We start from the raw sequence: 72,089 nt of genomic DNA, 5'->3' as shown, positions 1-72,089 counted from the left end.
TTGCAAATTTTTGCGATAAAGCCCAAACCTAACTAAACCGAGAAACAACGGATTGGTTTGGGTTGGATTGATCGGGTATTTTTAAAAAATAACTTATTTACGGAAATTAATTTTTAATAATAATAATAATATAAAAATATAGTATTAATAGTGTTCAATTGTAACTATTAGACTAGCAATATTTTCTAATAAATTCAAAAATATCTAACAATAAAAATATCTAAGATAAAGACTTTTGAAATGCAAAAATATTTTTAAAAAATAACTTATTTACGGAAATTAATTTTTAATAATAATAATAATATAAAAATATAGTATTAATAGTGTTCAATTGTAACTATTAGACTAGCAATATTTTCTAATAAATTCAAAAATATCTAACAATAAAAATATCTAAGATAAAGACTTTTGAATCTATAACTAGTCACTTGAGTTAATATAATAATGAATGTATTTCAATTTTCATAGCTATATGCTCAATTACTATATTACACTAACAATTTTCTAATAACAACTTAAAATAGTATAACTTGTCCACATACGACATTTTACTTTTTTCTTCTTGAAGTTGAATGCTTGATAGTAACTTTCATGATAATTAATTATGGTTGGTTTGGATTGGGTTTGCGGGTAGAAAATTGAAAATCCGATGCTCGAATCAATTGTCATTGGATTTCATTGGTTTAGTTCGATTCTTGCCCGAACTGAAAAAAATGTCCAACCCAAACACTATGGTTTGGTTCGAATTTTGGTTTGGTTCGGATTTACCCGAACCAATGAACACCAAGTGATTTCTAAATCTAAAAATTTATCTTCTTAAATTTGTCTATTGTATTTGGTAAATTGCAAAAGATTGACTTACTATTATTTGTTTGATTAATCTAAAACTGATTTAGGGTTTAGAATTTATGAGTCTATTACTATTATTTGTTTGATTAATCTAATACTGATTAGGGTTTAAAATTTGAGTCTATTACATCCAAGACGTTGACTTCCTTTTAGGGTTTAGGAGCTAAGCCTAGGAGAGAGAATGAGTGATGCAGAATTAAGCTTAATGTAACTAATTTTTAGGTGTTTCTAAAATTTGATTTTGTAAGAATAAATTCGAATCAATTTAATGTATAAATCAAACAAAACTATATAAACCTACATAATAACATAATTTAATGAACTCATCTTGAATTTCAACAAAAAGAAGTATCTCAAATGCATATACCCGTGTTAAACCTATTTCTAACAATTTTCAATCCGCCATCCGAATGGACCCAGCTGTTTCACATTGATTGCAGTCGGATTACATGTCTCATGCGGGTCTAAACATGGCAACGGTCAGGTGCAAGCGGGTCTAAACAACACCCCCCCCCCCCCCCCCCCCCCCCCCAACCAGCTCCGCCCTTAAATTCAATCAGAAGCAACAATTGATCGCCCGCCATGCCTCCAACGGCCAGGTGAGTCAGCAGTTTCTGTCCACTGCTAAAAACCTAATGAGTATGGACATTTTAAATAATTGGGCAAGACAAAGTGCAGCTAGCTATTTCTCACTAGCATTCTAGTTAAGCAAAATACCAAACTGACATAATTTTGGATTCAAAACCACTTGTAAATTGGCATAACTTCAAAGTAACAAAATTCCTTACACGTACTTTCTACATTTCTCTATATACTTTGTATATTTGATGTATACACTTCCCTACATGCTATAGATTGCTCAAAATAATTTCTTGAGTAAGTTGAAAACAGCATATAAAACAAAAACCATTACAACTTTCTTAGAGGCTAGAATCCTTAAATTCACCCTCAAACCATTTTTTCGCATGAAACCCAGACAAGCAGCACCAACAAAGAGAAACCAAGAACAGATTGTGCAGAGAAAAGCCTTCAGGACCTCTGAAGGACCGGATATATGGGTAACATCGGTTGATACTTCCACATAGGAACACGTGGAGCTTGACTTACTGTTGTTTGTTTCATTTAATCTAAGACTGATCTCTGATTGGTTTAATCCAAGATTCTCATTCAACCAATCAGACAACCAGACAAGCACTTTTGCAAGCCATGCAATCTCATCGCTGGATATGGGACGCCTCATCCAGTCACCTTTGTATTTAATATCTGTATACATGCGATTGCCAGACCTTCTAGGCTTGAATATCTCATCACGGGATTGTTGATGCTGAATTCGCTCGGGAGAGATTGAAGATGGCTCTATAGCTCTCCCATCAAATAAACACCCTAGTTTTTCCTTCAATGAGTCTATGCATTTTAGGCTGCGTGTAACATTACCACCGGATATAGCTTGTAACTCAGCTTCTGCGCGTAAAATAAACAACTGCAGGAAGAAGAAAAAAAGTGGATGAGAAGATAACAACCTATACCATATATTATGGTACTAGAAACACGACGCAAGAGTGACAAATGTAGTGCTATGTCACCAAACTTCACATAGCTGGTCTCAAGTCCTCATATAAAAGAGCAGAGTTATGTTAGGCAGCTAATAGACAATTGATTGATTATGTTATACAATAGTTTGAAACACAAATTTATAAGGATAGCATAAAAAATATGTAAGACCTGAAGGAGCTGTTGTCCACCATCTTCCCCATCAGCAAATAATCGCAAATCTTTGTTCCAATTATCATGCAAGAATGAACCATCAACATCAGTCTCACATAAACCATCCTCCCAGTCCTGAAACAAGCAGTATATTAGTAATAATTAGAAATCAGTTTCTAGTATTTCAAATTCCAAGTTTATCTTCAAAAGCTTGTAGACACTACCTAAAAACTTGTAGAAGTGATTTTTTTTTTCAAAAGAAAAAAAAAACTTTAACCAATGCTAAAAAGAAAGAATGTGCTTTTAATACTATGCTTAAACCAGCTATGAACTTTGAACTAATTAAAGGAGTGCGATGATTCGAGACATCAAATACTAGAATATATGACCAACGAAAAAAGGAAAAAGAAAATCAGTAGTAGGTATAGGGTCAACTATTAGGGTAAAAAGTTACATTAAGGAGCAAAAACTAATCACTAAATTAACAGATAATGGAATCAGAAAAATCCTAAAAATCAGAAGAGAAATTCAAACCACCTGCAGCTGTTCACGGATGATAGGAACATATCTGTACAAGTTATTCAACATTGGTTTGCCCAAGCCAGTCTGTTTGGAATGGAAAAGGGTATCCATATTCTTCAAGAGGTCAATGAGCTCTTTGGATGATGTCAATGTGTCTAACACCTGGAAAAGAAGGTTAGAAAGTGAAAAATCCATTCAGCTAAACTTCATGAGGTTGTTTGTGAATGACAGGCATAATCAAATCGTTACAGAAAATTTGCACATTTTTAACCAGACTTTATCCAAACAGGTCTAACATGAACAGAAATGCAAAAAAATTTCTAGCTGAATGTAATATTTCAATGTGTTTAAATCCTTAAAAAGAATATATTAATAAAGTCATCTAAAAATTAAGAATTGCAAGTCCACAAATATCTGGTTGTTGTGATCCATAACATTTTGTACACTTATCTTTTACGCCAATTTTGTGTTGTAACACAATGGACTATAAATTCCTTTTTCCATATTTAAGCAATTAATGTATAATACATGAGTACAACTATTGAACTAATAATGTCCATTTTCCTTCTAATTTTAAGTTACAAAAACCAACATTTAACCGTGAAAGACTTGCAGAAGTTAAAAATAATCAATCCAAGATAAAAATGCTTAGTCAACTAATAGTACAGTGTGTCTCTTGCATCCAGAGTTTGAGTTGCCAAGACTTCTATTAAGTCTAATAGGGTATACTACAGTGTAATATGGTATAAGGGTGAGATCAACCAAAAGCAAACGACTAAGTGATGGTTAAATTCAACTTTTACCTTCAAGAATGAACTCCCTTCAAGGCTTGCAATTGAAAAGGTATAGACATAAATTAGACATAGACATCGATAACTGCATTCTAATGCTTACAGGTTACATCATTCCCCAGTTTTTCCAAAGATTCACAATCTTCATCAATCCATACACACAAACTAGTGAGAATCAAATGATTCATTTGCAGTTGTTCTCTAACACTATCCACAAAATATCCTAAGCAGAAACTAGTCATTGACAAATAATAGCCACAGAGCAGTAAGGCAGTAAACTGCAAACACAACAAACATAATCGAACAGGGTTAAGAAACAAACCTTGAGGACCATCTGGACTACAATTTCAACATCACTATGAAGAAACCTGTGAGCAAATCCAATAAAATGCATAACCAAGGAAGTATAGTACAGATAATTAGATAGAACATAATCCTGCCAATGCGATGTAAACCCACCACCTCCATTTTCAGGCACAGAATTTTCCACTTTCTCACCATTCATTTCATCCAGCTTTTTAAATTTACCCCCCTTAATATTCCAAGGCTCCAAGTATCGAATCCAAATAGAAAACACTTCCGAAACATTCTTAACCGAAACAGCCATAGGACTAAACAACAATGTCCTCAACAAAAACCTATACAAAGGCCTCTGCAAACATTGGTTCCAACAGGCATAACCCAAATCCTTGTTCTTAGAAACCTCCACAGTCCTCCACCTAACACTAGGACTATAACTAGAACCAGAATCTCCATTCTCACGAAACGCAGTTACAGTACTCAAACCCAAATACCTCACAAACAACTTAACAACTTTACTTAAACCCGGCGTCGGAGGCATTTCTCCAAACGGAAAACTAACTCCAAGAGCTTTACAAACACTGACAGGGAACGGCGAGAAATCGTTGTCAACAAGCCAGAAATGAATCAGCGTGTTGACAACAAACTCGGCTCTATCCGCAACAGTTGCGTCATGACTGGAACCGTAATGGAGAATGGAGCTCCGATAGGGTTGGTGAGAGGTTAAATCGGAGGTAGGAACATTTGCACGGAGATACGCGTAGAGAAGACGCGTGTAGAGGTCGTAGTAGGGTTTTTTGTTAGAGATGTTCTGTTTGGAGGCTGAGAAACCAGGGATGGAAGATTTCCAGTTTTCCAACCTGAATTTTCCGGGGGTTGTCTTGACGGAAACTTGATCGGAGTTAATCGAATTAGCCTTAGAGACAGGGTAATAAGCGAACCAGAAAAAGAAGTATTGAAAGACATTGAGTTGAATTTGCGAGGAGGAGGATGAAGAGGTGAAGATTGAAGGACAAAGATCGGAGAGATTGTGTTTATCGGAGAGGGAGCGGGACCAGTGAGGTAGACGTTCGGCGGGGAAGAGGTATTTGACAAGGGAGAGACGGTCGACGGCGGAGATGGCGGTGGCGAGTGTGCCGGAAGGGGAGAGGAGAGAGAATAGGGTTTTGTCGAGTTCGGGGTTGCTGATCCAACCGTTGGATGAAGGTGAAGGTGAAGTTGAAGCGGCGCGAGGGTTTTCGAAGCCGAAGATGTTGCAGATTAGGGTTGGGAAAGCGAGGGAGAAGAAGTGACGGGATTGATCGGGTGAGTGAGAGTGTAGGAAGGTTTCAATGGAGGTGCAGAGGGAGGTTATTTGGGAAGGTGAGGTGGCGGATTGGATGGTGGATAAGAGTTCCTGGGATTTGGAAACGGAATCTAGGGTGTAGGAGTGAGGGAGCATTGTGGAGGTGGTTAGGGTTTTAGAGGAGAAGAGAAGAGAGAGTGAGAAGGTTTTAGAAATGAGAATGTTGTTATGGAAATTGAAAAAGGGATTTGAAAATGAGATAGAAGAGAAAGAGGAATAAGCGAATGGCGCCTTTTTATGGGGAGGTGGAGGAAAGAGTGTTTAGGTAGCGTGGCGATGTAATAGGGTTTATTGGTGGGGACAAAAGTAATTTCAAATTGAAAAATGAAAAACCAAAAAAATATTCCACCGTCTACAAGACTATTACTCTGATTTTAGTTGTTTTTATTTCAATAAATTGTGCTTTTAATTGTTGTATTGAATAAATGTGGTTTGATAAATGGGTGACATTTTGAGTCAAACATAAATCTATTTGTATACATGTGGGAGATTTTCGTTTCCTTTTCTAGATAATAGAAAGGAAGGAGAGATTAGTAAGGTAGTTGATCATTATTTTCATGCTAGTATGCTTTGTGATAAGGATAGGGTTTTCTGGCTATCTAATTTTTATGATTAAAACTAGATTGTGATCCGCGCGTTGCGCGGTTACTAATCATAAAATGTTTTGTATTTGTTTTTTATTTTAAATTAAAGATTTTAATTATTAAAAAATTTAATATATTATCATTCAAATAAAATATAAAATAATAATCTAAGTAATAAATTATTTATTTTAAATAGTATTGATGGTAGAAATTTTTCCAAAAAAAACTAAATAGTAAAATTTCTTACTACATAAAGATAATCATGACCTTACAATTATAAATGGTTGATAAAAAAAAAGGACATTTTAAGGAGAAAAATTTATCAATTTACTTTCTTCAAATTTTATGGCATTTATTTGCCTTTGATACTCTTGATTTTAGTTGTTATACTCATATTTCATTATCAAAATTATACGCGTAATAACATCTATCTTCATTTCATTTTATAAATCTGCAAAATATATAAATCTTTAACAAAATTTTAATATTAGGAATGAAAAAGAAATTTTTAAAAAAAATAAGGAAAGAGAAACATTTGTCCATTTACTTTCTTCAATTTTTATGGTATTTATTTGCCTATGATACTCCTGATTTTAGTTGTTATACTTATATTTCATTTTAGCCAATTGTTCTTGTCATAAGAATTATCTTTCATTTCATTTTACAAATCTGCAAAATATATGAATCTTTAACAAAAAAATCAAAATTAGGATTGAAATAGTAAATTATAAAAAATAGATCAATCATATGGTTGATATATAAAAGGGTTAAGTATGTTTTTGGTTTCTATAAATACCTCAAATTTTATTTTTAGTCCCTATTAAAAAAATGACATATTTTGGTCCCTATAAAATTATTATGCACGTAATTTTAGTTCTACTGTTAAACCGATGTGTATTTTTGAATCATTATTTTACAGACATGTTAAAAATGTTATAAAAGTTCCTTGAGATTTGCATTACTTTTATCATTATCTTTTGAAATTTAAAAAGTTCATATTTAATTCTTATTATAAAAAATTCTATAATTTGGTAAAAAAATATTTTATAATATTCTAAACACGTATGGAAAAATAATTCAAAAATTTAAAATTTTAAGGGTAATTAAATAATTTTCAAAATTTTTAAAAAAAGTAGGGACTAAAAATGCATGCATAAAAATTTTATAGGGACTAAAATATATTATTTATTTAATAGGGACTAAAAATAAAATTTAAAAATATTTATAGGAATCAAAAATATATTTAACCCTATATAAAATGAAAGAAAACATAAAGAAATAATTGAAATTAATGTTGCATTTTGCTGCTATGAGTATCTTCCTTTAAATGGAGAATAATATTATAATTTGAGTGAGATATATAAATTGAGAGATAAATGAATGTTATTGTGATTTAGTAACCGTTATATAAAAAAAAAAAAAATTTCATTGAATAAGTTATTTATTTTTTTTAACGTAAAAATTTAAACATTAATTAAACGTGATTTGATTGAATACTAATAATTGGTGATAACTGATTTTAATTTACTATTATTCTAAAACCGACTTTCGAAATTTGATTGGTTATCAAATTTAATCGAGTTTTTAATTATTTGTTGTTTGGTATCCTTATGTTAAAACCATCATTTCTAAAATATTAAATATCTAAAATAGATATTCTAAAAAAACCCTAGCCATATATATATATATATATATATATATATATATATATATATATATATATATATATATATATATATATATATATATATATATATATGAATTCTCATTCTAAATTTTTTTTGTTTAAAGAAAATTATATTTCTAACATAAAACAATTATATCTTTTATTAAACATATGAGAAGTTATAGGAATATGGAAAGTATAAGGAAATCTAATGTATAAAGAAAATTACATAGTATTTATACCTATTAAATAAGTAAAAATCATGTATTCTTAAAAGATACAAATATATATATATATTTATTTATTTAATCTCTTATAATTTTAATTTATAAAAATATTAATTAAGAAATTTTTGTAATATTTATGGATTTAAATTAAATACATAAAATTTATTAAATATTTATGTAATTATTTAAAAAACAATGAAATATAAAATAATTTAAAAAATTATTACATTTTTTATAAAACATAGGAATATGGAAATTTGTATGGAAATCTAACATATAAAGAAAATTATGTAGTATTTGTATCATTAAATAAGTAAAATTACGTCTTTTTAAAAGTTATAAATATAAGTTATAACTTATTTAATATCTTATTAATTTACACAATTATTAGTTTTCATAACTTTAATTACCATTATGTTGATCTAAATACTATCAGGGTTTGTATCCCAAAATAATAATACTATAAGGGTTTATTACTGAAATATTTAACCATTTTGTTTTGACAAAATAAATCACAATATATATATATATATATATATATATATATATATATATATATATATATATATATATATATATTTAAATAAACTAATATATGATCTTATTTAAATTAAATATTACATATTCATTGAAACTAACAAAATGATTAAAATTAACAATCACAATATATAGGTTAAATTATATATTGCAAATAAGAAATAATACAAATTTATTAGATAATATTTTGATGATCATTAAAATACATTAATATTTTTCTATAATACAATTACAATAACATGTATCAAGAATGACTATATCAAAATCATTCATTTTTAATTAAAGGCCTTCAATATATTATGCTTAGAGACAGATACTTATATGATTTTTCACATGTTTCTCAAATAATAAGAATGTAAAAGTAGTAACAAAATAATTCTTCTTTGTTCTTTACATCCGCAAGAAATAGTAGAGATCTACATCACCAAATCCTATAAGAAAATTATTACAAAATTGTATAGTTAAAATATTTAGATAATTGATACAATAGAGCAAATTAAGTATAAGTCTGCCATATAAATTGAAGAATAGTTAAGACATAGTCAATAATAAGAAAAGAAAATAAAAATATCCATAAAAAAAGTAGGTACCTTATTATTGTTTGGGTAAAAGAGGATGCAGATCTACAACAACAAAAAAATAGTTGAAATATATATAATTACTACGATAGAATATGTTGAGTTACTTGTCATATAAATCAAATAATAGTTAAAACATATGAAAAGAAAGGAGAATATTAATACAAAATAGAAAATGAAGTACTGTGTCAACCTTGTTTAAAGAGAATGATGAAGACCTACGACAAAATATATAGTACAGAAATGTAAAACTCATCAACCAATTATGTATTTATATACATAAGAATGATTATTAAAAAGACAATAACTCATATGTTACAAAAAAAAATTGTAACTTTCAGTTTCACCAATTAAAATTTATTATAATTAATACTAATTAAATATTTGTATTGTAATTAAAACATATTTAATTTTATCTTCAATATAATAATTTCATAGTATTGCAAATGATGAATATTTATGGAATATATTTTAACCAAGTAAAGAAATATAGAATTATGAAATTTGTTTTCTTCAGGTAGATGTTTATATCTATAAAATGAATAATAATAATAACCAATAAAAATATTGACTAATTATTTTTAATAAAATCTTACCTTAATATAAATTTTTTTCTCGTATTGGTCAACTAATTATTTTTAATCAAATATAAGTAAATGTTGTGACAAAAATTATATATATTATTAAAATGAACTAAGTTTTTAGAGCTAATAATATAAATTTCACATATTAAAGATTGACTACAAATGTTTTAATATTTAATATTATTTTAATTATTTATTTATAAATATTACATCCAAATAGAATAAAAGTTTTATTGAGTGGTGGAGTAGTTATGGAATATGAAAAGTTGAATAAAGTTGAAGAAATATCCCAATTTAATTATAATCATTATTTTAATTACATAGAAATCAAAAGATATCACTATTAATCTGAGAAAAAAACATCATTTTTTGGTAGTAAGACAATTTGTTGACTCTACAATGGAATAGAGCAAGTTGAAGAAAGTTGAGAAAATATCTACAGTTTATTGACTCTAAAATTTTGAAAAACATATTATTTTTTCGAGCTTATTATGTCAAAATATAACATTATATTATTGAATTGTAATGCTTCAAAATAAAATATTATTTCACTATTTATAAATAATTATTATATACAAATAGAACAAACAATAAGTAAAAATGAATTTTATGATAATTAGTTAATATAATAATTTTTATATTTCTGATTCGTATTTTTAATTTATATAATCATTATTGATGGAATATATTGATAGAATATTATATTATATCATTATTATTATTATTATTATTATTATTATTATTATTATTATTATTTGTTCTGGACTGGCCCAAAGGTTGGGCCCAACATGGTTTCGGCCCAGCGAAACCCCAAGAGTCCAATAACCATCCATGGCCCAATCTCATGCCCGAGATGCCCGTCTAAGGCATGCTCGGCAAGATGTCATCCTCGGTTAGGTCACATGGCATCCAGCAAGATCACACGTTCCCCGTACAAGTAGACGCTCGGATACGGCGTTAGTCCCGAGCGTCGCTCACTGCCGAGGACCCTGCTCCGCGTAGGGCTCCTTCATATCCAACCCTCCGAACAGCACGGATCCCACGTGGCTCCTAAAAGACCGCGTCTCCCTTGAACTTCGGAGCGGTTAACCAGGACAGAGGGCATACACGCACCTCCGATATTTCCGCTCAGGAAACCTGGCAGTCTCCTAGTTGGGCTTGGGAATCCAACCCAATAGCGAGATCATGGCCCAGCGCTGGGGGCTATAAATACCCTCTTTGACTAGAGGGTCAGGTATTCAATTCTTACTCACTCTTAGCTAGTACTTGCACTCCTTTGCTCGTCAACTTACTTTGGCATTGGAGTACCTTGCAGGTACACCCCCCCTCCTCCTTCCTAAAAGATCCAGTCCGAGCAGCCTACGACGATTCTTCTGATCAGGTACGATCAGTGGCGCCGTCTGTGGGAATCTTGCTTCCCCATCTTTAAAGAACAAAGATCAAAGCTAATCATCTCCAATCGTCATGGCTGACAACAACAACATCCCAAGCGCTGACCCTTTCCTCCTTCACGAGCTGATCGAGGAATCCTCCCGCGAGCTAGCCAATCATCGTCGGGGGGATCGTCGGCGACAAAGGTCCGGGCATGAAACCCAGGACACCCAGCTGTTGCAGGTCCTACAACAGGTCCAGAATGTTGACCATGTTCCTCCAGAAGGGCACGTTCAGAACGGCGAGCAGATCAGAACGACCAACGTGCCGAAACATGCCCAGAATGTGAATGAGACCGACCCCCGAGACGGGCAACATGCTTCCTCATTCACCCACACCTCCGAGAGGCGGAGAGCCCGTCATGGGGAAGAAGAGGAACCGCTCAACATTCCCGAGGATGCTGACCCCATCACCGTCCGCTTGCTCAAAGAAATACAATTGACGAACAGCCTCCTCAGAATTCAGGATGACCGAATTCACGAACTGGAAAGACAGCGGCGACGTCGCCCTTCTCCACGGAGGCGCTACAGGTCACGCTCCTATTCCTCCTCACGCTCACCGCCGAGAAGGTACCGTCGGCGTTCCCCGTCCTCTTCAAGGTCTCCCCCGAGAAGACATCGCCGCCGGAGGACTCGTTCCCGTTCTCCACACAGAAAGAACAGGAAGAACCAGAAACCTGAAACCGCTGAACAAAGAAGCCCCTCCCCCGAACAGGGCCGTCGGGGCCCCTCCAAAGCTGAGACGGGTAACAACCAAGAAGATCCTCGACGAAACAGGCACTACAATTCACCAGGACCGAGCGACGAGGAGGACTTCCGCAGCCCCTTGTCCGCCAGTATCCGGAGAGCCCGCCTCCCTCGGGGGATGGAAAAACCGCCAGTATTGGACCAATACGACGGAACCACTGACCCCGACGACCATATCCGGAGCATCGAAGCGGTCATGGACTATCACGTCGTCAGAGGCTCGATCAAGTGCCGCATTTTCCCGACCACCCTCAGGAAGGGAGCGATGAATTGGTACAGGAACCTCCCTTCGAACTCCATCCATTCTTGGACCGAGCTCAAAGAACTCTTCTTGAGCCACTTCACAGCCTCCCGACGGCAACCGAAATCGGAAGCCAATCTCGAGGCCGTAGTACAAGGACCCAACGAACCTCTTCGAGATTACCTTGAAAGATTCAACAAGGAGGCCGTCCAAGTACAGACAGAAGACTACATGAAGAGGTACATCTTGGAGCGAGGACTTCTCCCCGGCAGTGACTTCAAAAAAGCTATTAAGATTGAGAAGGTACACTCGATGAACGACCTCCTCAACAAAGCAAAGGCATTCATCGATTTTGAGGAAGGCGAGGCAGCCGCAATCAGAGCCCCGAGGGGCAGTGGTGCCTCTCGCAACTCAAACCTCGAAGACCCGGGGTCGCGCCGAGGACAAGACAAAAGAAGGGACGACCGATCCCGAGATGTCAAAGAACGGCGAGGACCAGCAGGGCGTTTCAACGACTACACTCCTTTGAACACCTCCCGGGAGAAAATCCTGGCCGACTGCCAGAACGCCGAGTTCAAGAAATCCAACATCAGGCCCCCGAAGTCAAATCCTACAAGACCGGGGACGGACAAGTCCAAATACTGCAAGTACCACAAAAGCCACGGGCATATGACTGACGAATGCATAAATCTCAAAGATGCCATAGAGACCCTGATCAAAGAGGGTCACCTGGCAAGATACACCAAGAAGGGAGAACCCCCCAGAAGAGGCATCCCTCGAAACTCTGACGAGGGGAACTCACCAGACAGCAGACCACTTCAAGTCGCACTGTCCGTAACCCGACCGGAAGACTTCATCCCTTCGCTCGGCGTGACGACCGCCCTCAGCACCTGGGAACATTTCCCCACCGCTATGGTCATCTCCAACGGCGGGGACCCCGGCTCTCTCACTGTCAGTTCAGTCAAGAGAAAGTTCGACGAGCTACTCAGCGCCAATGCCGATCTCGGCCCTACTCTTCGGAAATTCCGAGGAAAGTCAGAGCCAATCACTTTCTACCTCGAAGAACTGCCCGGCGGAGCTCCAAACGCCACCATTCCCCTTCTCGTTCGAGCCAGAATGGCAAACTTCGATGTGCGACGGGTCCTGGTAGATGAAGGCAGTTCAGTCGACATTATGTACTCCCACCTCTTCCAAACACTTCAGCTGGACGACTCGCACCTCACTCCCTATGTGGGTTCCGACCTCCAAGGTTTTAACGGAGCCACCACCAAACCATGGGGCTACGTCGAGCTGATTGTCACCTTCGGGGAAGGGGAAGCGTCCAGGCAAGTCAAAACCAGGTTTTTGGTAATCGACTGCAAGACATTGTACAACTGCATCATCGGGCGCCCCACACTGGCCGAGCTAACCGCCGTACCCTCCACGGTCCATCTGAAGATGAAGTTCTACACGAGGACAGGGAAAGTGGCCACCATCAACGCCGACATTGAAGCTGCGAGAAGGATCTTCGATGCGTCCGTCAAAGGACTAGAGCTGATCGCTCCTCCGACCAGCTCCAACAAAAAACCAAGAGCCGAAGACAAGCATCCTCGGGAAGATCAGGTTCCACCGGCCAACGTCAGCTCAGTCGACCTCGATGCGAGGTTTACGCAGGAAGAACTGAAGACCGGGGAAGAGACACAATCAAAGGCCCCTCATCCCGTCCGGCCTGTCCCCGACGGAGACTTCGAGCTGATCCCCCTGGGGAACAACCCCGACAGAGCAGTGAAGATCGGCAAAGGCATCCCTGACCTGCCGAGGAAGCAACTCATAGCCTGCCTTCGAGCCAACGCCGACCTGTTCGCCTGGAGCGCCGCAGAGATGCCCGGACTCGACCCTGAGGTCGCCTGTCACCACCTCTCCATCAATCCAACCGTCAAGGCCGTAGTACAACGTAGGCGTCGGCAGTCTCCCGAGAAAGCGGAGGCTGCCGAGAAAGCTGTAAAAGACCTCCTAGAGGCAAATTTTATTTCCGAGGCCAAGTATTCAACTTGGCTCTCAAATGTTGTACTTGTTAAAAAATCTAATGGAAAATGGAGAATGTGCGTTGATTATACTGATGTTAACCGGGCATGTCCAAAGGACGCCTACCCTTTACCTAATATTGATAGACTGGTCGACAACTCGGCCGGCTATAAACTGTTGTCCTTCATGGACGCTTATTCTGGTTACAACCAGATTCCCATGGCGAAATGCGACAAGCAATGCACGGCTTTCATGACCGAATCGGGCAATTATTACTACAACGTAATGCCCTTCGGACTCAAAAACGCCGGAGCCACTTACCAGCGGATGATGAACAAGGTCTTCCGAGGAGAGATCGGCGACACACTCGAGGTGTATATGGACGACATGATCGTCAAATCTCGAGAAGACTCCGACCACACGCTACATCTCGAGCGGGTCTTCGAGCAGGCCAGGTCCTGCAAGATGCGCTTCAATCCAGAGAAATGCACCTTCGGAGTGCGGGCGGGCAAATTCCTCGGTTTCTACTTAACAGAACGAGGAATAGAAGCCAACCCTGATAAATGCCGAGCATTCTCAGACCTCCCTACTCCCACCAACAAAAAATCCATCCAGGTACTAAACGGAATGCTCACGGCATTATCCCGCTTCGTCGCGAAATCCGCCCAGCATGCACTCCCATTCTTTAAGCTTCTTCGGAAGGAAGCAGCTTTCGAGTGGTCCGAGGAATGCGAACAAGCATTATCCCACCTCAAACAGGTGCTCTCCAAACCCCCGGTGCTATCCCGACCAGACAGCAACGAGGTTCTCTATCTCTACTTGGCCGTATCTGGCGAGGCGGCCAGCGCGGCCCTGATCCGAGAATCGGAAGACGGGCAGAAGCCAGTGTACTTCACTAGCAAAGCCCTACAAGGGCCCGAGGTCCGCTATCAACAGATAGAAAAAATCGCGCTGGCCCTAATAACGGCCGCCAGAAGACTGAGGTACTACTTCCTCGCCCACACTATTATCGTCCGGACAGACCAACCGATCAAACAGCTTCTCAGCCGACCAGACATGGCCGGAAGAATGCTGAGATGGTCCCTCGAACTGTCCGAGTTCGACATACGATACGAGGGCAGGAAAGCGCTAAAAGCCCAAGCACTCGCCGACTTCGTGGCCGAGATGACGACGATCTCCAACTCCCCAACACCCACCGAGAATAAGTGGACCATCTACGTTGATGGCGCCTCAAGCCACGCGGGCAGCGGAGCCGGTATCATCTTGGAGAACGACGAGGGGCTCGTCATCGAAGTATCTTTAGTCCTCTCCTTCACCACATCGAACAACCAGGCCGAGTACGAAGCCCTCCTAGCGGGCCTACGCCTTGCCGAGGACGTAGGCGCTCGGGAAGTCATGATTTATTCCGATTCACAACTGGTCGCGTCGCAAGTTAGCGGCGATTACCAGGCCAAAAACGACACACTAGCCGAGTATCTATCGCTCGTCAAAGAAAAGATGAAAGGATTCGCAAAGGCAGACGTCGCGCACATCCCTCGGGAACACAACTCGAGGGCCGACCTCTTATCCAAGCTCGCAAGCACGAGAAAGAAGGGAGGGAACAAGTCGGTGATACAAGAAATCTTGTCCGACCCGAGCGTAGGCAAAAACGCGCAGGCCATACAAGTGTTTGCCATCGGAGACGACCATTGCTGGATGACTCCGGTATACAATTACCTCATGAACGACGAGCTCCCCGATGATCCAAAGGAAGCTTCAGCCATTAAAAGGAGAGCCTGCTCGTACACAGTCATCGAAAATAAACTCTATCGGCGCGGCTTCTCCATTCCCCTTCTTAAATGCATCGACGACTCACAGGCAAGGGAAGTACTGCAGGAGCTTCACGAGGGGATTAATGGCCAGCATCTCGGCGGCCGGTCGCTGGCGAGGAAAGCCCTCAGAGCCGGCTACTATTGGCCGACTATGCAGCAGGACGCCAAAGAGCATGTTCAGAAATGCGACAAATGTCAGCGACATGCCGACATGCACCTAGCTCCCCCCAACGAGCTCAAATCCCTCTCCTCTCCTTGGCCTTTTTCAACCTGGGGAATGGACCTCCTCGGACCGTTCCCGGTCGGCTCGTACCAAAATAAATATCTCGTGGTCGCCGTCGATTACTTCACGAAGTGGATAGAGGCCGAGGCCCTTGCCAAGATCACATCTCAAAACGTGCTCCGTTTCTACAAACGAAACATACTCGCCCGGTTCGGGGTTCCTCAGGCCATAATCACCGACAATGGCACCCAGTTCACTGACAAGAAATTCCAAGAGTTTGTGGCCAAGCTCGGCACGAAACAACACTTCACCTCAGTCGAGCACCCTCAGACGAACGGGCAGGCCGAGGCAGCCAACCGAGTCATCCTCCGAGGACTAAAGAGAAGGCTCGGCGAAGCCAAAAAAGCTTGGGTCGAAGAACTACATAGTGTACTTTGGGCGTATCGGACGACACCCCATTCGAGCACAGGCGAGACTCCTTTCAGATTAACCTACGGCACCGAGGCCGTAATTCCCGTAGAAATCCGAGAACCTTCTCGGCGCACCGAATCCCCCCTCGAGGAAGAACTTAACGACGAGGCCATGAGGGAAGAACTCGACATGGTAGAAGAGATCCGAGCAGGGTCAGCCCTCCGAGAAGCTAAACTAAAACAGCAAATAGCTCTTCGCCATAACGCCAAAGTCATAAAGCGCGAATTTGAAATCGGCGCCCTAGTGCTCCGCAGAAACATGAAAGACTCTCGCGAGGGCAAACTAGCCCCAAACTGGGAAGGCCCGTACCGAGTTTATGACAAAACCAAGAACGGCGCCTACTACCTCGAGAATCTTCTCGGTGAAAAACTTGCTCGACCCTGGAACGCTGAAAAACTCAGACGTTATTACAGTTAAACATAAGCTGAAACGCCCGGCCTCCAACCCAAACTCAGGTAACAGACGGGCACGGATCCACGTCGTCGGTACGGACGTGAGTATTCCACGACAGCAACGATCGATTCCTCTCGTCGGATAGATGGACCGATCCCTCGGCGGATTCTACACCTAGACCCTCCGAGGAAGTACCTGCATGGCAGAACCCCAGCTCGCGATGGGATCGTTCACGCCGCGAACGCTTGGCCGCAACCGCGGTCTCGCGCTCGCTTAAAGCGCATACCTGCTCTGCGCACCCGGCCCGTACTCAACACGCCCGGGCAATCAATCTAGGCCGAGCATAGTCCACAAAACCAATAATATCACAAGTATACAGGTGACTCTCCGGCATGTCCGAGAATAAGTCATCAGTTACCTAGAACAATCGCAAAATACTCTAAGTATAGAGGAAATACCTCGTCATACAAGCACAGCAGGAAAGTTATCAAAAAGAACAAGCATACAATGATAACGCCGAAAGTGAAAACAAACAGATGTAAGCAAGCAGAATTGTAAAACATTAAAATTGCCGACCAACTTGGCCGGCGATGTCAAAAGTTACAATCATTGCCGGGCACGCAGGCCCCAAAAATTATCCGGGCACAGCCCAACAAAAAGAATGGCACGCAGGCCGAGAAAGACGGACGCGCAGGCCCGGAACTACACATCTACTCTTCGCTCCCCGGGGACTCAGGCACCAACACGCCATCCACGATCCTCGAAGAGAGCCCGACATTATCTTCCTTCAAACCAGGGTTCAGAAGCCTCAGCTGGTTAAGAGCACGCTCGAAACCGACGTCGGCCATGTCGGCCAGGCTTATCTTCAGGCTTTCTATCTTCTCCGCAAAATCAGCCCTAGACTTTAGAGCTGCCACATCCGGCGACTCGTCAGCCGAGGGAGCCCATTCAAGTCGAAGGTCAGCCAGCTTCTTCTTCTCAGCCGCAACCTCCGCGTCTTTCTGCTTCAGGGCCGCGTCGACCTTCTTCCTCAACTCCTTGCGCTCGGCCTCCATGGTCTTCACCTTGTCCTCGGCCACCTTCTTAGCCGCCTCGGCCTCCTTCAAGGCCTCGGTCGAGCCCGAACCTCCACTGGCCAACACCTGGGCCATCTCCAAGACCCTCACCACGGCGGCACTGTCGCACGCCAACTGTTTCTGAAGGGACGGGGGGTCCATATCACTGATCCGACGAGCTTCATCCGGTGAGGTAGCCAAGGGGAACTTCTCGAAATAGCCTCCATCCTTGTAGCAAGAAGGCAACACGAAGGCGCGCCCGGGACCTAGGTTCGACTGATCTGGACGTCCCCCCTCGGAAGGACGAGATCTCTTGGGTAACCTCTCGTCGACATGAATCTTGTGAGGAGAGCCTGCCGAGCCTGAGTTCTCTCCAGCTCCGGCACCCTGGTTCTTCTTCTTCTGATTCTTCCTCGCATCCAATGCCTGTTTCAGTATATTATCCTCCTTCTCCGGCATAGCCTCTGCAAAGAAAAAATAAACGAGTTAGCAAAATACCGGACAGAGATCACAAAGCAAGGGGAATGGACACAACCTAACAGCGTCCAGGTCTCCTCGGGAGTCCGACAAGCTAGCAAAGCCTTGGTATTAATAGGCCGCTGCTCCGTGATCGGCACCCCGTCCTCGTTCAGTATGGGATCTCCATTCCTCGTCACCCAACGAGACAGGGTAAAGCTATCTACGTATTTGCAGAGGACCGAGTATGACTCCCGGTCTTGATCATCCAAATCATCGTCCTCCCAAGCGTAGTATTTCGGAGGAGACGCAAAATGACCCTTCCACCAGAAAAACGGAAACGTCGTGCAGAACTCCCTTACTTCCTGCCCATATTCATCCCTCACTATCTCCCCCTCGGCATCCCGCTCGGCCACCATATCCGACACCGAAGAGTAGGCCGTTGGACTTAGGGGGCGGACAACGAAGTATCGATCCTTAAAACCCTTCACGGAATCAGTATACATTCCGAAGAGTTTACGCTCGGCGTTCCTGAACGAAACCCAGCTATACCGCCCGTTTGACGCCTGCCGTTGAACACGAAAACATCTTCCGAACAACGCAGACGTTGCGCCTATACCCAAATAATCACAAACAATCTCGAATGCCCGCATAAAAGCAAAAGCATTCGGATGAATTTGGGACGGCGCCAGAGATAAAAACGCCATAACTGAAACCTGAAAATCAGAGAAAGGTAACCGGAAGCCGAGCTCCCTAAACACGTAATCGTACATCGCAAATCCGTCCCCGGCAAACCGAGAGCATATGCGTTCGTCCGGAGACGGGCAACCTATTTGATAGTTGGGCGGATCTCCTTCCCCCAGAACCTCAATTTCTGTAAACGCCCCATCCAGAGACGCGGTGTACCGGGAAACAACGGATAGAGCCTCCTCGGCTATCCAATCAGGCGCGACGATATGTTCATAACTGAATAACGGCATAGGGGGAACCCCTCCCTCGACATCCGAACCAGGGGATCCCGTATGAGCACCCTCGGCCGAAGGAGTGCCATCTCCCTCAATAATTTCGACGTCGGAACTAGTTGCCGTCGAGCTGTCGGAGTCGCTGGTCGTCGAGTCGGTGTCCGAGCCGGATCTCGAGGTAGCACTCGAATCTAATTCACCTGCACGCAGAAGGGAGAAGTGAATTCGATAGTCCATCAAATCCACCCTTCCACCGCAAGGCAAGCGAAAGGGTAGAGCAGGAGCAGCAGAGCCCCCGGCTAAACCCCCATCGAGGAAATACGTTCGTCAGCCGAGGACTCTCGACAGCAGTAAAAAGCACGATGTATAAATTTCAGACGAACGCAATGATCCGACACAGACGATAGCTAACCCGCCGGCCGTCGCGTCCCCCGGGCATCGCCTAGATAACCCGAGGGAAGCGCCGACCGCGCGCCTGGCCCAACCGACACGGATAGCTATCAGTAACGGGAACCGCAAGAGTAATCCCATCGAACACTACAAGAAGATAATAAGCTAGGAGGGAAACGTGAACTTACTTGCAGACATGGTGACAACAACTGGGAAGATCCCTTCGGCGGAGTGACGGTCGGAGCGACGAACAAGAATGCTAGGCAACTTAGAAATTGTTCCCTTGATCGTCCACCTAAAGCCGAGCAAATAAACAGACAGAGGAAAATTCCCAAATGAACGTTTTCACCCCCTTTTATAGGAAAGAAGCTCGGAAGGCGAAACGTCGCACCTTCTGACAAGCGCCGTTTCCTATACCCTAGGCCATCATTGCCTATGCCACGTCAGCGCGTGTATCCCACGCGCGACGCCTCAAGCTAGGGAAGGATCCTCGGGGAACATTGAGCAGCCGAGCACCACCTAGGTCGCGAAATCCGAACACCATCAAAGTCACAGCTTCTTGACCAGAAAGCTCCGACTTGGGGGGCTCCTGTTCTGGACTGGCCCAAAGGTTGGGCCCAACATGGTTTCGGCCCAGCGAAACCCCAAGAGTCCAATAACCATCCATGGCCCAATCTCATGCCCGAGATGCCCGTCTAAGGCATGCTCGGCAAGATGTCATCCTCGGTTAGGTCACATGGCATCCAGCAAGATCACACGTTCCCCGTACAAGTAGACGCTCGGATACGGCGTTAGTCCCGAGCGTCGCTCACTGCCGAGGACCCTGCTCCGCGTAGGGCTCCTTCATATCCAACCCTCCGAACAGCACGGATCCCACGTGGCTCCTAAAAGACCGCGTCTCCCTTGAACTTCGGAGCGGTTAACCAGGACAGAGGGCATACACGCACCTCCGATATTTCCGCTCAGGAAACCTGGCAGTCTCCTAGTTGGGCTTGGGAATCCAACCCAATAGCGAGATCATGGCCCAGCGCTGGGGGCTATAAATACCCTCTTTGACTAGAGGGTCAGGTATTCAATTCTTACTCACTCTTAGCTAGTACTTGCACTCCTTTGCTCGTCAACTTACTTTGGCATTGGAGTACCTTGCAGGTACACCCCCCCTCCTCCTTCCTAAAAGATCCAGTCCGAGCAGCCTACGACGATTCTTCTGATCAGGTACGATCATTATTATTATTATAGTTGTGACTAAATATTATGTTATTATTATTATTATTAGATTTATTATTTTTAGTTATTTTGGATGATAAAATTAATTTTTATTAAAATAGTTAATCATATAATATTGTTTTTTAATATTTAGAGAAAAAACATGTTTTATTATTTAATTGATTCGTGTACTTTTTTTTAATTCTAAATAAATAAAAGTTCCTAAATCTTTTTGAGACAAACATAATATTATATACATAAGATAAAAGGAGAAAAACATGATTTTTTTAATTATCATAAATTATTTATATAGATGATATTATTTTTAATAGTGGTAGTTGAATATTATTATTATTCTTATTTTATTATTATTATTATTATTATTATTATTATTATTATTATTATTATTATTATTATTATTGTAGCTTAGTATTCTATTATTATTATTATTATTATTATTATTATTATTATTATTATTATTATTATATACTAATGTAGAAATAATTTGATAAAAATATTATTATTATTGTTATTATTATTATTAATTATTAATGTAGATTTAATTATTATTTTTATGGTTTTATTATTACTATATTTATTTTTAATGTAGGGTTAAATTAGTAAAATTAACAATAGAGTGTAGGGTTAAATTAATAAAATTTAAATTAGGGTTTGTGCTTAGAGTTGCTATGAGGTTGACATGTGGCTAGGATTGCCATCATGACAACCTTGGATTTATATATAAGATTATTATTAGTGGTGTTTTGCTGCTTGCTTTGTTTCATAGATTCACTGTTTTGTTTGTTGCTTGCCTTACTTTTGTTTGCTGCTTAACTCACATAGCCCATTGTTTGCTGCTTAACCGATGATCAAATCATGTGACTTCTATTTCAAAAATCTTCTTATGGGCCAAAATATATTATTTATTATTATTATTATTATTATTATTATTATTATTATTATTATTATTATTATTATTATTATTGTATAAAGAGGGAAAGTTTCTCAATGCACCTCAAACATATCTTATACACTACACAAATTTTCATTTTTGTCTTCTGCTTCTATAGATGCACATCCGGAAGCATCTTATATTTTAAAAAAATTTAATTCCTTCCGTAGATGCATCTACGGAAGCACTCAATGTTTTTGAAACAAAGGTACTTCCGAAGATCCGTCTACGGAACAATATTCTATTTTTTTTGAATTTTTTTGAATGTATTGTAGATCACCCAATTTTTTGAAATCATCACATTCATTTCTTTGAAGTTAATTTTATAGCATGTCTGCCATATCTTACTCTCGCCAGTTGAGAGTTATTTAAATAGTAATGCATTTAAAAGACAACAGTACATAGACCAATAAAAATACAATATATAAATAATGAAAGTCAAAGTGTCGAGTACATCATCAAAAACATACAAAAATAAAATATAAATACATAATCTAATATAACTATTGAGTATGTCGGGTGTCCTCCTGCGTACCATCCTGCGCACCATCCACTCCGAATCCATCAAGGGCTCTGCTGGCTCTACCCCTAACATCAAGTGTCCCACGGGTCCTGGCATGATGTCGACGGTACATAAATGCACTCTCTGCCATCCTGATCATATCATCCAGCACACGCCTAGAAGCAGTCCCCTTAGGAAATAAACCCTCTACAATGGCTTCGATGCCCCTGTCAACTATCTGACGACACAGATAAGAAGATCCTGAGTGTAGTCCAACTGAGCCTGATGCGCACGAAGAATCTCTTCGTGGGCTGGTCTGGGAGGACTTCCCTCTGCAGGTGGAAGCATGTATGGATGTGAGACTCTATTGTACCATGTGATGTACGTCTCGACACAACTCCAGTCGTGCTCTGCTAGCGTCGCTCGTGCCTCCTCAAGGACCACGTGATGCTCCCAGTCTGCAAAGACCTCATCTAACCGCCTGTGAGTCATGGCGAGAGGAGCTGAGAACGTATGATCGCGAGGTATCGTCTGCTCGTATCCAAGCTGACGCATGATGCGCTCTAGAAGATAGTGTACAACAATGGTCGAGCTGGCGACCAACCATCCAGGATACAGAGCTATCTCGTCAAACGGAACCGCCTCCTGGTGCTCATCATAGCAGTAGTACCTAATATCCTCCGCGACCAAGCGCTCAAGAGCGCGCCTGTAGGGATCCGGCACCTGGTTCCCTCTGAGGGGGGTGAAAGCATTGGCACGTGGCATGACTTCTATGTACTTCTCTACCTCTCCCCAGCCAATAATGTCTGGGAAGTGCTGTAGATCCAACCCTGAAAAAAAACACGGTTATTTTAAAGTACAATAAAAAACTATAAAAAAAGTAGAAGAGTATAAGATTGTTACCACCAAAAGAGTATAGCTGCCCGCAACTGTCCTTGCTTTCTACAGGCATCCCTCTCCAAGTCTATGGTAACTGTACGCCAGTACAGCCGCTCACCGTGGGATAGATGAAATGAGGATGTCATGTCTCGGGATGCCATCTCTCCGCAAAGGCCGCAAGCATACCATTATGTATGGTATCGTAGCCGAGCATACAGAGGTCCCTCATGCTTGAAGCTTCCAGTACCTCCTGAAACCATGGCTCGTAGGCTGCGCGAGATCTTTAATCTTCCGCCCATGATTGTAGATCCTCTGGGGATCCCTACTTTGAATTTTTTTAATAATTCAAACAGTTACTAATAAGCAAGGTCAGAACTCACGGAAATAAAAAGTAATTAACAAATAAATTTTACCTCTTCATCCCATATACGCCCAGGTGCATGCGTGTCATACCATGTCAAAAGGGATGCGTCTACAGGACCCCAGGGTACCAAATAGACTCCGACACCAGCTCATCCCCGTGTCCCTGCGTAGGTGGCACAGCATATCCTGCATCGTCTGTCACTGCCACAGGCACATGAGTAGAAGTATAAGTAGTGCCACGACGATGTCTGCGGGGTGGTGGCATCTGTGAAGAACCTTCCGCATCATCCCGGGGCCTCCGTGAAGTAGTAGTAGACTGGGAAGGACCCTCAAATGGGATAATTGTATCCGACTGTAGCGGGTGTATGAACTGGAACAGCAGCTGAGACCCCCTCAACTGGGACAGATGTAGAAGTCCTAGTTGGAGCGGGTGTATCAGGTGAAACAGCAGCTCCATCAGTCATTTAAGATATAACACGCGCCCGTTCGCGACGTACAGATGAAATTGAATTTAAATGGAAATGAACTTGAATGCATAAAAGTAATTTTAAAGTAAAAGACTTTGCATTAAATGAAAATGGTGTTTGAATACATACATTGCAATCGATCAACTTGTTTCTCGCTTCGCTTGGGTACTTTGAATATAGTGAGGTTTTTTAGTAAATTCAACAAACTGAATCTTAACGCAAAGATTCATATTTATACTAATATCTAAATAACTGCTAAGAACGGTCATTTCTCTACTGATTGACACATCTTCGATGCATGCATTTCACCTTCGATCTTGTCTCCATGTGTCATCCTAATGCATAAGGCCAAAAGGTAGTTATTTAGTCGCACTACACATCCCAACTGCCTCAGTTGAAATGTTTCTTATGTTGCTCTGAAAATCACCAAGTCTCAAACACTATTGTGCACCCAGGAACTTCAATGCTTTCCTTTGAATATCGGTATATGTCAAAAGGTACCTCCAACATGCCCATTGAAAAACACCTTTCAAAGTAACCCAAATTCCCCTAAGTGTTTTCTCAATCTTAGAATGTCGAAAATCCCAACTAACAATAAGTTATTTACTTTTAGATGTAAGCAGTTTCTTAACATTTATAGAGAGAAATGTAAGAAAATAAAAAGAAAAACTAAATAAGTCCTGCTAGGACAATTTTAGATATAATCAAAAGTCCTCAGGGATTTTAGCCTATTATGACATGAGCCTCTACTATTGAAAAACGTGATAAAAGATGCTAGACATGCACCAAACTGCAAGCTCTTCATGTGAATAGCCAGCCACCAAGAAAACCAAATTGCTTGGGAATTTTCACCTGTATATAATGAAACATGTTTATTTTTCCATCCATACACCTTCATTACTCATCTTTATTGAAAGCATACATAACTTCGTATACATAACTTCCTCTTCTTCTACAGGTCAATTATAAAATTTATTTAGAGCCTAGCATTACGAAGTTGCTGCTTTAACATCGGTCGGATATACTCTTGAAAGCCATCCGGTATAACTGAATCATTCAATGGATCCTTCCATGCCTCCTCGTATAGCTTTGGATACACATTTCCATCATAGCGGCCAAGAATTGAACTGAGGTAGTGATCAGTGTAGTTAAACGCGTCAACAAGCGCAATTGCATTAGGACGAACCTATCCAAACATTTTATCAGTATGTTTCATGTTGTAATAACCTACCAACTAGATGCAGCCAATGTATCGGAATTCATTGAGGACAAACCTGTGAATACAAGGACCTTAGCTGGTCGTTAGCAAGTGAACCCTGTTTGGGAGTGATGCAGCCAGTTGAAAGAAAATCGCCCAAATGCTTATGAAGATGAAACAAAGCATAAATGCTACAAAGAATTTCTAATTGCTGTTTCACTCCCTTTCCAGGTATATCTTGCTTCAACTTATCAATAAATCTGAAAAGAAAAAAGCACAAGGTTGGGATCTTTTGAGTAAAGGTCTATTACTAGAAATGAGAGTCATCACACTATAGATAAACTACAGATATCAGTGAGACCATACAAATGGGAAGAATCTCACTTGGAAACAACAATCAACTGGCAATGAGCGCGAGCTGCCTCAACTAGATCATTTGAGAGTTCTTGGAAACCTGCAATTATAAAATCAATAGCAGTTACAATGACAATATCTGATCATGATGCATTAAATGCAACATAGAAGTATGCGCTCAAGAGATTTTTATATGCCTGCTCCTACTAGACACTAAGGTTTTGTTTGGGAGTTTGGAAGGCAAGGGATGAAAGGACTTTGAAAAAAGGGAAAGATTAGGTGGAAAGAATATAAGGATTTTAAGTGGGGGAGGGGGGCTTTGAAAAAAGAGAGGGTTTTGAAGGATTTATTTTTATTCAAAAACCAAAATCCCTCTAATTTGGGGGAACTAAAAAATTATATTGGAGGACAGTTTTGAAGGGCTTAGACAAATTGTCCAAATACAATTTATATTAGTATTCCAAAAATAAAAAGTAAGTTCATAATAAGTACTCTTTTATCATTCTATATAAAAAAAAATCTCTCCTCCAAACTCTCAAACAAAGCCTAAGAAAACAAATCAACCATGAGAGATACGAGGAAATAGCTTGTGACTTAGAGCAGGGCTGAATCATTTACCCTCTTCAGGATTGCCAAACTTGCTAAGGTTTTTAGCACAGGCGACCGCCTTTCTAGCAGACCTAGCTTCAAATGCTCCCAGGACTGCATTAGGATTCAACCAATCCTCCGCTGCAAGCAATCAAATGACTTATAATCAATTTACAAATTCTAAGAATATAATTAGGGATAAAATAGTGTCAGGACTCAGGACAGTCTACACACAATCTCATATATATTGGTGTAAGTCATAATGGCAAATTTGTTATGGTTCTAATTATACAGTTATACAATCCCAAATTCGTTCCTAATATGCTCCTTACCGGTTCTAAGATATATACATGATAAGCTAACATAATATTTAATATTTTCTATATAACTCCAGAACGACAGAGGTATAGTATAGTTAGTAATATTATCTCAATCTGTTAAGTTTGGGATATCAATAGACTGAAAAGAGTTAGGATTTTCATTCTAGTCAGAATTTTATATTCTCATTCAAATATTTATACCTTTCTGAACATCAGACCGAGATTCCATAAGTTGTTCCACTCGTCCCATATAAGCTACTGTACCAACAGGCTTTTTTCCAGATCCCAACCGAGAAATAGTCTTCATGAGATGCCTTGCAACCTACAAGGGATTTTCTATAAGTTTTCAAACAACTCTAGACAATTCTCAGTTAAAAATATCCAATTACTCTCACAATTCCAATGGCAGCAGGAGTGAGGAGTGAAGATACTGCCACATAAGAGTAGGCAAAAATAACTAATGATGATTATTTAACTTATTTCTATCCTTTTAGAACCTTCCATTATAAATACTACTACAGCCTTAAACTAAACTAAAAATCAGAAAGTAGTTTTTTTTGGAGGCCAATAGAAAAACAATGGTCTTACTCCAAAAGTGAAGATATGTACAATTATGTATGAAAATGAGATAACATTGAATTCAACTATATAAAACACCATCCATCCAAAACAAGAAAGCAGTAATACTTTAATCAACAAATATTCTAGATATATAAACCTGTAAAAGCAGCACAATGTTGTCTCCTTCATATGTGCAGGTAGGAACATAGACTGCAAATAACTCCGGGAGACCACTGCTGCAAAGGTAACCATGGCCACCACATAGTTTGCGGCATTCTTCAATTCCGTCCTGGAAAATGAAGTGAATTTAACTTAATTTGAAGTGAATACCATTGTATTAGGACATTAAAAAGGTATTTTTTTTAAAAGTACAATGGTAACATCTGAGACACGAGGAACATTTATATGAGGTGAATAGAACCAATAACGCCTGAAATCCAACATACAAATAGATGAGATGCAGAAAAACGTACATGAAGAAAAACTAAGCTTTTCATTTGATGTAATGCATGAAATGTAAGATAATTCTGATGTAAAATTGAGTGAGCAAAATACCTTGCCACAAATGCTTTGCATCTGACTTTAAAATTTTAACTTTCAATTGACAATAAGTGAGATACATATTTAACGTGCATGAAGAATCATAATTAAAAAAATCACTAATTTATTTGGTAGTTCTATCCCTGATGCTTGATCACACCCATCAAACCCTCCCTCTACTATCAGCATATTTCAAACAACAAAACAAAACCCACGCCATCAAACTCTCCCTCTACTATCAGCATATTTCAAACAACAAAACAAAACTCACGCAGATAAACAGAAATCTGATAAAGTATGATGTACCTGTTACAAAAGTAAGAAAATTAAGTTCAACATGTAACGAGGATTTTGAGGGAGGAAGCACTAAAAAGATGATAAATTAACACAGAAAACCAGGAAAGATGTCCTGTCAAAATCTCAAAAGGATTACACAAAGTGATATACATCGATGCAATTCCCTTAATGAACAAAAGTAACCTGTACATTACATTCTATAAAATGGAGCTAAATAATCACTTCATTCAGTAACAAAAATCAAGAGGCTGAGAAATGGACATAAGAATTGATAATCACATACGGAAGTTGCTGAGGTGGTCAAGGACTTCAACCCTGCAGTGCATGCATGAGCCTCGGGTAATGTTGAAAAATCATTTGCTTGCAATCTTGTCATCACATCCGTGTAAAGCCATTTCAACCACTCACCAACAAATCTGAAAGCATAAGCAGAGGCTAGCAAAGGGAAGAGCCTAGCTTGTTGTGTTTTATAATCTATCACCTGAAAGGGATAACAAAGATAGCAGAGATTGATGCAGACATTATAGAATAGATAAAAGAGATACAAATCACTGGTAGGAAAAGCACATATCAACCTAGCATCTTATTGATCTTAAACTTTTATGCACACAATGTTGTAAACCCAGACACGCATATTGTTATTTTGATTGTTTAATATATCTAAATACACATCTCAATATGATAAGTTTCATGTCCAAGAAGAGTGTGAAACTCATCTACCTTCACTACAACAAACAGCATGTGTATTATGTTGGAATTGAAGTTTCCTACTAAAATTCATGTTTGGTTAAAAAACTTTACTATAAATAATCATCTTAATTTTTTTTCTCAAAGATTTTTGCCAATAAAATAAGCCCGGTCCAAAACAGCAGAAAAATCACATCAAACAAACTGGTGGATTTTCAATTTGTATCCTATAATTTTGGGATCCTGCTCCTATTTATTGCATTTCACGATTCATTTTAATTAAAAGAAAATCCCTGGAACGTCTCTTAGAAAATAAGACTGCTCCAGGCTCCAGCTGCAACCAAGACTCTACAGAAACAAAGGGCTTGTACAAATCACCTGTGATTCAAGATTTCCATCAGTTGCCCCAAACTGTCTTCGAACAGCGCTATATCTTGTAGCAATGCAAACAGCTCTAGACATAGCAGTTGACGCATCAGAGACGATTGTTTGTCTCACATATACCATAGTACCGTAAACTAATTGTCTCGGAACATTGGATTGTACATATTTTCCTTCCCTTGTAACCCGTGAAACCCTGGTAGAATTAAAGAAAAACAGTCATACTCGATACATTGACATGAAAAGATACGCACATGCAATTTAAAATATGTGAAAATTATAGAATTCTGTAACTTCTGTGTCTAAACTCAAATCACCTTATTTGTATAATGGTGTTACAATCAATACTAATGAAGAAGCACTAATCTAGGAAGTTTTAAGTTCTAGGAATATTAACAATCTAGAAAATCTACATGTTCACTTAATTCTAACACTCCTCCTCAAACTGGAATATATATGTCATATACAAATAGATTCAACCCAATGTCCTCTAAGGAATTTAGTAAATATGTCAGTCAATTAATCATTTGAACTAACAAAATCATTTATGATTTCTCCTGAAAGCACCTTATCACTTACAAAGTGAAAATTGATCTCTATGTGCATTGTTCTTTCATGAAAAATCGGGTTGGAGGCGATATGTAGTGCAACTTGATTATCACATAATAGTTTCATTACCTTGACGTCTCCTAATTTAAATTGTTAGAGTAATTGTTTTAGCCACGTGAGTTCACTAGTTGTTGCTGCCATAGCACAATATTTTACTTCAGACCTTGCAACTATGTTTGGTTTCTTGCTCCGCCATGAGATCAAATTTTCTCCAATGAGTATATAAATAACTTGAAGTGGACCTTTTATCTGATGGTGAACATGCCCAATCAGCATCATAATAGCCTATGCCTTGGATATTACACTTATTTTCATAAAATAGACCTTTACCCGATGCACTCTTTATATACTTAAGAATGCGAATCACAATGTTCTAATGGTCATCACATGGAGTATTTAAAAATTAGCTAACCACAGTGACAAAAAATTAGCTAACCACAGTGATCACTATGAGGTAATATCTACCAGGATCCTTGGTGTCTCCCCTGACCTAGTAGTAGCTTGACGTTAGGATACATAGGAGTGTCACTAGGTCAACAATCAAGCAAGTCAGCTTCTTCAAGTATATCGAGAGCATATTTGCTTAGTAATAGCCACACCAATCTTGGATTGAGCAATTTCAATTCCCAAAAAATATTTTAGTGACACCAAATCTTTAGTCTCAAAGTGCAAAGACACATGTTGTTTCAACCGCTGGATGACAGCCTTATCATTACCAATGATAATGTCATCGACATAGACCAACAGGTTGAGGCAAGTGGTTGGTGGAGAATGCAAAAAAAAGACAGAGAAGCCAGCTTCACATCTAGTCATAATGCCATACTATTGGAGCACAATGCTAAACTTGCCAAACCAAGCACAGAGAAATTCTTTCAAGCTATAAAGAGATCGATGAAACTGGCAGATGAGGTGAGAAGCATCACCACTAACAGTGAATCCTGGTGGTTACGCCATGTACACCTCTTGTAATTCACCATGTAGGAAGGCATTTTTAATCTCCAGTTGATGGAGGGTCCATTGATGAATAGTAGCTAAGGCAATAAAAAGGCGGACAAATGCAATCTTTTGGTAACTGGAGAGGAGATATCTCCATAGTTAAGGCTAAAGATTTGTGTGTATCCTTTCGCTAGGAGACGAGCTTTTAGGCAGTCTATCTTTCCATCATGATTCATACCTAATTTTAACTGTATAGACTCGTCGACAATCCACTATAGTTTTTCCATCTGGTAAAGGAACCAAATCCCAAGTATCATTGGAGTGCAAAACTGCCATCTCATTGATCATAGACTGTTGCCATCCAGGTTCAGACATAGCTTCACCTATAGTTTTGAGAATAGACACAGAATCCAAGGAATCCACAAAAGCAGTAGGATGTAGATAATAGATGATAATCCAAATGACAAGCATAAATAGGATTAGAATTCTGAGATGACCTGTTACCTTTACCCAAAGCAATGGATAGTTCTAGTGTAGGATGCGAGGTTGAGAGTGCCACATAGCGGTGGATAAGTCTTGAGGAGCGGGTGGTGGACATGCCCTCCGTTGATAGGTGCGAAGGTCAGGTGTGGGATAGAGACAAGTGCAAGGATAGAGACAGGTGCAGGTGCAGGTGCAATTAGAATAGCTATGAACTTTGGAATGAAAAATTGTGACTGATCATAATTAGGTGCAATTAGAATAGCTATGAACTTTGGAATGAAAAATTGTGACTGACCATAATTAATGGGTTTTTCAGGAGTAGAAGAAAAGAAGGGACGTGTCTCGAAGAAGTTAACAATGACAGGGACAATGTATCGACATACAATCAGATGCCCTGAGTCAAGGCTCCAAGGTCCGAGTAAAGAAAACTTTGCAGCAAAGGCAATAGGATTACCATTATGAGCAGCAGAGACAATAGGTGATGTAGTTTGCATTTGTGCATCAACCTTTTAGTTTCAATCGCAGTAACCCAACCAGCATAATTGGAACCAACCACCTACTAATTTTTCGCAAGGAATATGGAGTGTAGTGAAACTGAAAGCGCAAGAAGACAAAACATATCCGAATCCAAACATGACGATCTACATGCGATGAGAGGTGAATGATTGCTGAAAAATCACCAAAATGATGAAAAACACCTTGGAGTGTGGCAGAGGGAGCCCTGCAAATGCAATGGTTGGTGCTGGAAGCAGCGCATGAGGAGGAATATAGAGGCAGAAAAATGAAAGACATGCTCGCCAGAATATTCCACAGCGGTGGGTCGCTGGATAAGGAGTCAATTGGTTATAGCATGACTGAAAAGTGTGTAAAGTAGTGGCTAGACAGATGATACATACGGATACTATATGGAGATCACACTAATTGTATTTATAACGGTGTTACAATAAATACATTGAATATGTTAATGAAGAAGTACTAACCTTAGAAGTTGTATACAAGGTTGTCAGAATCGAGAGTTTACTTTGAATCGAAAGAGTATAGTAAGATCGAAAAATCGTAAATCGCAATCAAAATCGGTGGATTCTACTCAAATCGTTTTGTTGAATCGAAAGGGGAAATCAAGATCGCATAATCGAAAATCGCAACCAAAATCGATGGATTCAACTCATAATAGTATATATATATATATATATATATATATATATATATATATATATATATATATATATATATATATATATATATATATATATATATATATATATATATATATATATATATATATACAGATTAACCTGTTAGCCATAGTCCATATTAGAAACAATTATTAGCCCAGAACAGTCAATTATTAGGCCAGAACAGAACAATTATTAAACGGGCCGGGCCGCCTTTACCCATTTTAAAATTACCCACAAAAAAAAGCCCAAAATCGGTGGAATCCATATAAAATCGCGGATTTTGCTGCGATTCTGCGATTTTGTGCGATTTTATTGGGATTTTGCTCTGGATTAGGATTCTACTCACGATTCAGATCGTTTAGGGTGAGCAAAATCGCAAAAACCATGGATTTTACGATTCTGATCGCGATTCTGATAACAGTGGTTGTATATTCTAGGAATACTAACTATCTTAGAATATCTAAAGGTTTACTTAATTCTAACTTAAACAAAGTAAGTTCACTATATGCACATCTTGTCATAGATCCACCCTTTCAAATTTATCTAAATTACTAAGACAAATGATCTTTACCAATCAACTTTCCACTATTTAAAATCCAATGTGTTGTTACTACTTTCTATGAATGAAAGGGACTAGATATGCAATGCAGATCATGTATCAATCAAACACCCTAAACCCTCAACTTTGAACATGATTATTGGATTTTCCCCACGCAAGAGAGGTATTATGGGTAAGACAAACTAACCTCATTAACATTTGATCCCTTGGAATCCGTACATGATCAAACCTCAGAACTCCGTTGTCCATAGTATTATATGCTCCATTTCCAAATTTCATTCCAATATCGCCAACAGTTATGCCGGGAAGAGGTAAGTGATCATCCAGGCTCCGCAGTTGGACAATGAACCCTTCCAATATTCCAATTGTACATATTGTTAACTTATTGAAATCAAAATCTTAAAACAAAAATTTGGATGATTAAGGCATGTAGTTACCATGCACTCCATGATCCTGACCATCAGTAATTAGGCGGCCATAAACAACAGCATGTGTTGACACTTTACCCAATCCACCAGGCCACCACTGTTTAAATCAACATCAAAAGAGTTACAATAATTCCAATAGTTATATATTAAAATATCATGCTCATCAAATACTCTTTAAAACAAATATTCACGGTAAATAGGCTACTTTTCTCTGATTGTGCATATGAATAAAACGTCAACATCTTAAGATTCTAGACCCATCAAGCATCTTAAAAGACAAATAAAGGCTCTCGTAAGCCATCTCCCATTTTACTCACTTTGCTAGAAGTCAACGTAGGGCTGTGAATAACAAATTCATCTGTTTTAGGATCAAATGTTGCCGTTGTTTCTAGCCCTTGAACATTCGATCCATGGCCAAGTTCAGTTTGAGCATAGCAACCAATTATTTGCATCTTTTGTGCCAAAGGCAGCCACTTCTTCTGCTGTTCTTCCGTTCCTTGTCCTTTGATAGCAGGAACAAACATTCCCTGAAAAAGAAATTACAGGCTAGATCGATATAACAGATAAGTAAGATAACAAACATATCCATGCCACCATAACAAAAAATCGATGTGTACCCAATGAAGATCAGTAAAAGCAGGCTCATCCACAAAGGATCTAAGCATAGAAGCTTCCTCCTCAGTAAGACGAAGCTCAATAATCCTTTTCAACGCATAAGCTGCTTTCCTCAAAGTATTCTTAAATAACTCCTTCCTACCAAGCATGGCTCTATTATCCTTTCTAAATGCCTACACAAGATAATCAAACGTTTCATACAACATAAAACAATTCCAATAACAGAAAAAGTGCACGATAAACATTAACTCTACAATACAACAATCCATCTGCATTACGAGATTTACAATACTAACAGAATATATGAAATAAATCATTTCAGAAATGAAATTTTACGGAATGAACAAAATTGAAAAGGTGAGAGAGGGAGAAATGAACCGGATCGCTGGCGACGAGACGAGACATTCGATCGGAAACTTCTAGAGCGTGAGAAGAACCGGCCCAAACGATCTTCATGGCGTCGACATCGAATTGAGCTTTGTTCCTTTCGAAAGCTAAGTAATCCACACCTTCCATGATTCAAATTGTAAAAACAAAGACGAGAAAGAGGAAGAAAGAAAAATGGATTATTTGTAGAAGAAGGAATGAGATTTGCTTGTTCTCTGGTTCAACAACCAAATGTAATGACGCCAGAAATTAGCGCCTAATGATTAAAACGGACAGTTATAAATGGAAAGAGTATATTTTTTTGTTGAATAATATGTTCCCATATAGTAAATGTTAGAAGGAGAGTTAGGTAAGCAATCTGTTTTGCAATTAAGAAGGTTACAACTCCAACGGAAAATATCTTCAGATTCTTTACATTATATGTAATTTATATCATTATCCATATGACCATATCTATCCTTGGGGCCTTATCTACTCTGTTTTTTAGGTTTGTTTTAAGTAAAAAGTTAAAAATATTGTTAGTTGGTTTTTATCGGTAAAAGTTAAAAATATTGTTAGATGGTGATTATCATGGCTAACTAACTTAATAAATCCAATCAGAAAAATATATTAAATGATTAGGTTCAAGTAATAAATGAATTACAATTAAAAATTAATTATTTAAGAAAATTCAAATTTAAATCTTAAATAAAATAGACAATTATTATTTATGTCTGGTTATTGAGATTCATCCTCGTAACAACTATAACATTAAAAAGATTTGAACATCGAAATAACCTTACAAATAATTTCAATAACCTTACAAATAATTTTTGATTTAATAAATATATGTAATGTTCAAAATTTCATTCTTCGGTCTTAAATAACAAACTCATCTATAATCTATAATATAAGAAAATAAGTGGTTTTGGTTTTTACAAAAATACTCATCCTTAATTTTCTTACACCTATTAAAATTGTTGGTTTTTTTGTCTATCCACACAATTGCCTAATATAATCTTAATATTTTATTCAACATTATTATAATTTATAAATCACTCCCTCTCATTTCACCATTCTTTCTGTCTCTTCACCTTTTCATTATTAGTTTTCAAAAGTAATCTAAAGTTGATTGAAATATTTATTCTAATTATTAGATTTTAAAAAATAATTTTGATCCAACATAAAAATATGAAGAAAATAGCAACAAAAAAAAACTATTTTATTTATTTGTGTCCAGAAGCCATTATAATTGATTCTAAAAACTACCATTCTTTTTTAAGAAGATTTCAAAATTTGCATTAATGTAATTTAATTTTTATGTCATTATCAATGCTATAAGTCCCTTTTATGGAAAGGAAAAAAGAGAGATAAATAAACCAACAAAAAATCAAATTCAAATTTTAAAATCTTATTTTTTTCCTCTCTTTTACTCTATTTTTTAATATATTATATATGAAAATTTACTATTAATCCATATATTTTTGTAAACGATACCTAAACAAAAATAATATTTGTATACGGGAAAAAATTTATTATTGATCTAAATATTTTTATATATGAAAAATGGTATTTATGATCCAAAAAAATTTTATTCAAAAATGATATACGGGAACAAATTTATTATTGATCTAAATATTTTTATATACGAAAATTTACTATTGATCTATATATTTTTGTAAACGATACCTAAACAAAAATAATGTTAGTATACAGGAAAACATTTATTATTGATCTAAATATTTTTATATACGAAAAATGGTATTTATGATCCAAAATTTTTTTATTCAAAAATGGTATACGGGAAAAAAATTTATTAGTGATCTAAATATTTTTATATATGAAAGATGATATTTATGATCCAATTTTTTTTATTCAAACATGGTATACAAGCCAAATCTATTAATGATTTAAATCTTTTTATATACGAAAATTTACTATTGATCCATATATTTTTGTAAACGATACCTAAACAAAAATAATATTTGTATACGGGAAAAAAAAATTCTTATTGATCTAAATATTTTAATATATAAAAAATGGTATTCATGATCCAAAAATGGTATACGAAAAAAATCTATTATAAATTTAAACATTTTTATTTACATAAAAATCTATTATTGATCTATTTATTTTCTTTTTTCACCTTCTATTTAAAATGAATATATTATGTAAACAAATATGCGTATCAGACCAGAACTCGTGCGTATGCACGAGTTTGTTACTAGTTTAGTATAAAAGAATTGTCAAAAAAGTAATTACTTTCAATTAATAAAATATTTTTTTCAATTACATCATTTTATTAATAACACTTCCATAAATAACAATTCATTATCTTCCATTTTGTTTATGTTTTTATTAATATGGATTGATTGATCAATTAAATTAACTCATTTAGTATAAAATAATTGTCACTAAATTACAAAAAAAGTTCACCCTTAAAAAAAATATCTAAATACATTTAACTCTTACATTTTTTTCAATTTTACTTTTACCTCTACTTTTTACTTTGGAAATTGATAATAGCGTGACAATATGAAAAGAGTAGGGGGTAAATTTGAAAGAGTGACATAATAATTAGAGATGACTTTTGCTTATATTTAAGACTTTTGAAAAAAAATTAATTGCTAATATTTAAGACTGGAGAGAGTAATTACTTTTAATTAATAAAATATTTTTTTTCAATTACATCATTTTATTAATAACACTTCCATAAATAACAATTTATTATCTTCCATTTTGTTTATGTTTTTATTAATATGTATTAATTGATCAATTAAATTGGTTATCTTGAGATTGGGGGATTATAGTTCTTTTCAATATACTTGTTTAATAGTTAACCTATATTAAATACATTTTTATTTGTTTATTGTAAATTACTTGATATTTTTATTATTTTACTATGATGGTTGGATATATCAATTCCATCATACTTGCGTGATTTAAAAACAAAGAGGAAAAATAATAAAATTTCTCAAAAATTAATTAAAAGTTACAATTGAAAAAAAATATTTGTCATGCTGTCAAACAAAATTAATTAAAAAAATAATTTTAAAATTCATATTTTAAAAATATAATAATTTTTTGATGTATTTAAAAGAAATAATATTTATTTATTTTTAAAAATTAAATATAGATAAAAATTCTAATAATAAATGGAGAAATTTATATTGATAGATGAAAAATATATTACAATAGATGATGGTCACTCAGTTAGTTCCACATGGGCGAATTTATGCTTACGTTTTCCATAACCTAATTTTTCAGATTGACAACTTAGAGGAGACTGTGTAGTGTTCGACGATGTATATTGGTCATGTTGTGATGTGTTAGACGATGTAATAATATTATCGAAATTAGATTAAAAAATAGTTCAGAATTGAGAACATTAACATCCATGTACTTAAATTGGTTTTCAGATTGTGTGTGTTTGTGTGTAGGTGTTTGGGTTAGTTGGTTCAACTGAAAGGATATATCATTCATCATATGTAGAAGTTGTAATGTGTTACAAGAATGTAGGGTTATAGTTATGTTATTGGGGTTAAGGGGTTAAGTAGTCAAAGTTTAATTGAGGGATTGAATTGTATTAAAGGGATGGCCTAGATGAGATTTGTTGTAAGGGTTGGTTGAAATGAGGTGTAAGGAGTTTGTTGTTGAAGTTGGGTGGTATAAAATGTTTGTTGTGTGATTTGGATTTGGTGGTATGTTTGTGGAATGGTGGTGTATCTTTGCATTTGTGAAATTTGTTGGCCATAAGATTGTAGAAAGGTAGGTAGTTAGAGGTATGTGTTTGAATATGGGTTGCTGGAAGAAGAAGGTTGTGATGGAAATTGTGATGGGTATATTTGAGGGACATCTTGTTGGGTGGAAGAAGAGCCATGCTGGCAGGGGCCGTTTAGAAAATGGGTGTTACCCACATAGTTAAATGGAATTGAGTTAAACTAAGTAATATATTCTAGTATTGACTTTTGTTCACCATCTAATAAGTTGCCCTTCAAGATCAAATGTCGTCTTTTCTTCCACTTGTGTTGCTCTTCCTTGTTCAAATCGACATAACTCTATTTTCATAACTTGAGCATGGACATCTCATGTTGTTCTCTAAGACATCTTGGTGGATATGGTATTTGTTGTTGGAATCCAAATTAGAGTTTGACCCTATCAGTCAGATGCATTTTAGTTATATAGAAATGGATCAAAGATGTTGTAACACTCTAAATCAAGCTTTCTTCATAAACACATAGTGTGTATTGAACATATGGCCTCCATATAAACTAATACATGATATATAATACATGTTAGTGCATTTATATATATATATATATATATATATATATATATATATATATATATATATATATAGAGAGAGAGAGAGAGAGAGAGAGAGAGAGAGAGAGAGAGAAATATTAAGTTGAAAAGAATTTCATCTTTTGCCTCCATATGATCTATTGCATTTTGATCACGAGGGTTATTTGTATAATTCATCCCTCTGCGGCACCACGTTGCATGCAAAGAAAAAAATAATTTATTTACTTTTGATATAGTTCAATATTTATGTATAAATGGTTTTGCATACTGCAAATCTATTGTGCAAGTTGACGGAACATGGTGGTATGGTAAGTATACGGGGACAATATTGTTAATGGTTATGGCACAAGATGGAAACTACAACATTTTTCAAATAGCTCTTATATTAGTTGGAGATGATACAGAAGATGCTTGTAGGTTTCTTCTAAAGAATTTACGAAGACATGTTACCCCCCAAGCCAACCTTTATTTGATATCTAACAAACATGAATCTATAAAGAATGCATATAATAATTCAAAAAATGGGTGGCAATATCCTTTATCTTCACACGTGTACTGCATAGGCACATTTCACTACACTTCATGCATGAAATAAAAAACAAAGAACTGTGCAAAAAAGTTGTTAGTATGGATAATAATCTATATTTATCGTTACAACTATAACTTAAACCATTATATTTTACTAATTAACTTTGTTACTTTTTCCTACACGGGATATTTATTGAATGAGCCTACATTCAATTACTATCGTCAAGAAATACGTCGAGCAAACATACAAGCTTTAAGGTGGATATACAATATTCCAAGAGAAAAATGGGCAAGAGCGTGTGACGAAAGATAACGATGGGGACACATGACAACCGAACATGTCGAAGTAATGAACTTAATGCTTAAAGCCACCCGTAACCTACCTATCACTTCTTTGGTACAATCATTGGGATCTCTGTTTAGGAAATAAGGCCAGGACTGGACCAAAATGTTGCCTTTTGGGCAAGTTTACGCTGATATTTGCAATAAACTATCGCTGAAGAAGTGCTAAAGTCCAACACTCATAAGTCCAACACTCATAAGTCCAACACTCATAAAAAAATTCAATAAAAATGTAGCCAAGCACAAATTCGAAGATACATCTCCGAAAATAGTTCCGACGTGATCCAGAGATGTCTCCGAATGAACTTGCGATTTTCAACAATGGAAAAAACCCCATTGTTGTCCTAACCTCTAAGAAATGGTGATGCATGTCTATACCATCTACCTATTTCGATTAGACTTCTATCTAATGCATCTTAAATGACCTATATTACCTAAAACATCAATCAAATCTAAAAAATGAAATGAGAAACTTACCAAATCAGAGTTGTGGATGAAAAGCTTGAATGAAGCGAGTAACTTTGCAGCAAATAAAGTAGAATGAAGTGGTTGAACTTGATGAAACTTGCTCAAATAGGGTTTGGAAATGGTTTACAGCAAAACAACTCAAATGGAGTTTTTGAGTGACTTTTCAAAAAATAAAGGAGCAAGAGGGAAAGGTCTAGCGCGGGTTTATGAATAAAACGCATTCGAAGACGCATCTGCGTAAAAACTCCCTAAATTTTAAATTAATGGTGTTTACGGATATGCATCTCCGGACTCACCCTTTTGTTATACTAAGATAAATCTCCGAATTAAATTTTGAAAAAATAAAAATGACTCATACATTTGCATTGAAGACAATATAAAAAAAATGTGTTCAAGATGCATCTCCCAATAAAAAACAATTTTAACTTTTTATGGAAGTGTAGAAGCGCCATATTTTATAGAATGATATATTTTTTTTAATTATATTTGGTGCCACCCCCAAAACATAGCAGTTTACCCCCAAAATCCAGTGCCATATAAAATCCAAATTCCGTTTTTTTAATCATATTTGGTGCCACCCCCAAAACATAGCAGTTTATCCCAAAATCCTGTGTCACTGACATACTGGATTTACCATAAAATTCAAATTTTTTAGAGAAAAACTAAATTTACACAAAATTTAACACTCACACCGTATATTATACTCTTCTGTATATAATATGTAGTTTTTTAAATAATTTTTTTACCTTGATTTGCTTTGTAGTATATGGTTTGTGTCATATACGGTGTTAAAAAATTAGTGTACAAATAGCAGAACTCTTTTTTTAATCATATTTGGTGACACACCCAAAACATAGCAGTTTACCCCCAACATCCAGTGCCATTGACATGCTGGATTTACCATAAAATCCATTTCCACCCATTCAGATACCTAAAATATGCCAAAATTCAATGGATTTTCTAATATAGTACTAATTTTCCGAAATGCATTTATACTAGATTCGTATGAAATTTTAAAATATCCTGTAAAATTGCAACCAAAAAAATGCAAAACTTTAGGATGTACAGCTTGGTCCAAAAAAAATAATAATAATAAATTTTACAGAATTTTAAAATGTTAAAAGTAAATAAATTTTAGTCTTTACTTAAATTTTACAGAGAATTTTAAAATGTTAAAAGTAAATAAATTTTAGTCTTTACTTATTTTACTTAAAGAATAAAATTATAATGACCCGTTCATATAACATGTAAGCATGTGGGGTACAGGTGACGCGGTGCCAAGTAAAAAACTCCAACTTATTGAGAACCAAAAAAAAAAAAAGTAAAAGACAAATTTTACAACAACTAAAAAAAAACAGCAGCTTATATCATCTCTCAAGCCCCTCCAAAACTAGCTCTCCCAAAAATTTTCATGGCCCTGCCATCAATATTAAGTGCCACATATTGATTCCAGATGTGTGCTATCTGACCTCACAAGACTTACTCACCCATTGAAACAAATCAGAAGCATCATCAAAAGCTTTTACGTTAAGAAAGGAAGTTGTGCACGTTTGGTTTCATAGAGATTTTGCTGAAATTTTTACCTCTAATCCAAATATGCATCAACACTTTGTTCATTTCAGCAGTCATAACTAACAGCAATTCACATAATTTAAATAAATAATTTCAATTTCCTGGATTTTTGTACTGTGTTGCCCTGTAAAAAAAAAAAAGTAGAGTTGATCCATGTATCTGCGACTACCAACATACGATGAAGGAAGGACAACCCTTTTACCTGTGTTTGCAACATCGGTCTGACCATTGCTTCTGGCATCTGTTAGATAGCTATACTTTCCAACTCGAAGTTTAGACTGATTTTTTCTTAACCATCGAAGTCTCTCAGATTCCATCATTGTAAAACCATCAACCAAAAACTGTTGAAATAGCCTTCTTGATCTGACAATTGTTTGGGCCTCATTCTTTCTGTCTTGAATACGAAATGCGAACCACTCTCTAATTGTAAGTCTATTTCTTTTAGTTGCTTGCTCCCACTGAACATCCTCAGTGTCTACTACTACATTCGATGATTCTGAATTAGGTCTATTGTTTGAATCTTTATTGCGATGTCTAATGTTAGGCCTGTAACCATCTTCTCCATAAGGGAAAAGCAATGGATATTGAAATCCCAAATATGATGTATGATATTCATCTATTCTTTGAAGTTGTCCAGATTGTTTGTGCATTATTATGTCCCTCTTTTCAGCAGTGTCAACATCACCAACAATTAGAGCAGCAACTTCGGAAACAGTTGGTTGATTGTAGATTCTTCCATCGGTACGTCGCTCAGAAATAAGACGAAGCTTTAGGTCAGAAACATTGCCTTCAGAAAGTATATCCCTTGCCATCTTAAAACTTTGTGCGTGAACATTGTGTTGATATAACATAGAAGAGAGTTTTTTCACTATGTTAACATCTATTCCGTCTTTTGTTCTGCAAAGTATAACAACAAAACATGGAATGTCACTTATATGTCATAAAGCATATCATATTATTATACATGAATTAGTCAAGAAACATACTTGAATCCTTTTACTCTATGATGTATCTCATGTTCAGTATCAAATATATATAGCTGTGCAAATCGGGGATTTTGTCCTGGTAATGGTAACATGCTACCTATACGATGACATGATTGTCCTTGAATTCTATAATTCGGAGGACTTCTACCATTGTTAAAGCGGTTGTCCATTTTAGCACCCGGAGAAGTAAATGCAAACATCATATTGAAAAGACGTATTTGCTGTTGAAATTTTTTTGATTCAGGGCTTGTTTGATCAAACAACAATTTCTGCAAAATTTCTGGAGGTTCTCTCAATAGAGGAATTTGAACTTTACCATCTCCGCAACACATTGTGAACTTGGGATTTAGAGATTGTCGATATTTGTTCTTCCTTTCTAAATACCACATGTTTGCACCACATTTTGGACATTCAAACACTGGATCGCCTATGTCGTAACAATCTCCTAAATGAATGCGTATTTAAGTTAACAACTAAAATGATGATTGACAATAAAACTTAACTCAAAATAATTACATAAATGTTACAAAACCTGATGCTAGGGCATCGACAGATACAGTATCAGTGTCCATATCATCTTCATCTTCGTCCGTAACCATACTGTGGTCTGAGCTCCAACCTTTGTAATACAACACATGCAAAGTTTATTAGAAATATGTAAAGCTTTAAATTCATGAGAATGTACATTACCACAAATAAATCATACTCTCCGAAGAATCATCATGCATATTATCCTCTTCACTGTCATCTTCAAAAAGTTCATTAATTTGAGGAGTTGGTTCTGTAGAATTTTTTGAATATGTAGAACCACAATCACCAACGACGTTATCGAACCTCTTCTTTAAATTCGTCCCTATATTATTAATGTTCCTGCAAGTTACGACTCTTGATCGTTTTTTATTTAAAGAAGTTGAAAGACTGTTCATCACTGAGGAGGCATGAGTTTTGTGCAAGCTTGTTAAAACCGAATTGCTTGAACTTGGAATGTTTGGAGAGATGGTAGAAAGTGGTATTCTGGTTTGAGGAGTATGGTGTCTACTAATAGAGGCAGTTTTGCCTACATTCTCTTTCTGCACTCCATTCATCTTCTTTGTTCTCTTGAACTCGAGCTGACGTTTACGATGAAGTCTTGCTTCTGCTAATCTTTTTTTGTTCAACACATTGCTAAACCATTTATCTTCAAGAGCTTTTTGTTTCTGTTCATCCATATTTTTGGTATTTTGATATCTTTAGACAGTATTTGAAACAAATACTTATGATGAATAAAAAGACATAATACACGTATGCTTAAGAGTTCTGCATATGTAATAATTATAGTAGGAATAGAAGTTGGTATCCGCAGTCATGTTTCTTCTAAAACATCCTTTCATATGCACGCTTAACAGAGTTAATAATTAATCTTTCTCCTCCACACTTCTATTTAAAAAATGGTAATGATTATTATTGCTGGTATTACACGTTAAGTGTTGTTAAAATTTCAAAGCATGATAAAAAGCAATTATGATTGTCTAAAACTTGAAAGAAAGAAAACTTGTGACCAATCGAAAGCATGCAACTTTTGAATTGGGTGAATAAAAGTATTGATTACAAATGAGAGATTCTTAAAAAAACAATTCATAAATAAAACAGTTTAGATGGTATTTTACAACAAAAATAATGGAATAGCAAATTTATATTGCTTTCTGATAAAAAAACTTGTTGAAATTATCAGTATGAGGCATTATTTAGAAAAATAAATATGTACAGTGAATATCAATATCAGAGCTGCAGCATATATTTGAAATCATATATTTGAATATAGTTGGAATATGAAATAATATAATTATGAATAGATATGTGACAATACAGTTTTTGTTGAAATCATATATTAGAATATGTACAGTAGTGTGACAATACATGTTGTATTAAGCATATAGATCAACCATAAGATCAAATGTTTCATCTGATTTATTCAAATAAAATCTCGATATGTAATTAAATACAACATGTTTAAAATACTATTAATTTTAACTTGTCACAAAATGATAAACATTTTTAATCATACAACACAATTAAACACAATAAAACTGTAGTAACAAAAATACAGCATAAGCATTTGACTAAAACATACTTCACTAATTTAAATTTGCAGTTAAATACCATGTGACACTCTTTGAAGGGGTATTGGCCAAACTCTTGTCTGGATCATTTTCTCCAAATGCAGATAACGACTCCTTCAAATGTAATAAACGTATTTAGTAAATATGGAGAAAAAAAATACATGTTTTGAAGGTGAACATCAAAAAATAAGAAATAACATACCATGGAAGTGTCAACGTGATCAGCAACAACATTTTGCGTGACAGGAATACTATGAGCCTGGGTTTTAAATTAAGAAATTAGTAAGACAGTTGGAATTCATTAATTTAAGTTATTCAAGCAGTTTTTACTAAACTGTCAAACCTCATTAGCAATATAATCCTTTTCAATTTGGTTGACAAATTCTTCATCGTACGACAACTTCCAAACAGATGCTTGCCCAAAGGTTGGTTGTACCTTAGCTCTCAAAGCCATTTTCTTTTCCAATAAGATGTCAAGCTCATCAGGATAAACCATGGGATCATCTTAACCATTCTAAAATTGAAATTACATGTTAGATAGATATAATATTTCTTAATAATGAGCGAATATAATAAAAACCTACCTCCAACATTGATTTATGCATGCTATCAGCAGATTGTCCTATTATATGCTCACAGTCGGCATCCCAAAATACAAATCAGAACTTTGATTCACCGTCATAAACGTATATATCAACTTTGTACCAGTTAGATAAATACACTTGATTAAAATGAGTGATCATAACCAAAAAGCATTAAACTGTCATAAATACATAATATTATAACAAACAACCTTGGTATGGGTTTGTTAACATTTTCGCCACAGACACACTTGTATGGATTGTTCAAATCAGTAGCCTTGACAGAGCACTTTGTACAACCATAGTAGAACCAACCATGCTTGGATACATAAAATTTAACAGTAGTTCCAACGGTCACACATAACATGTCCTAAATAAAAAAAAAATAGAAATCCATATAGATAACTGCAAAATCACTTGATTTGAGATTTAGCAAATATTGAAAAACACTTGTTTTGAGATATACTTGTTTGATTTTGGTTAGTTCACTCAAAGGAATGCACTTTGCCTTATGAACAAATTTTTCAAGTGTTGTAAACTGAGATCCACCAGACCAAAGAGACATAGATTTAGCAGATTGGGAAGGCTTTTGATTTTGCTCATTCGCAGGCAACCTAAAATATTAAAATAAAAAACGTGTCATAAACTGGAAACAACAAAAATAATTAATAAAAATTAAAAACTGCATAATGTTAATACTTTGATAAAAACTCGGAAATCTCAGGGATGTCTTCATTGATCAGCAGCTTAGAACCACTCCATGCACTGGATACTAATTGCAGGACAATCAAATAACAGTTTAAAACATTGTTAAAAAAATGAGATAGGGGAAACAAAAGCAGAAAAAACAAACAAACCCTGGGATTCCTTTATCATTGCATGGGTTAGTATGACGACAATAGCACCGCTATTATTTGGGTCATTATAGTAATCCAAAAACTTAGATCCATAGTTCTCCCATAATGTGCAGCTAACAATGTTACCACTGAGATTTAAAAAAAATTAGTTAATAAAATTATACATCGAAACATTCATATCTGAAGGTGTATTTACTGAAGAAAATATACCTCAAATCTTTCAGACTGAGGGCAACAAATGTCTTCTTCCCGGGGGTGTTTGATTGTATATTGTTGATCTCATGCACAACACCTATAATATCTGCAAAGATAGATAAGATATCAAAAGTGTTAAAAGTAAATAGATTCTTATAAAAAAAGTGTGGTTAATACATTTGTCTACCTTCAAGTCTGTTTAGTTGACAATTGTCTCCATTAATTTCAGAAAAGTCTTTGAAATAATACTTCCGAGGAGGAATATTTTGAACATCCATGTGTTTCATGGTCGTACCACCAAGGAAGACAAATTTTTTAGAATGGTCACAAAGCTTCCACTGAAAATCGTTATCAAATACAGTATCGTTGTTTATTATGCAAGTCATATTTTCTTGAATTCTTGGTTTCCACTTATGTGTGTGATCAGCACAAATCAAAACTTGAATTCGATCACCCTACGAACAACAGTAAAACATGGTTAATACACAATAACATATTTTTAATGTTTAAAAAACAAAGGATACAAAAATGCTGAAACAAATATACCGCAACATCCATGATAACCATCTCCAGATGTTCAGCACCCTTACTGTTAACAACGCTCCATGAATCAATAATACGAACAGCCAGTCTCCACGTCTCCTTCTTGTCGGTAATGTCTTTGATGGAGTCAAATTTTCGACTCATGTTCTGGAAAAAAATGGAAAACAGAAAACTTAATATAACATTCGTGTAACATGGAGAGGGAAACACATAAACTCGTGAGAAAAAAAACCTAAAATCGTGAGGCTGAGAGAATGGAAGATGAGCAAGATGTAATGGGTTGTACTTTAGGGTTTGCAAGCTGAAAACAAAATCCATCATATATAGAGATGATTGACATAAAGTTATAGGGTTTTTCAGAAACCAAAGTTAAAAAGCGTGTAACAGGTTTTACTGTATTCAAGAAAGTTTTCCACAATTCCAATACAAATCTGTCAAGACATTATTAATTATGTAAGAAAATGGACAATTGAAAAGTTATTAAATGATGAAAAAATCTACTCATTAATGAAAGTATTAAAGGAGATACAATTACCGCTATGTCCCCGAATATCACCTTCAAATTGGTGAATATAGAGATATTGAAAGAATTTCATATGTCATGTACTTTATTATATTAAAAGTAGATTTGGTGCCACCCCCAAAACATAGCAGTTTATCCCAAAATCCTGTGTCATTGACATACTGGATTTACCATAAAATTCAAATTTTTTAGAGAAAAACTAAGTTTACACAAAATTTAACACTCACACCGTATATTATACTCTTCTGTATATAATATGTAGTTTTTTATATAATTTTTTTACCTTTATTTGCTTTGTAGTATATGGTTTGTGTCATACACGGTGTTAAAAAATTAGTGTACAAATAGCAGAACTCTTTTTAATCATATTTGGTGACACACCCAAAACATAGCAGTTTACCCCAGCCATTGACATGCTGGATTTACCATAAAATCCAGTTCCACCCATTCAGATACCTAAAATATGCCAAAATTCAATGGATTTTCTAATATAGTACTAATTTTCCGAAATGCATTTATACTAGATTCGTATGAAATTTTAAAATATCTTGTAAAATTGCAAACAAAAAAATGCAAAACTTTAGGATGAACAGCTTGGTCTAAAAATAAAATTTACAGAGAATTTTAAAAAGTGTTGAAAGTAAATAAATTTTAGTCTTTACTTATTTTACTTAAAGAATAAAATTATAATGACCCCTTCATATAACATGTAAGCATGTGGGGGTACAGGTGACGCGGTGCCAAGTAAAAAACTCCAACTTATTGAGAACAAAAAAAAAAAGTAAAAGACCAATTTTACAAAAAAAAAAAAAAACAGCAGCTTATATCATCTCTCAAGCCCCTCCAAAACTAGCTCTCCCAAAAATTTTCATGGCCCTGCCATCAATATTAAGTGCCACATATTGATTCCAGGAGTGTGCTATCTAATCTCACAAGACTTACTCACCAATTGAAACAAATCACAAGCATCAACAAAAGCTTTTACGTTAAGAAAGGAAGTTGTGCATGTTTGGTTTCTCAGAGATTTTGCTGAAATTACAATATATCATCATGGTTTTGTCAAACTTACCTCTAATCCAAATATGCACCAACACTTGGTTCATTTCAGCAGTCATAACTAACAGCAATTCACATAATTTAAATAAATAATTTCAGATGACAAATATGCATCATGGTTTTGTACTGTGTTGCCCTGTAAAAAAAACAATCCTGTTCCAGATGACAAAATTTTAGCATGTCGCAAACCTTGGTAGATTGTCAAACTGCACAATTTTACATAACCCTGAGAAATGAAAACTACTAAACAAACATGAAGTTATAATTTAAACCCAAGTAATTCCTAGATGCTACTGTCTACTAGCAAACAAACAAACTAGGTTAACCATATTCTGAAAGGACAAATAAAAATTATTAAGGTTATTCCACAACCACATATATTTGAGGAATTACACAGAAGACCACATGATAATAATGCTCACAGAACAGTCCCACAAGCTGGTGTTGCATGAAAAGCCGACTGTCTAGAAGGTCCTTCTTCGAGTAGTTTGCGAGACAGAGTCGAGGGGCCGGCGTCGCCAATAGTCTCTCCTAAACTCAGTTTTGACATGCCAACGAGTTCATCGACATTGATCGGGGCCTTGGAATGTACTGCGGTTGGCTTCACCACTTCATGTGTCTCGTTCTTAGGAGCGGGCTCAGGACTGTATCCAGACCAATAGGGAAGAGGAAATGGGAAGAATGGAGAATAATATGCTGGATATACTACCGGATATGATGATGGCAGTGGATTGCTATCAGGCTTTAATAATGGGATAGAGGCAGATTCTCCGTCATTTGAATTTGTGGAATCCATGGATTCGCATTCTTCATCGAGTGGGGGAGGAGCAGGCAAAGGGTTATTGCCTTCTGTTTCAGTCTGAAGCGGATTAGCTGACATGAAGTCTTGTGGTACCATTGAAGTGTCAGCTGCCTGCAAAATCAAATATGAAAATACAAGAAATCCAGAAAAATTAGAGGGTTCCAAAGGAAAAGTGAAGTTATATAATGTAAAGGAAACACATATTTGATGCATAAAGTATTTGCAAATAAGGGGACAAACATCATCTTGAACAATATCGAATAAGCTGGACCGTCTTTTCCTCCTAGACACATTGCTTTGCCTGATGAAATATTTCTGAGCATGACTGGCCACCTGAGTAGGTGTCCTTGATATAACATAGTTCCTAGCAATTCCACGCCAGTCACCTTTGCCAAGCTTCTGCAATCCAAGTAAAAACATTCTATGTTCCTCCTCAGTCCAGGGAGTGCCTGCAAAAAGATTAAAAATCAAACGCCCATTTTCCATAATCCCCATCGAAACTGACTGTAATATAAACTTAAAAAAAATGCATACTCAGCTAAATTGTACTGGTCCAAAACCTAGTTATATGAGGTAAGGCTATTAGGCATCAAAAAATGTTAACCTAATGAAAAAACATTTTTTTTCTTCTTTATTTTCAAAGAGCCTAGCAGTGAAACACTCACACACTCTAAGTGTAGATAAATGAGGAATTGCGGATTCAAACCCAAGTTCCAACATATCAAAACTCCCTGCAGTCTTTTACCATCTGAATTGTACTTGCAAGACTAGAAATAAAAAACATATTCTACTAATACTTGCAGATCATTAGGGGTGAAATCAAGTTAGCCAATTTCCGTATTAGGGCTCTGGCTAAAATGGGCCCCCCGCAAGTGGACGGTGGGATTGATCCCCAAAGAAAAAGTTAGGCAAGGTTTTCTAAAACACCTACCACAGCCTAACATTTAATCAATCAAAGGCTTTAATCAAAAAACATTTTAGTGCAAAAAGCCTAGTTTAGATAGCTGAGACAGTGAAATACATGCATAAATATAGAGCATCCCCCATAATTAGGATAAAACCTCAAAATTAAACAAACATCAACCTAACAGAAACTAAACAGTATAATCTTGAAGCACATGAGAAACATTATTTTTTAAGCACATGACTTAAGACTAATAAATACATAAATATCAATCCATTTCTTAGACCAACATTCAAAACATTAGACATTCAAAATTCATGAAACAAGCATATCTAATACAACAAACATTCCAATCATTCATACATAAAAGACAATCACTAATAAAGTTATTCCAACAGTGGCACCAACAAAAAAAATTAAAAATACAATTATTGGCACCAACCAAAAAAATTAAAAATACAAATATTAATCACAATTCTAAATACACACCAACCAATCCAAGCTAAGATCACAAAATTGAAGAACAAAAATACATGCAAGCAGAAAAAAAAAGGTTAAAGAAACAAACCCTTTTTCCTTTCACGGGAAGTCGAAGAAGAGCCAGGAACAAAATCCTCAGAGGCGTAACCGTCAGCAACGGCGGCGTGATCAGGCGTTTCACCGGGTGAATCGAGGTTATTTAACCCGGTATGAAGGGATCCAGACCCGGAACCAGTATAATGACTAAGATTACCCATACTAACACTCTTTCGGATCCCATCGGTTAATCGAACCCCGAAGAGCTTAACACCACGGTTGGGACACGTTCTTGAGTTGTGCCCATTGTGGCTGCAATGGGAACAGCGGCGTGTCATGGTTTTCTGAACCGGATCGAACGAGGGGAAGGTTTATCGGGTTTTGAGGATCCGAATTACAAGATCCGAGACATGAAATTGTGAGGTTTTAAGGTTGGGGATTAGTACCGAATAGGTTTTTGTTTTGTGTTTATTATGTTTTTGTTTGGTCTATGGGAGAGAAAAAGAGAAAGAGAAACAATGCAACACTATCCATTTATCTTGTCGTGGATAAAGAGAAGTGGGGATAAGATGCTTCGCGGGTGTTTTTTTATGATACGTGCTAGGTTTTTTCTGACCGTGGATTGGTTCGGTGCTTGATGACGTGGTGGAGGTTTTGTAGTGTTATTGGGTGGGTTTTGGAACTGAGTTATCATCAAGTTGATTAAATAATGTTTTCATATTTCATACACCGTCTTTAAAAAGTTTACGTAATGGCTGACTTACAATTATTTTCTTGTTTGATTTTAAATAGTGTGTAAATTTTAGTTCAATGAGTAAATCATATAAATATTTTTAAATTAGACATAAAAAATAGAGCTCAGCTAGATAGACAAATTCAGAATTTTGCATGAAGTCTCTAAATGATAATTTTATTTTATCTATTTGATAGGTTTGAAAATTGTGTATGATAGGGTTTTGTAGATTTCTAATGTGGTTTTGTAGAATAAATAAGTGAGTAAATGAAGACGAATATAGTGAATTATGATCATAATCATACTTTAGATTGCACATGTGATAACTTATATGCAATGGATGGTAATTGGGCCTGTTTTGTATTTGGCTTGGGGTCAGTCCTTAACAGTTGCATCAAAGATTTGTCATGGTGTGACATGGGGGGAGCCTTTTAAGAAATCGGGTCAGACTCTTTATGTCGAGATCCTAGTGTTGAGAGTGGAAGAGACTCGGGAAGCAAATGCATTAAATACTAGTCTTATCATTTAAATGTTTCACAAAATTTTCTTACATGAGGCCTTAGGTTCATAGGTTATGGTGTGACACTGTCCCCTAGGGTGTTTGAGGGCACCAAAGTGTTGTTACATTTCAGAGACGAGATTTGACTGTTTTTTTCATCTTTCCATTTTCTTTTATTCTTGACTCTTGAATATTCATCTCCATTATTCTCTTATATAAATATTATTTTCCCTTCCCAAACAATTTTTGTTCTTTCTTATAATTAAGACTTATTTACTTCTTGTAAACAATTTGCTTCTTCTTTGAGCTCCAGTGATCTTTGGTTTCGCCATCCCTCCGTTTATCAGGGTTATCCGTTTTTGGTTCACTATCTTTTTCAAGTTTCACTCGCTTTTCACCATTCATTCATTTCGCCTCTTTATTGAGATACCATTTCTAACCCCTTTTCTTACATTTTGCTGCTTAGTTTTCTTAACTTTGATAGGGAAAATCTAGAAAATATACACGCAAACATGATTAATGAGTCTGGTGGTGGAGATTCTTCATCAGCTGCAATATATGAAAATCCATATGCTCCAAATGTCGATCCTTTAGAGGTTAACCGACTCAACTCAAATCTTGTCAAATTTGGAGATAGTTCGAGTGCCGAAAGGGTTCTGTAGAGAGTGGCGGTGGACCCTCTAGCACCTATATTGAGGGAAGTACTAATGGATCCTCTGAAGAAGATGAAAAGATGAACTCCGATAATCTTGTTATGAGAGATATGGTTGTTTGTCTCGCTTCCTCTATCAAGAATTGAATGGTGCCACTACGACTCGAAACGAGCGACTTACTCGCTACTTTGTTAACAACTTTAGTGTGGCACATGGTCGGGACCCTAGTGATATAGAAACTAGGATCACCATAATTTTCGATGTCAATTTGTAATTTCTGGTCAGTATTATCTTTTTCATGACATTTGGGAAGACATACTGGAGCATGCAGGTTTGATGAAGCCAACAGACACTAGCCTATACGAATGAATGGATCCCAAACTCATGGGAATGATTTTCTTCCTTGGTAGTATGGATAATGTGGATGATGCTCACGTAGAAATGGGTATGTCCTCTGATTTTTTGGTTTCAAATGTTGATACTTGCAAGATAATTTATGGTTACTTCAATAGGTGTTCCATTACTATTTATGAATGCATAATTTCTCGTCTAAAATTTAGGTTTCCCTTCAGTGGGTTCGAGGAAAGGGTGTTAAGGCACTTAAATATTTCTCATTCCCAACTACATCTGGTAGCTTGGACCTTTATTAAAATCTTTCAATATTGGTGGGAATACTAGGAGAAAGAACCATCTCTGAATCTCTTTTTAACCTTTCCATTGTGTTTTGCACTTCAAAGTATCCTTGTCGTAGACATGGGTTGATCTTAGTGCTTCATGCATCTAAAATATTTGGTGTCTATATGGACAGTTAAAAGAACTCAATGGATCGCTTCCTTATGGTGATTCCCCTGACTCTAGAGGCCCTTTCTATGTTCTATAGGGTCCCTCATGGAGAACTTTTTTCAACTGGCCATTCTTCAACCAACCCTTCTTCTCTAAAACCGGCTAAATGTAATGATAGGATCCATAAGTGTTTGTTCTGGAGCCACTTCAACAAAGAGTCACACACATATGCCATTTCTTCTTAATCCCTGACCATATAGGAGGTATTGATGAAAGAAGACTTGATAACCTTTTAGGAGCATTTGGGTTACGAAGAAGGTAAAGATCCTTCAAATGTGAGGCTCTCCATGTAGGATGGGAAACTGATTAATACTCGTGCAGTAATGGACGTGGCTGATGATCAAGAGGAAAAAAATATTTTGTGAGGAGGGGAAATTTATCTTTTTTGTTTTTTGTTTTTTATATTCCTTTAATGATCACTAACTATCTTTTGTATTTTCTTCAGATACCATGGCATCCATCAAGAATCCCTTTAGGGGGAAGAAGGCCAATGAAGCAGATGACATGTGGAGGTGGAGAAAAACACAAGGAACTTATTTATCAGAATCTTAGCTTTTCTCAGAAGCATTCAGCTTTCTTTGAAACTTGAGTCTTATTATAGCTTCTGACTAAACGATGATCAGAAAATAATAAACAGAAGCAAAGAACACATGATATATCCTGGTTCACTTTAGAAATTCTCAAGCTAGTCCAGTCCACCTTTCCGAGGTGATTTCGCCTTGAACTCAAGGTCTTAATCCACTATAACCAAACTGATTACAATTGCACAAGCAACCACGGGTGACTCATAATACATTGCACAAGCAACCACATATGACTAACAACAATGCACAAGCAACCGCAAGTGACTAACCCCAAGAAATGATACATTCATTGATCTCAACGGATATAACATTCATTTACCCCTTTAGAGTTCTGACTTTCACTCGGTCTTCTAAGAGGATTTCCATAATGACTCACTGTCATTGTCTTCTCGAGCTTCTGATCTTCACTTGATCTCTCAAGGTACCATCAGCATACAGTTGATAAGATTTGTGTTTACATGATTGCTTCTCTTAAGCAGATTACACAATTAATTAATCACATATTGTTTAACATAATTATGAGTAACAACTCTTATGTTAAAGCAATTTACATGAAGAATCCTAGAACTAAAACACAATTCGAGCAACAACTCTTGTGTTCATTACATTATTCTACAAAGAATTATATGATTATATGTTGGATAACATCTTGTAGTGTTCTTCTTCTTCATCTTCTTTGTTGAGAAAGTCACGAGCAACAACTCCTTGCTTCTTCTGATTTCTATCAAGATGTATATGATTATAGTTGAGTAGCATCTTGTAGAATCTTCATTCTTCATCTTCTTTGTTCAGATTGGCTTCTGTATATCAACTTAGGCATTAACATCAACTAATTGGCCCAGTAGAAATTCAAATTGGCTTGAGCTCCAGCTTCTCTTTTGACAGAAGCTTCTTAATCATCGGCTTATGAATATTTGTTCTTTTTTTGTATCAGTTGATTCTTTTCCATCTCTGTTGGTTGAGTTACATTCAAACCAAGCAATAGATAACAACTGCAATGACAACAACCATTATGGCAGTATGGATATTAGCATCGTGATGATTGCAACAACCTTTTTAGTTGTCGTCAACATTGTTGGATGATTTGATCTTCTTTTTATAGTTTCTCAAAAGAGACGTTGGAGGGCAAGAAGGTCCTTTTGATTTCCAACGACTAGATCCTAACGGATAAAATCAAGCATAGATGTGAATGGTGCAGTACGTCTTGTCCGTGCTTTTATGGTAATGGAACTAAACGTTCATCTGTACCTTGTACATCGTACTACATAGCTTTATCTTCTATTCTTCTTGAACTTCATAGGCTAACAACATAAGTTGGAAGAAAGAAAATAAGCTTTTGGGTCTTCAGAGCTTCAAGTTTTAAGAGTCTTCATAACCATGTCTTCAGAGTCATTAGCACTTGGTCTTCAGATTGATTTCTTCAGACTTCGTATTAGAATGATAACTTCATAGGCTTCTGAAGCATTTTGCTACTGTTCATCAGATATGTGAACATCTAAGAAACACATCTTTTCATTGTTTGAAGACGCTTATGATCTTCTAAGCCTTGACCTTTTCTGATTAACAAATGTCAACTTCTGAACTTAACTTGAAATCTCACTCTTGTATGTTGATTTCTGATCTTGGAGCAGAAGCTCTAACAAAGTTCTTTCTTCTGATTACTTGTGACTTCTGAAGCAACAACTCTTTTTTGAGAAGCACATCGTAACACCACTTTTTGATGAACATTCGGTATTTTTTAGAACTGCTAATGTTTCTTCAGAATCAGATGCAAATGGTGTTTCTAAAGCGCCTTGCTTGTTTATGATGATTCTTCACGGATAACAATCCAGAATCTCTTAGGACACTGTATCTGCACACTCAAGAAACCATTAGAAACTACATTGTTACATACAAAATATATGTATTGTTATCGTCAAAGCATAGAGACTTATTGTAGAAATATGTTGAAAAGACCCGTGTTGGTTTGTGGGGTCATTCGGTAATCCTTAAAGAAGTATGGGGCGTTACAAATGGTCATAGAGCACACCTCTCCTAGTATGATATGGTTCAGGGACGAACCAAGCGAAAGCTGGTGGGCATGTTACACCTGAGGCCAACGAGGACGGGGAGTGGTTATCGGTGAATGATGCATGACAATGAGACACTCCCAAGGCCTAAGAGGGTGAGGAGTAGTCTTCAAATTCACATAGGAATGAGAGGGATCCTGAGGCTGTGCAAGTATAAGACTGCATGGTTGAAGGAAGGCTTATAAGGATTGATAGGTACTACCTATACCAACAAGATGCATCTTTTTTTCGTAGCCTAACAGATAAGAACACGACAGTTAAACATGCTTGACTTGGAGTAGTATTTGGATGGGTGATATTCTGGGAAGTTTCTTGTAATGCATGTGAGTGAGGATAAACATGTTGAAAATACACGTGTTGGTTTGTGGGGTCAGATGGTAATCCTGAAAGAAGTTTAGGGCGTTACAATCATCACCTTGATATTCTTCGGATCATCAATGATCTTATGAAATTCTATAAACTGCTCGACTATGAATTTTTTCTCTACCATTTGAAATAAGTAGAGTTGTTATTTCAGACAGAACTTGTGAGTCAAATACTTGGTACAATACAATTATTCAAGTTTTACTCATATCAAAACCATAATCTTCTCTCTAGAAAATTTCCTTTGAACTTTATCTCAAAGGTATAAGATATTGACACTATTGGCCTTATCCATTATCTCATTTTTATCTGCATGTGTTAGGTACGTAAGCATTGCTGCCTCACCCTTTAATGCTTTAGTATATTTCTCCTGAGTTAAAATTGCTTGCATCTTCACTTTTTACAATCCAAAATTATTTTCACTAGAAAACTTCTAGATCTCTAATCTGAATCCATGATACTCACTTGTAAACTAAATCTATAATAGAATAATTTAAAGTTCAAACACACCAAAAATTTTGATGTGTGGGGACAAAGAATAATGACAATTAAAATAAATGACCTCGAGCAACACAATAACCTACCATGGGTGAAGAAAATATACAATAAGCTAGAAGAAGATAAAAGACAAGAGCGCAATAATTTTTTACTCAGTTCGATCAAACAATCTTTCAAAATTTGTTACACAATATTACAAAATAGTTGGAAGAAAATAGTCACCCAAGTTCCCAAGAACAAACTCTATTTTCTACTCAAATATTTCTCGATCTCTCCAATTCTCTATATATGAATTACAAAAGTCCTATGCGTTTAGAAGTGTTTCTCAATCTCCTTAGATATTTCCAAAGATTTTCCAAATTCCCAAAGCACATTCATAGGAATTTCTACCATTTCTTCTCTAAGTTTCCTTATGATTTCCACCTCCCATTATCTTTCAAACTAAATTCTAAAGATTGTAAAGACAAGAATGATATAAATACATATTTATAATTGCTGAAATCCAGCACATCAATAACGAGCCCAAAACACAATTCATTATTTATCAGATGAAAAAATATTATAAATATCTTATATACATTCTTGATATTAATTTAGAGTATATGATAATATCTCTAAATTGATATAATATATATATATATATATAAAATATTTTAACATTAACGACTAACTCGCAAACCAAAATCACTAACCCTTATATCCACGAAGCGCCTGGATCTGGTGCACATCTAACTGTTGCCATCTACGAGTGTCACTCTTCAGATGCGCGACTTCCTAGAATTCAGTCTATTATTGTGTTGTTTTCTGCGTTTTGATTTTTGACAATCTTAAAATATATTCTTTCTTTTTACAATTTAAGATTTTAAAATATATATTGTCAACACAAGTCTTATGGTCACAAAATATATTAAAGTGAAGATGCATTTTGGTTTTTCACAAAAGCTATACAATCTAAAGTAATCCTCCGCAAAAAATTGATTTGATTTAATCTCTTACAAAATTTAAACTGGGGCATATTAGTCCCTATATTAATATGGGTTAAGATGTTTTTGGTCCCTATAAATATCTTAAATTTCATTTTTAGTTCATATTAAAAAAATGACATATTTTAGTCCCTATAAAATTTTTATGCATTCAGTTTTAGTCCCTAGTATTTTTTAAAATTTTGAAAACTGTTTAATTATCCTTAAAATTTTAAACTTTTGAATAATTTTTTTCATACTTGTTTAGAATATTATAAAATAATGATGTACCAAATTATAAAATTTTTTAAAATCAGAAAAATTAAATATGAATTTTTTAAATTTCAAAAGATAATGATAAAAGTAATGCGAATCTCGACTTAGACATCAAATTTTGAGTTCCTTTTTTTTCGAGGAACTTTTTATAACGTTCTAAACATGTCTGTAAAATTATCCTTCAAAAGTACATATCGATTTAACAATAGGGACTAAAACTACGTGCATAATAATTTTGTGGGGACTAAAATATATCATTTTTTTAATAGGGACTAAAAAGGAAGTTTGAGATATTTATAGGGATCAAAAACATACTTAATCCTATTAATATTTTTCAAATCAATTTTTTTCCTACTTTTAAACCGTGACTAAACTGTCACTAGGGGTGGGAATAGGCTAGGCTAGGCTAGGCTTTATAAGGCCTGGGCCTGGCCTACGATAAACTTACAAGGCCTGAGCCTGGCCTATGGCCTACTATAGGCTCGTTTTTTCAACCTGGCCTGGCCTTTTTAAAAGCCTGGCCTGGCCTGAAAGCCTATTTAAAAGCCTCTTTCTTATTAATGTTTTCACTTAATTCATATTACTTAAGAAGCCTTATAGGTCGCATATATATGAACATTTAGACCAACCTATTTAGCATTTTTTTTCTAATATATATGCATATATAGACCAATCTATTTAACATTTTTTCTAATGTATATGCATATATAGGCTAACCTATTTAAACTAATTTTAATATATACGAAAATATAGGCCGGCCTACAAGGCTTTATAGGCTTTTTTAATAGCCTAGGCCTGGCCTATTTTATTAAATAGGCTTTTAAAAAAGCCCAAGCCTAGCCTTTTTATCAAATAGGCCTGGCCTGGCCTGGCCTTAAGTAGGCTAGGCTATAGGCCCCTGTAGGCCGGCCTGGCCTATTCCCACCCCTAACTGTCACGTTGAATTTTATTTTTTATTTTTCATTTTGTAAAAACTAAAGTGATTTTTATTTTTAATTTTATTTTATATGTTTAAACAATTCAGATCTGAAAATATCATAAATTATGAAAATATTTTAAAAAAAATCAAAATTGGTTCCTAAAAAGAATTGAACCTATGACCTTTAAGGCACATCATATGTCTTTATCACTAGAATAATTTACATTTGTGATAGATAATTTTTATCATTTATGATATTCAAGAATTCTGAACTTATTTCAAATAACACACAAATGAATATTCAATTTAATATCACTACGTGTTTAAGGTTGGATTCGAACTCAAGACTTCTAGTTAAATTAGAAGAGATTTTGTATCTCATCCAAATATATAGCTTTTCAATTAAGGGTGTTTAAATCTAAACCAATCCAATTAAAAACCGCAAACCGATCCAAAAAAACCAAAAACCGCAAAAAACTGAAACTTATTAGATGCGCTTGGATGTCATTTTGTGAAAAGTTACTCGGTTCAGATTGAATTTCGGATTGCTTTTTCAAAACCGATCCAAACCAAACTGAATCGCATATATGCTGAAGCAGTAAAGCGGCAAGCAACAAAAATTTTGGAAATATTTATCCGAAAAATTATCGTGTCCACAGAGATTAATGATATCGAACTGCCATTCAACAATTTTCACAGTTATGAGTTTGGATTAAATGGGTTTTAAGTAAAAACGGAAAATATAACATATGAACATAAAATAATTACATTCTTTATAGAGAATAGCTTATTTGGTTTGAATATAAACTACTCCTCACAAATTTAGATTTATCACTCCGCTGAACTCAATCTACAATACTCATCAGAATCACCACATACCTCTCACATCAATGTCCATTTCTACAACACCGACGAGAGTTCAACTATATTGCTCTTTCGACGATGTCTCAACCGATTGAATAACATAGAAGCATTAAACTTCGATATCATGTTGATGTTAACCCAAAACCCTTTGTCTAAAATTTAGAACTAACATGTATTCTCCTAATCAAGATTCACAGAGCATATTTCTATAACAACATAAATCCGAAGGGATTAAGCAAAAAGATCAGAAAAACACCGATTAAGATTTGTAAAGAAAACTTTATACAACTAGTAGAAAGTGTAACAAACATCCATGTGCTTAGAGTAATTTACATACAAACTCAACAAAAGAGAAATACAAAGAAAAGAAAAGAAGAAAACTAAACATCTCACGGTTTATCATCGCCGATTGATAAGAAATTAACTCCCGAATCATCTATTTACAAGTCCCAAATGTTGTTTCCAAGCTAAATCTACCAAAAAAAATGAAGGTTGATGAGTTGGGGTTCAAAAATACCCAAAAACATAACATAAAAAAAAGTGTTTTTGGCCCTTAAAATGTGTTTCTGATAGGACCGCTTCGCCCAGCGACTAAACGGCTTGCCTGACGACTCAATACAACAACTTTTTCACGTTTTTGGATTGTTCTGGTTCGCTCTCGGTGATCCCTAGATTCGCCCGGCGAATTACACCAGAAATAACATAAAATTATGCACTGTTTCGGCCATATCTTGAGAACCGTAACTCCGATTTGCGTCTGGTTTGAAGCTTTGGAAAGCTTATTCAATTTTCTATCTAACAATGACAAATTATAAACCAAATTGATGAGTTTTTATTCTTTGATTGTGAGCCTTAATGAGTTGGTTCCGTTGCTCAAAATCGCGTGTTTGAAGTTGTGTCTTCGACACGGGTATAAACAAACTAAACGGAGGATTATTCAACGGAATTTACACAAAAACTCGATAAGTGCCACAAAACTATATATACAAAATCACTACAAATTGGCACTTATCAATATATTTTTAATATTTTTTTATTAGTATAATATGTTACATTATTTTATTATTCAATAATAATAATTTTTTAATACTATTAATAAGTTTAGTTTAATCTATTCATTTTTGTTATTTCAACCATAATCATTCATTCTCATTTTGTATTATTAACTTTCGACATATATATCATATTATATATATGTTGTATATTATATCAAAGTTATGTTTTATTATTATTTTTATAATATTAATAAAAATATAATTTGTATTTTGGATATTTAAAAAATATCCAAATTAAACCACATTAAATTGGATCGGATATATTTAACATATCATCCAAAATAAAACCGAACCACAAGCTAATTATTTTTTAACCGGATGATTTTTGTTTCATAATCGATCCAAACCGAACCGCAAACACCCTTAAACTTTTTCACCTATGTATTTATTTAAAGCATTCTTACCTCTTTACCAACAGTTTATACACCTTGCGTTAATAATTATTCCTTGATAATAATGCTATTAATTCTTAACTCTTATCCCTTTCTCTAAGACTCTCTTTGCGAGTTTGGAGGGAAAGAGAGGGGAGGACTTTGAAGAATATGAAGAATTGGGTGAAAAGGATAAAAAGATTTTGGGTATGAGGGTTTTGGAGGGTTTCATTTTATTCATAACATAAAAAACTCATAAAATGGGGGAACTCGAAAATTGTATTGATGGAGGGTTTTGGAGGGCTTCCATAAATTTTCCAAATATCTTTTAGGTTGTTATACTATTTTGAAAATTAAAAATTTAGTAATGATAATGACTCTTTTATCATTCTAAACAACATCATTTTTTCAAAAAATGTCAAATATTTTTTTATGATTTTTAAAAATTTTGTTTTCGGAAGTCTTCCCCTTCCCTCCCCTCCAAACTCACAAACATAGCCTAAGAGTGTGTTTGGTGCGGGGTAGATGGAGGGAAGGGGAGGGAATCTGTACTTTAAGATTTTAAAAATTATTATAATTATTATAATATCCTCAGTTTTATTTTAATATTTTAAAATTATTCTTTTTCTTTTATATTACTGTTCTCTTCTGCGTGATTTTTCACTTTTTTGATTTTTTTAAACTCTTTTATGTTTGTTTATGTTTCTTTTTTTTAATTTTGTTATGTATCCTCATATTTTCTTTTATATCAAATTTTAAATCTTTTATTTTAATTTATTTATTATTTTTATTAAAAGGTTTAAATCATTTATATTGAATAATAAATTATTTTATGTATTTGATGTGTTAAATAATTCTTTACGATTTCAAAGTTGTTAACAGCATATAATTTAATTTGTTTTTGAATATTTTATTCGGATTAAGTGATCTCAATTTTTTAACGTTATGTAGTAAATTATAATTTTTTAGTCACTCAATATTAAAAATTTTACTAATAAAAAAATATGTATACATTTTTCACATTTGAATATCATATTGTATCACTTATATAAGATAATAAGGATAAAAATGTAAATTATTAATAAAATTTTTTCCTTCCCCATCCTGAATCAAACATATTTTTAATTAAAATTTCTCCCTTCCCCTCCCCTTTCCTCGTTTGAACCAAACATCCATCTGATTAAAAAAATTCCCTCCCCTCCCCTTCTCTCTCTTCTATTAAAATCTCTCTCTTCCCCTCCCCTCATTTGAATCAAACAAACCGTAAGAGAAATAAAACAAAATTGTCGGCCTAACAAATTTTACATTTCAATATAAAAATCGCACGTAAAAGATTTATATGGTGAGAAATCTATAGTAGAATACTACCAAATAAAATAATAAATAAGATACTAATATGCTTATCAGAATCTTTAAAAAGCAAAACAAATAACTTTACTCCTTATCCATTTCGATCGATTAGTATGGCTTGGCAAGTGACATATAATAAAAAAAAATTATATTTTATCCGTCTCCTTTTTTCCTCTTAATTGATATATTATTCATGTAATATAATATTTCTACAAAAATTTTAAGTTTAATTATAGATTTAATTCATTTCTTTTTGCTAATTTTAAAATATGAAAATTTAAAATTTTAATTTATAACTTTGATATTCTATTATTTTATCCAATCTCTCTCGATCACAGTTGTGGGAATTGAACCGTGATTGTGGGGATCGAACAGGTAATTCTCACTATTAAGTTAAGCGTCAATTACTAATAAACCAACTAACAATTGATATTTTGATATTCTATTTTCTTTTGTTTATCACCACATGTATAGTCCGGTTCGGAGATCAGACATCAAGTGCTTCCAGCCACTCCTAATCGCAATTGCGGTGATTGAACCGTAGTCTTTCCTACCAAGTTCACGCCAATCACCACTGAACCAACTAATAACATTATTTTGATATTTTATATTAATAAGCAAAAATTAACTTTAATCATAAAAGAAACATATGACAAATTTACCAATCGTTAGTTAGTCCAGTGGTGATTGGCGTTGAATTTGGTAGGGAGGACAACAGTTCTATCTTCCGCACAACTGTGATCGAGAAGAGACTTGATGCACTTAATGTCGTAGCTGATCCCCAAACTAGACTATACCGATATACCCGTGGCGATAAGAAAAAAATACAAATTTGAGTAGTGCCTTTTTTTATGCTTTTTTAATCGTTTTTCTTTGGAGTTTTCATAACTAGTTTTTAAAACAAGTTAAATTATTGATCCAAACATGATATGATAAGGGATCTAAACTTAACCAAGTAGAAACATATCTAGTAGGGGGGTAATCGACGTGGGAATACTTCCAAACCGGAAGGTTAAGTATATTATTATTGTGTAAAAGAAAATACTAGCATATAGGGTAAGGTATCTTTTGGTTAAAAAAATTGTGAATGCTTATCCACATTATCTCCAAAGCCAAAAGATCATTTTTATCACCATTTCTGCAATTATATTCTCATTCCTCTTTATTTCTCAAGCCCTAGTAGTTGGTTTTTAATCCGTCAATCTTTTATTTTATAAGATAGATCTTATAAATATTTATGAATAAAACAGAGAATATTTCAATATACTCTTTGAATCTCTTAAGTATCTGACAAAATTTCAATAGATATATCTACGGAAAGACTACGGTTCGATGCATATCTGAAAATTTTTGTAAATGCATATCTCGAAGTATATTTTTTTTAAAAAAAATTGGTTTTTTTCATAGGTATATCTACGGAAGCGTTAAAAACCATAGTAAATGTTGAGAAAATTCAAATTATTTCAGTTCAACAATTCTTCCGTAGATACATCTACGGAGCTTGTTAAAAACAGAGAGTTTCGTAGATGTACCTACGGAACATTCTGCTATATTTTCAAATCATATGCATTTCTCTCAAAAACTCAATTTTTATAACATTAGGGAAAATCAAATTATAATAAATTAAAATAATGCAATTTAAAGGCAATAGTAAATAGTACACACACAAAAATTAGTTTTTTCCATAGGTATATCTACGGAAGCGCTAAAAACCATAGTAAATATTGAGGAAATTCAAATTATTTCAGTTCAACAATTCTTCCGTAAATACATCTACGGAGCTTGTTAAAAACATAGAGTTTTGTAGATGTACCTACTGAATATTCTGCTATATTTTCAAATCATATGCATTTCTCTCAAAAACTCAATTTTTATAACATTATGGAAAATCAAATTATAGTAAATTAAAATAATGCAATTTAAAGGCAATAGTAAATAGTATACACAAAAAAAATACATCGTATAGATCGTCGGCCATAATGTCAAATACATAATCAAAGTAACGTACATAAATGAAATCAAAATACAAATATCAAAAAAATCACAGGCATCGCTACTGTGTATGTCGGACATCATCCTGCGCCTCTCCTCTGCCTCTGACCCCGCCTCCGCCTTTGCGTCCACCACGCCGTATGCTGGTTACTCTGCCTCTACCATCAAGTGCCTCACCTGTTCTGACACAGTTTCTATGGTACAACAAAGCCTCCTCTGCCACCCTAATGATATCATCCACTACACGTCTGCCATTAGACCCCTTAGGAAAGAAACCATCGGTAATGCCTGCCCACGCCATGTCAGCTATCTCACGACACCGAGGAAGAACATCGTCAGTATGATCCATTTGAGACTGATAAGTCTGCAAGATCTCCTCGTGGGCTGGTCCGGGTGGTGATACTGGTGATGTGAGGATCATGTATGGGTGTGACACCATGTAGTACAAGGTGATGTACCCATCGACGTAGCTCTAGTCTCTCTCTGATGTGGTCGCCCTAGCTTCGGTAGGAACCATGTGGTGTTCCCAGTCTGCAAAGACCTCGTCTAGCTGCCGACGAGTCATGGTGATAGGAGCGGAGACAAAAGGGTGGTGAGGTATGGTCTGCTAGTAGCCAAACTGCCGCATGACGTCTCCAAAAGATAACGAACAATGATGGTCGAAGTGGCAGCCAACCATCCAGAATATAGTGCGATCTCATCAAATTGAACCATCTCACGGTGAGCAGCATAACAATCGTATCAGACATCCTTTGCAACCATGCGGTCAATATAGCTCCTGTAAGGATCCGACACCTAGTCCCCTCCGAGGGGGACGAAGGCTCTAGCACGCGGCATGGCCTTAGTGTAGTCCGACACCTCTCCCCACCCAATAATGTAAAGGAAGTGCTGTAATATCAAACCCTAAAAAAAAGAATGGGGATCAAATATATTATCACAAATATACAATAAACTTTGATAAAAAGTAGAATGATATAATATTATTACCATTAAGAGGGTACAACTATCAGCCACATTCCTTGCCTTCCACATGCATCTCTCTCCGAGTCTATGATAGTTGTATGCTAGTGTAGCCGCTCCCTAGTTGTACTCATGGACACGTGTAGTATTCGATAAGTACCTCAGGTAAGCGACGTTTCTGTACGAAGAGCTCGTGTCCACAAACAGCTAGGTGCCTAACAAGTATAAGAAGTAACATCTCAGCTCCCGCTGCCTATGTATATCCACCTCTGCCTCATCACCATCAGTATCCTGTGCCACAAGGAGCTCGACAACGTACTATCGCGCCAAGAAATAAAACCTCACATGCGCCTCGTGGGTCCTCTCCACATCCTCAAGCGCGTCCTCAGGATTAGCCCCGATCTCTTTAATCAGCATCTCCCTCGCTTCCTTCTTCTTCAGCTTACCGTGATCAATGAGGGTACCCCTGATAGGTATATGCAGGAGGCATGCGATGTCGTCAAGAGTGACGGTAACCTCACCACGAGGAAGATGGAATGACGAAGTCTCTGGATTCCACCTTTCTGCAAAGCCCAGAAGCTGAGAGGACATCCTGGAACCACGTCTCATCAGGCTGCACTAGAACGAAAATCTTTCGTCCATGGTTGTAGAACTTTTGGGTATCCCTATCCTGAAATTTTCCAAAAAACTGTAAATAATAAGCAAAGGTAGAAATATTTAATCAAAAACTAAAAAAAAAGTAATAAGTAATAACCAAAGAAAATTTACCTCCCCGTCCCAAATATGCCTAGCTGAATGATTTACATACCCTGTCAACAAGGATGCATCTATAGGACCCCCGGGTACCAGACATGCTCGGGAACCTCATCATCCTCGTGTAGCTCAGGAGGTGGCACCAGAGATCTTGCATCGACCGTCATTAGCACAGGCACATGAGTAGAAGAACTTCCCCGACGATGTCTGCGGGCGGATGGCGTATGTGAGGAACCCTCACCATCTTCCCGAGGCCTCCGTGATGAAGTAGTAGTCGTGGAAGGCCCCTCAATTGGAACATATGGAGAAGGCCCATCTGCTGGAACAGGTGTAACAGGCACATCTGCTGGAACGACAGCTCCATCCGTAACATGGGACACTACCAACATCCGCGCACGACAAATATCTGCATTGTATTACAAATAAAATTGAGTGAGATACAATTTAGTTATAATTAGAAAAGGAAAAAAACAAATTAACCTCCGTAGATGCACATACGGAAATCTTCCGATGATGCATCTACGGAACAATCTAACATTTCAAAAATATGAGTTTGTTCTGCAGGTGTATTTACTGAACGGCGTAACGTTTCATATGTTCCGTAGATGCATCTATGAAAGGTTCTGCAACTCTAGAAACGCAAAAATGGCGTAAGTCACTGTTCACATACTTGGAAAAAAAAAATCAATTTTCACCCCATAATCATTTTATTCTACACATCAAACACTACCTACATTGTCTCTAAATTATGTTACTAAACCTAGCTAATGTTTTCTACAACTAAAAATCTACTAAAACTATTACAGAATACTCTAAAATAACTCGAAAACTTATCGATTAAATTGAGTTTTGAAGTTGTTGGAATCTCTTGATCGTTGATATTGACGTTAACGGCCGAACTCGATAGAAAAAATAACTTTGGTGGAAATTTGATTTTTGAGTTTAGAGAGTTTGGAAGTTTGAGAATATGAAAAGTGAAGAATGATGGGGGAGAATAGTCTGGCGCGAATATAACATCAAATGCTTCCGTAGATACATCTCAGATAGTCTTTCGTAGGTGCATCTGTGAAACAAAACAACTTTAAATAAAAAAGGATGCTTTCGAAGATACATCTACGGAAGCAGGGGGCATTTTAGGCAACTTGCATGGTGCATAAGAGACTAATAGGGTGAGGTAAGATATTCTCACAAAATATAATTTATTTTTATTTTTTCATGAGCATATATCACTTTTTAAATAGTTTATAGTTTTTTAATAAACTATTTTTAAAAGAATAAAGTTATTTGATAGTTTAATTTTACAATTTTGAAAAGAGTTTTAAAAACTAAAAAATTAAAATATATTTTAGAAATTTTTTAATTTTTAAAATGAGAAAATGAAAAAATTAAGAAAAGAACTTTCTATTAATGACAAATTTGTAATATTGTGTAACTTAAAAACAATTTTTAAAAATAAAATTATCAAACATTTATTTTAAATTTTTGTTCTCCAAAATTCTTTTCCAAAAATGATTTACAAAATACTTTTTAAAAATTATAAACTAAAACTTATTCAAACAAATGCTAAATATTTTAATTGTGTTTTTATTATCTTAATTAAAATACTAAATATAAATTAAAAAGATATTTTAGTTATTTTATATTTATCAACTAGTTCAACCATTAATTTATCAACTATTATAAATTTATATGTTGAATTACATGTTATTGGTTAATAATCTTGCGAAGACTCAGGGGTATGCAGCACTAAAGAGACAAACTTATATCTGATGGTATATTCTGATTTATAGTTGTTGTCTTGAAGTTTTACTCAGATTCAAAGTTGGAGGACATGCAAATACTTTAATGCCAAAGTTAGTCACTATTAAAAGTTGGAGGTATTTTAGGGTTAGTGTTCTGGGTCAGTCAAAGGACCAAAAGAGCTCATGCCTATATCCATTCAATCCACTCCACCAAGTTCAGGAAATAATATTGGTTCACGCGGGAATTCTAGGTACATTATTTAATATTCATTTTTTACTACTCTCATCTTGAGCTCTGAACTGACTTGGGCGTTAAACTTCCATGTCGCACCAGAAGTTCACTTTAGCAGTGTTGGAGGATAGGACTACCGCTTCAAGATTCGACATCAACGGACCACATCCAGTTTTGCTTCTTGAACCAAACAGTGGTGCCATTTATGAGAACCGACTTCTGATTCCTACGGTTTCCACGATTCTTAGTTCAATTCTCAATTCGATTACTGACAAACTCCTCTATATAAGAAAAAAACACGTTATTTGAAGAAAAATTTTCTTCCATTTGAAATTTTCTATTTCACTCGCACACTAACTTAGGCGTTTAAGTGATAACCTTGTAAGTTAACTCATTGTCCAAGAATCAAGGTTGTGCCATGAGGCTAGACTCAAGTTAACTTTTCCGATCGGCATCTTACTCTCGTGCAAAACAGTCATTAAAAAAATATTGTAAAAAATATTGTAAACTACAACGTTCCAAGCTATAATTTATTTTAATTTTATGAGATTTGCGAATCACAATAAATGAAAGACACACATTTATATAAGTTTCAGTGTAATGTAAAACATTCAGTGCATTGCCAACATAATTAAAATATTAGTTGTTTATTTCAAAAAAAATCATATTAGTTGTTTATAAATGATATATTTGCATTGCATATAAGTAGTTTCTTAAAAACAATTTGTTCACGAATAAACTGTTTCTCCAAACATTACCTTATAACTTATATACAAACAATAATATCAATAACAAACCCCATGTCATATCACAACAACCAACAGTCATGGAGCAGATTTTGCAAATTAATTTAAAATGAAGCAAGTTTTTGAACTTATTTTAAATTTGGTGCCCTTACACGTCGGTATGTAAAGCCTTTAATTAGTTCTTTGACTAGATTGAGCACTGAAGATTCCTCTCAGAATCATATGTGAGTTTGAACTTCTCATTCAAGTAGTCCTCACTACGTATTGGTGGGAATCTGCAACACAACATTTCTCAAAAATCTTATAACATGATCTTACGTGTAAAAAATATATTTTTAGGTAGCTTTCTATAAAGATAAAGACTTTCACTAGGGACCTATGATTTATAATATTACTAATCTTTAAGGGCTGTGTGTGTCTCTTTACTTTTCTAAACTTTATCATAAAGATCAAACGTTTAAACACACTATATTGTGTCCAAACACATCAAATTCCTTGACAGTCTTTTGGTATTTCGGATGTACTTAGGAGACAAAAGTGATAGATTAGTGGAAATATTTTAATAAGTGAGTCCTATTATTTTAAATGGACACTAACTGGAAGATAAGTAAATTGAGCAAATAAAAAACTCCTTTTCTTTTAAAAACTTGTGTTGTTTAGTCCAAGTAAAAACTGAGATTAGTATCCCTACCTTTTCTTAAAGATTTAACTTTTGCTTTAGATAGCTTTTTAATTACAGAAAATATATTTTCAAGCTTTTATAGTTTTAATTAATCTTTGACATATGAATACCAGAGTAGGTAGTTAAACAAACCTTAATTGGATAATATTTTTATTTACCTAGGTGGAGATGATTCACTGCAGCAACTTTCAAAGCATTCCACCACACAGTCTGATGGTGGATCCATGAAGAATGCCACCTGCAAAATTGCATATCATCACTCATATTTCAATGGAAATATATATGCTAATCACGCCAGTAAACTAGAAGACCTCATCAAAATGAAATCAAACAAGCCAAATCTGTAGAGCCATGGATAGAAAGAACATTATCAATTCTCACCATCTTCTATATCATATTCTTCGTTCTACATTTTAGGAAAAAATTAATTATAAGACTTAGAACCATATCAACAAAGAACTGAACTGTTTCTACTTTCATTTATTTCTTAAACAGTTCACTCATACTAACAAATTATTGTGTTCCTTGAAAGAAAAAATTGTTGCCAAACATAACATGTTTATTTTAGTCATATGACCTTATAAACTATAACCTCAAAAATTGACCTTGCTAAACAGAGACTATAAACTTCTCCGCTAGTTTATCTGTCATTCGCGCTACTTTTTATTAAACAACCTAACTAGTTCAAATTCTTGCAATGGCAATGTAGCACTTTGGTGAGACAACAAAGATAGAGAGATTTCATAGTTCAACTACGCGCAATAATATAACATACTAACTACTAAATAAAGCAAATAAAAAGTAGTTAGTAATTACAGAATATCGTTCTTTTCCCGTTGGCATCACCCTGTGAAGTGCGGACCTACAAAGTAATAATAAGAAATTGAGAATGATATAAACCGTTGATAAAAAATAAATCTTGTAAGTTGTTGGGTGATGGAATTTTTACTGGTATAAACAATTTGTCCACCTCTCCATCATGTCTCCAATGTTCACAATCATGGCCCTGCATATGCAAACATAGAACACCTAGCACTATAAGAGAAAGAAAAAGTAAACAAACTTCAAAGTGATAGTAACATATCATTTACAAGGCTCTTAGGCATGAACTAACCCTTCTACATGAGGCACATCCTCCCATACCTGTGGTTGCTTCAACTTGTCCTTGCAGATCTTCAAATATAAATTCTTAAATCAGCAATTAAGCAAATGCTAACTTTAAACATAAAGTTGATCATGGGATCAATGTGATATATTCTTGATGACAGAAAGTTATAATAAATATAAAATGAGAACCTGAAGTCCAGGAACACCATTGGTCAATAGGAGAGTGATCATGCCATAATCTGAATGAGCAGAGGCACCACATATCTCTTCATTAGATCCCAATTCACCTGATGTAATTTATAGACATATTATCAACAGTAAAAGGGGTTTTAGGTTTGAAAAAAAATCTTGACTCTACTAATAAATCAACAGAGAAAATTCTGTATTTTAATACTAAACAACCTTTAATTGAGCAAGAATTGCAGTTTTTGAATCAAATATAGCAACATTGATATGCAGAAATAAGAGTGTTTTCTTCGCCTTCTGCGCTACTAGGAACAAGAGTGTGTGCAAAAATAAACAATCACATTTGAAATAAATATTATAATATACCATATGATTCATTAAATGTAGTGTATTATGTATCTCGTTGATATTTGAATTGTGAACTACTGCCAAATTGATATGCAGTATAAGGTATCAAAGTTATCCTTGAAAAGTTAGAAAATATGCAACACATGGCACACCTGGATAGCGCAGAAGGCGAAGAAAACATTCATGTTTGTTTAAGGCACTGATCTTGTCAAAGTAGTTTTCATCTAGATTCAAAGACAGGGCGATTAGAGACAACAACTTTTCGCCAGCTGACCTGTGTGTGACATATAAGAAGAATACATTTTAAACTCTAATCTGCTTAACAAGGGAGAAAAAACAAAAGAATGTGAATTTGAATGTTCAAACTCATCCAAGCCATAAACTCGCTAAAAAAAAGAGAGCAAAGTTCTTGATAATAAATAGGCAAAAAAAAAAAAAATTTAACATAAGTTTTCGGTCTGTATAAATATATCGGCTTGCGTTTGAAGAAAGTTTTAAAAAAAATTAAAAATGATATATTTAACCCTAAATAAACCTTACATTAATTTCCAAAAAAAGGATTCCAATGTAGGTCTCCAATTTGGGAGTAATTCTGCAGTATCATTGCCAGAAAGAAAAAACAAAATTAGAGCAGAAAATGAATTTAGATTATTCCTAATTAAGAATGAACACAACCTTGAGAAGGC

General features: G+C 35.7%; 6 protein-coding genes across 8 annotated transcripts in view; all 6 read right to left on the bottom strand.

Moving 5' to 3' along the window:
• Positions 1 to 1,614: 1,614 nt before the first annotated feature.
• On the bottom strand, positions 1,615 to 5,784 carry LOC131630972 (uncharacterized). The gene is made up of 4 exons (XM_058901715.1): positions 4,189 to 5,784; positions 3,091 to 3,237; positions 2,572 to 2,688; positions 1,615 to 2,329 (listed from the first exon to the last, which is right to left on the bottom strand). Exons 1-4 carry the CDS (start codon positions 5,605 to 5,607, stop codon positions 1,709 to 1,711), a joined length of 2,304 nt encoding a protein of 767 aa, XP_058757698.1. The 5' UTR covers positions 5,608 to 5,784; the 3' UTR covers positions 1,615 to 1,708.
• A 19,280-nt stretch (positions 5,785 to 25,064) lies between these two features.
• On the bottom strand, positions 25,065 to 34,692 carry LOC131630971 (peroxisomal acyl-coenzyme A oxidase 1-like). Its single transcript, XM_058901712.1, has 13 exons — positions 34,352 to 34,692; positions 33,976 to 34,146; positions 33,676 to 33,885; positions 33,368 to 33,455; positions 33,118 to 33,280; positions 29,163 to 29,361; positions 28,381 to 28,578; positions 27,418 to 27,549; positions 26,901 to 27,021; positions 26,410 to 26,520; positions 25,822 to 25,891; positions 25,514 to 25,697; positions 25,065 to 25,425 (listed from the first exon to the last, which is right to left on the bottom strand). Exons 1-13 carry the CDS (start codon positions 34,487 to 34,489, stop codon positions 25,216 to 25,218), a joined length of 1,995 nt encoding a protein of 664 aa, XP_058757695.1. The 5' UTR covers positions 34,490 to 34,692; the 3' UTR covers positions 25,065 to 25,215.
• Positions 34,693 to 41,600: 6,908 nt separating this feature from the next.
• On the bottom strand, positions 41,601 to 43,748 carry LOC131630950 (uncharacterized). Its single transcript, XM_058901691.1, has 5 exons — positions 43,247 to 43,748; positions 43,073 to 43,159; positions 42,541 to 42,985; positions 41,732 to 42,451; positions 41,601 to 41,613 (listed from the first exon to the last, which is right to left on the bottom strand). Exons 1-5 carry the CDS (start codon positions 43,746 to 43,748, stop codon positions 41,601 to 41,603), a joined length of 1,767 nt encoding a protein of 588 aa, XP_058757674.1.
• Positions 43,749 to 44,988: 1,240 nt separating this feature from the next.
• On the bottom strand, positions 44,989 to 46,450 carry LOC131630970 (uncharacterized). 2 transcript variants are annotated; one of them, XR_009292567.1, is made up of 4 exons: positions 46,288 to 46,450; positions 46,078 to 46,205; positions 45,920 to 45,992; positions 44,989 to 45,834 (listed from the first exon to the last, which is right to left on the bottom strand). XR_009292567.1 is itself a non-coding variant. In XM_058901711.1 (3 exons), the coding sequence occupies exons 1-3, from the start codon at positions 46,094 to 46,096 to the stop codon at positions 45,591 to 45,593; spliced, it is 336 nt and encodes a 111-aa protein (XP_058757694.1). In that variant the 5' UTR covers positions 46,097 to 46,450; the 3' UTR covers positions 44,989 to 45,590. The 2 variants fall into 2 exon arrangements, 1 of the variants encoding a protein (XP_058757694.1); XM_058901711.1 differs by having other exon boundaries at positions 46,078 to 46,450.
• Positions 46,451 to 48,534: 2,084 nt separating this feature from the next.
• LOC131630969 (transcription factor KUA1-like) lies at positions 48,535 to 51,168 on the bottom strand. The gene is made up of 3 exons (XM_058901710.1): positions 50,669 to 51,168; positions 49,437 to 49,645; positions 48,535 to 49,307 (listed from the first exon to the last, which is right to left on the bottom strand). The coding sequence occupies exons 1-3, from the start codon at positions 50,952 to 50,954 to the stop codon at positions 48,813 to 48,815; spliced, it is 990 nt and encodes a 329-aa protein (XP_058757693.1). The 5' UTR covers positions 50,955 to 51,168; the 3' UTR covers positions 48,535 to 48,812.
• A 17,837-nt stretch (positions 51,169 to 69,005) lies between these two features.
• The window catches only part of LOC131630958 (uncharacterized), a 3,913-nt gene continuing 829 nt past the window's right edge, over positions 69,006 to 72,089 (bottom strand). The window contains exons 3-11 of one of the 2 annotated variants that reach the window (XM_058901698.1): positions 72,079 to 72,089; positions 71,944 to 71,995; positions 71,556 to 71,677; positions 71,059 to 71,156; positions 70,877 to 70,935; positions 70,712 to 70,768; positions 70,579 to 70,624; positions 69,921 to 70,000; positions 69,006 to 69,355 (exon numbers count right to left, since the gene is read on the bottom strand). The exon at positions 72,079 to 72,089 is cut by the window's right edge and continues 67 nt beyond it. In XM_058901698.1, coding sequence (XP_058757681.1) covers positions 69,268 to 69,355; positions 69,921 to 70,000; positions 70,579 to 70,624; positions 70,712 to 70,768; positions 70,877 to 70,935; positions 71,059 to 71,156; positions 71,556 to 71,677; positions 71,944 to 71,995; positions 72,079 to 72,089 — 613 coding nt within the window. In that variant the 3' untranslated portion in view covers positions 69,006 to 69,267. The remainder of the gene's footprint in view (positions 69,356 to 69,920; positions 70,001 to 70,578; positions 70,625 to 70,711; positions 70,769 to 70,876; positions 70,936 to 71,058; positions 71,157 to 71,555; positions 71,678 to 71,943; positions 71,996 to 72,078) is intronic. The other variant, XM_058901699.1, reaches the window with a different exon arrangement.

Source organism: Vicia villosa, unplaced genomic scaffold, assembly GCF_029867415.1.
Source record: "Vicia villosa cultivar HV-30 ecotype Madison, WI unplaced genomic scaffold, Vvil1.0 ctg.000756F_1_1, whole genome shotgun sequence".
NCBI lineage: Eukaryota > Viridiplantae > Streptophyta > Magnoliopsida > Fabales > Fabaceae > Vicia > Vicia villosa.
Note: the sequence above shows the minus strand (reverse complement) of the source record. Positions and strands in the feature narration are given on the sequence as shown.

Bases quoted from the DNA above. Each gene is read 5' to 3' on its own strand.
- LOC131630970 (XM_058901711.1), bottom strand. The intron at 45,835-45,919 runs GTATTAACATTA...TTAATATTTTAG, and splicing joins ATTTCCGAGTTTTTATCAAA to GTTGCCTGCGAATGAGCAAA.
- LOC131630971 (XM_058901712.1), bottom strand. From the start codon at position 34,489: ATGGAAGGTGTGGATTACTTAGCTTTCGAAAGGAACAAAGCTCAATTC. The intron at 28,579-29,162 runs GTGATTTGTACA...TATCCCTTTCAG, and splicing joins ATGGAAATCTTGAATCACAG to GTGATAGATTATAAAACACA. The intron at 25,892-26,409 runs GTAAATGATTCA...TTATAATTGCAG, and splicing joins GTTTGGCAATCCTGAAGAGG to GTTTCCAAGAACTCTCAAAT.
- LOC131630950 (XM_058901691.1), bottom strand. From the start codon at position 43,748: ATGGATGAACAGAAACAAAAAGCTCTTGAAGATAAATGGTTTAGCAAT. The intron at 42,986-43,072 runs GTTTTGTAACAT...GCATTCATTTAG, and splicing joins TGTCGATGCCCTAGCATCAG to GAGATTGTTACGACATAGGC. The intron at 42,452-42,540 runs GTATGTTTCTTG...TATACTTTGCAG, and splicing joins CATAGAGTAAAAGGATTCAA to AACAAAAGACGGAATAGATG.
- LOC131630969 (XM_058901710.1), bottom strand. From the start codon at position 50,954: ATGACACGCCGCTGTTCCCATTGCAGCCACAATGGGCACAACTCAAGA. The intron at 49,646-50,668 runs GTTTGTTTCTTT...ATCTTTTTGCAG, and splicing joins TTCCCGTGAAAGGAAAAAGG to GCACTCCCTGGACTGAGGAG. The intron at 49,308-49,436 runs GTTTGTCCCCTT...TTGATTTTGCAG, and splicing joins TCGATATTGTTCAAGATGAT to GCAGCTGACACTTCAATGGT.
- LOC131630972 (XM_058901715.1), bottom strand. From the start codon at position 5,607: ATGCTCCCTCACTCCTACACCCTAGATTCCGTTTCCAAATCCCAGGAA. The intron at 3,238-4,188 runs GTTTGTTTCTTA...CTTCTTTTCCAG, and splicing joins TAGTCCAGATGGTCCTCAAG to GTGTTAGACACATTGACATC. The intron at 2,689-3,090 runs GTGGTTTGAATT...TGCTTGTTTCAG, and splicing joins TCATCCGTGAACAGCTGCAG to GACTGGGAGGATGGTTTATG.